Source organism: Mchenga conophoros, linkage group LG12 (assembly GCF_057382185.1).
Source record: "Mchenga conophoros isolate Kocher_MC1m ecotype Shallow Benthic linkage group LG12, M_conophoros_male_GT1.1, whole genome shotgun sequence".
Classification (NCBI taxonomy): domain Eukaryota; kingdom Metazoa; phylum Chordata; class Actinopteri; order Cichliformes; family Cichlidae; genus Mchenga; species Mchenga conophoros.
In genome coordinates, this window is record NC_140537.1 from 18137777 (window position 1) to 18209658 (window position 71882).

Consider the following 71882-nt stretch of genomic DNA (forward strand, 5'->3'; position numbering starts at 1 on the left):
AGAAAGTAACTTCATAGATGAGATGAGGAAGGTGGGCCACGGGGTGGGGATTATCTTCCTCCAGCTTCTCCTCGCCTCCCTCCTCAGCATTATCACCGCCATGAATAGTTTACAAAGCTGCGTACAGGCGAGGTGATGGTTCACATGGCATCGGCGGCTGAATTTTAGCTGACTTTGTGTCCGTGAATAGCAATCATTTCAGCACGCCTGAAAAGGTTTTCATATGCGGCTGAAATATAACAGGCAGGAGTGTGGGCTCGACTCTGGGAGGATGAGTCTAACTCGATCAGGGAGGCTCAAAGATCATTCAGTTGATCTGGCAATGCAACAAAATCACCCAAGTTTGATTTCCCATAAAACACTGCCTGTCAGATTGCATAGGAGCAACCGTTACTCACAGGGACACACACACACCTGACCTAAAACTGTGGTGTCTCTCCCTTCAAATCACCCATCACATGAACATACACACTCACGGGGAGGCAGATTTCACTTGCTGCCTCACCATCAAGCCAGCATTTCTTTTGTAAATAGTGAAGGCACAGGATGAAGTGATGAAGTCTCAAAACAGAAAAAAAAAAACCTACACATACATATATAAATGACAAATTAAACAGCAGAAATGTAAAAACAAAACAAAACAACAACAAACAAACAAAAACCTTCAAGATAGTCCAACACAACACAGAAAGACAAAAATAAGTCATCACACTGCAGAATTATGCGAAATAGCAGAGGGAGAGGTGTTAGGCTGACAACACAAGCGTGCATGCACAGTCAGTCCCGCGCACGCACACATATGCGCACATACAGTAAACGTTGCAATGGTCTCATCAATAATGCATCGGCACTTCATGTTTATGCAATTTACAGGGCAAGACCGAGCGGTGGCTAGTGTAGAAGCCCGCCGTAGCCTTGTGCACAAGCCTATCACAGACAGAGCTCAGACGCGAGCGTTCACACGGAAAGCGCCTGTAGAGAAAAAGGTTAAGATTATATAAAATAGTCCCAAGTGCGCACATACCTGTTAAAGCGTCATTTCTTTGAGCCTGGTTTTATGCAGGCTCGAAGGGCTTCATGATAACGCCGCACTAAGGAAATAAAACTGTAGCTGTGGTGATATGCAAATTAACGGCTCCCGCTGAATGCAAGGGCATTTATTATTCATAAATTACTCATGTTTATGCAAATGAGGGCGTGCGGAAACACGGGTGGGGGGTTGAGTGGCTCTGTCTAAACATACCGTGTGATTTCGTTTCTGTTGCGCATTTTTTCCCCACCCCCCACTAAAAAATAATCAAAATCCTTGATTTTAACTAACATATAGTCACAAACCAGCTTTAGCAGTGTGAACTTTATGCTGTCCTGGCTCATTTAAAGAAGAAGGAGGAGGGAGCTGCTGTTAATGCGGGCCTTTATTCAAGGTTTACATGCTTATTTATTCTGGGCTATTTAGCGTGTGCTAACCCAAGTGAAGAGGACACATAAGGTCAGACACCTCTTTTAACGCTACAGACTGTCAAAAGTGGCAGCTATTTCTAACCGGCCTAGCACACGTGACCCTGCAAAGGTGGGATATCATCTGAAGAAATCTCTTGGGTGGGAGGTGAAACGTCTTCATGGCGCTTCATTCGTTTTCTTTCCAACCTCCTGTTTTTTCTTTTTTTTCTGGAGTATGTTTGCTTGTGTGTGTGTGAGTTCGTGTGTGTGTTTACTTCTGTCAAAATTGGGGACCTATATCAGCTGACACACCCGTTCATTGGGGACGCTGTTGCCTCTGGGGACCGAAACTACCCCAATTAGACATAAATTGAAGCCATTCGGCGCGTTTCAAGTGGCATTCCCGTCTAAAACTGCCAAAAACGTCCCTAAATATGACTTAGATTGTGTGCGTATATGTGCGTCATCAATAACCGACGAGGTCGACGTAATCCAATGGCGACGCGCGTGGGATTTGTTATTGCCGCAGTCCGCTTGTTAAGACGTTAGTTTTGAACTGTCTTGAGGCATTAAACGCGCTCATTTGTAGAAAATTATTTTCACGCAGCATCGGTGTCGTGGATGGACTGACCTTCAAATACGCTCAACAACTGTAAGTTATTTTATTTCAGATTTATCAAAGTTTGGACGGCAGGCTAACGTTGACTCTTTTTTTTTTTTTATCAAGCAGTTTTGCTGCGGTGTTCTCCACAACAGGCGACATGTTTCACAACAGCTCCCAGAAGAAATACTGGATTTTTAAAAGTGAAGATGAACTCGAGCATATGAGGTGCAAGGCTAATCAGAAATTCCGCAACAAGGCCCTAGAAAGTGGGAAGGTAAGCTGCGATTAAAAATGTCATTAGGCATATTTGAACCAAAGATGTAGTCCATGAACGTCTGTTTGACAGTTACCTTCACTCCCTCCTCTTTGAAGAAGCCCGGGGTGAGTGAGTCCATGTTCTTGCAGCGTCATGAGGAAGACGTCCTATTTCGGCACTATGAGAGGAGGCTGCTGGAATTCTGCAATGCTTTTAAGCCCACAATGCCAAAGTCTGTGGTGGTATGTATGTATGTATGTATGTATGTATGCATGCGGTTTCTTTGAACAGAGCCATGTGACCTCGAGGACATCTGTGAACCACGTGCCTTTCTCTCGTTTTGCAGGGTACAGCCCTCATGTACTTCAGGAGATTCTACCTGAGCAACTCCGTCATGGAGTACCACCCCAGGATTATCATGTAAGTACTGCTGGTCGGTGAAAGGAAAACGAACAGCACTGAGGTGACACATTAAAGGAAGTGTCTGTTGAGGAAAGTTTCTGATAGGTTTGGCAGTTTCCCTCTAAGAATTTGTTGACATATGTGAGTCCTTATATTGACTTTAATAAATTCAAACACTGAGGTGAAAAAAAGTAGTCGACAGTAGTAAAAAAGACTCGACGGTGCTGAGCAGGCCAATTACAAAAGTTGCATGCTGACTCAATACGATGCGTAGCTTTGCAGAGAGGTGGACATCAGGTTACTGCATAGGTTATGCTGTAGGGTTTCAGAGGGGTTTGTGGCTACGAGGTGACATCCTTACAGTGTAGATTGTACACAGAAGCATACATCTCTTGGTGTGTTTCAGAAATTCCCAGTTTGTTAAACTCGCAGGCAAACTTTGAACTGTTTTATTAAAACGATCAAAGCGATGCGACGGTTGTAGTGTAACTCAGTTTGGTGGTCTCTTATCGTAAATTAATGTGATGTCAGGTGTGTTGAAAGCCTCAATTCAAGAGTCAAAGTTGATCTTCAGTGGAGAGAGATGATGTGGGCAGATGTCAGGATGAGAAACGCGTAAGAGTATGTGGCAGCAAAGCATCTCAGGTGTTTCGTAATCTGTGCTCAGTGTTAACAGGGGTGACCCATGTGATCGTCACCCACAGTCACATTATCAAGTCGTCTAGACTAAGTGCAGACAGATTCTCTAAACACAGCGTTTCTTTTTCTTTGACATCATAATTTTACCTGACCTCATAATAAATTGTTTTTGTTTTTTTGTGGGGGGGGGGGGGGGGGTTTCTCTTCGATCTTAACCAAAGTTGTTCTCAGTGATCTCCTACTTCCTGCTATACACTTTCCTCCTAATGGGAATGTTTCCTTCCAAGATAAAAGTGCAGCATCCATAGGGCATAGGGGGAGGGTCACTGAATGATTTGCTGTGTATAAAAATGATTTATTTAACTACCACTTAAACCACTTAACCTTCATGTCGTGTTGAATAATGAGTTAATTATAGAATGTTTTTTCAGCCTTGTTCTAAGCAACCTGTTACTTGTTTTAGGCTGACGTGTACATACCTGGCCTGCAAAGTAGATGAATTCAATGTGTCCTGCACCCAGTTTGTGGGCAATCTTGTACAGGAGACCCCAGCAGGACAAGAAAGGGTTCTGGAGCAGATCCTGGAGTATGAGCTACTGCTAATCCAGCAGCTCAACTTTCATTTGGTGGTCCACAACCCCTACAGACCCATGGAAGGTCTGCTCATCGACCTCAAGGTGGGTGTGCTCTTATGACTGCTTCACACTATAAACACGAAGACGGAAACTACTACTGCCCTAATCTCGCTTACTTAAGTTTTCATTTGAAAATATCGCTTTTTCCAGACCCGGTACCCTACACTGGAAAGCCCAGAGTCACTGAGGAAGACTGCCGATGACTTTCTGACACAGGCAGCTATGACAGATGCAGGACTACTTTTTTCTCCCTCCCAGATCGCTCTGACAGCTATTCTGAACAGCGCCTCGAGAGCCGGTCTTAACATGGAGAGGTAGTACACAAAGTTCTTAAATCAGTAACCAGGTGACAGTGGTCAGTTTGAATTTCAAACACGGATTTAAAATATTATGTCTAATTATGAATCGAATCTTCCTCATGGTTGAAAAAAATTTTTAAATGTTAGATAATGTTTAGAATTTAAGATTTCATCATAAAGTCCAGAGTGATTATTGGCTGGCTTAGTTAATTTATATGTACAGCAAATACATTACAAAAGCAAAATTTGAATCAGGAACAAAAAAAACCGTAAAATGTAATTTCTCTGAAGAAGTTTGTCCGTCGTATGTTAATCAAGACCGATCCCTTCTATGTATTATTTCTCATGCCCAGTTACCTGACCCAGTGCTTAGGACTGAAAGAGGAGAAGGAGACGCTCTCAAAGATGTACGACTCCATGAGACGTGAGTAAACCGCACCTTCAAGTTGACACCACAAGATGGTGATATTGAGCTGTTTTAGCTTCTCCAGAGGCTTTTTCTTGCGGTTCTGTCCGATTGACTGCACGATACAGAAACTATTATGCTGAATTGCACAAGTAAAGGAAGAACTGAATACATTTTAAATGCCAATCCAACTCATGTGCCTTAGAGCTACAAAACAGGGCCTTGGCAAAGAATGCGCTTTCAAACTTGCTGCTTTGTTTTTTCAGGAATGAAAACCCTCCTGAAGAAATATGAGCCTCCTAAACTAGAGGTGGTGAATATTTCCAAACAGAGGCTGGAGAGGATTCATGCCGAATTTGCCAGTTCAAGCAAGTAAGGAGACGACATTAACTCCCTTGGTTGTTTTTGTTTTGTGATACTTTCCGACAGTTAAACATTGTGATATTAAAATCAGAATATATAAAGCTGATCAGTGTGTACATATGTATGTAGAAAGAAAAATAACACTTAATGTCACTGTAAAACTGTCACGTAGTACTCTGGCACACACAAACAAGCGACTAAGTCCAGGTATATATTGTTTTATTTTAGCCAGGTTGTCGTATCTAAGATGCAAAAGGTTCAAGGTTCAGTAATCAGGTAGAAAAATAAAAAGGATTACACATTATCATCAGCTGTATGAAATACAGAAAGTACATCATCTATACCATGTAGCACAGCTGATATTGGTATAGCTGATGAGGAGTTTTGTTTTTTTTGTTGTTCTGGGCGATGTTAGGAGACATTATGTCACTTATCTGTCGCCAGATGTCTGCTAACACTCGGTGAGGTCCGTGGTATCTTAAGTGCAACTACAGTAAACTGTGGTAAACTTTTGCGCTATGACAGGCACAGATTCAGACTTTTGCAGCTGCTCGAATCACGACGAGGCACACGGGGCCAACCGTTATGACGTTGAAGTTGGTAAATCTGTGCGTGGCATGACTTCTCCGGGTGGATCTATGTACTGAAACGCCACCTGTTGGTGGAGGGAAAAGCGAGAGAGAGAGAGAGACTGCAACGTGTGAAAGATTCTTTTTTTTTTTTTTTTTTTTTTAAACGTCCAAAAAGGCATAAAGGGGAGTTCCGGTGAAAGTCGTTAGAGCAGCATATATGTAGGCCCACACACAATAACAGGATCCGTCAGGATTACACATGCACAGAATGGGTTACAGGTATCTCCTACAAACTCCTATGACTACCTTTCAGCTGTAATCGTACACAAACACAGTTTCTCTATACAAGCCTAAGTATATAACATCAATAAACAAAGCAGCATATTTTAAAAAAACAGCCAAAAAAAGAAGTAACAAGCGACTCCCGTTGCTGCGTCAAAGTTCACACACAGACTGGAAGTCGTCAATGGTTTAAAGGAAGAGCTTATTGTAAAAATCAGGCGACGTGGGTGAGAGGACAGTGAGTAGAAAGGGCGTTAAGGCTCGTGTTGTCTTGGCAAGAGGTGCTATGTTTGAATTCCCTGATGATGGCAGAAAAAAAACGCTACTTCAATGCTTTGGATTTCCTTTCTCCTGTGTCATCACGAGACAGAAGTTGGCCCATCAGGTAGCCTCCCTACCAAACCCCCTATTTGTCTGGTTCTATGTCAGTTACCAACTGTAACTGCTCAGGTTTTTTATTTTTTTTTATTTTATATTTAGGGAGTGGCAGGAATAGCAAGGATTTAAAAAAAAAAAAAAAAAAAGTCTGCAGTAAAGTCTCTCAGATCTTCACAGAAATCTTTGAGGCTTTTTGCCCATCTTTAAACACGGCGTCATCGTTTGAAGCATTTCGAGAAGGGCTTTGGAAGGACAGCATTCAGAAACGCAGCAAGTGGGTTTCCCATGGAGAACAGCCGTATTGCATTTATACCGCCAGGAATCTAGGCCACATGCTTGGAAAGTACAAACTTGCTCCAGTCTTCGGTTCTACACCTCACGGGATGATGAGGCCTCGCTTTGGCTGGCTGTGCGGCCCGACCGCCACACTTTTGATTCTCAGGTGAAAAATCGTATGAAAACTCACATTACCTGGATGGCAGCAGCGAGTGACATGATGGTGCACTCTGTCCTGTAAGATAAAGCGAACACGTTTGTGAAAGGGACTTTGTTTGCTGTGCATCAAAATGTTCCAGACAGATGGCCTCGCCAGTCGTGTGTGGCTTGCAAACATGGCGTGAAGAGAGTCTAAATGAAGTCATAGAAACTAAAATAATGAAGAGAAACACAAAATGCAACTAAGAGTGATTATGGAGGGGCACTACACACTAGAGGTCTCACACTACCGAAATGAGTTGACGACAGAGTTGACAAGTTACAGTTAACAGCAAAGATGTGGGATGGTTATTTCTCGCAAAACAACACTTGCGATTTGCAGAAGTGTTTGCAAAACTAGTTTTACACCTACATGCTAAATTTTCTTTTTTTTCCCCCCATCGCAGCAAACGAAAGAGAGGATATGAAGAAGATGGCCATGTAGCAAAAGAACCACGGTTGGTAGAAGAGGTGAGGCAGGCCAACATTATTCTCAGTTTAACGTTTGTTTGTTGCTGTTGTTGTTTGTTTTTTAAACAATTCTTTCTAAATCTAGACTTTTGTTTTATTTCAGGAATGGACTGATGAAGACCTCATCTAGACTTGTGCAACTGAGCAGAGTTTAAAGTTATTATATATACACATTAATTCCAGTGTTTTACTGTAAAGGGATGTGACATAAATGCAGGTGTTCGTGTCATAATTGCAGTCAGCTGTTTGTTTGCTCTCTCTTCTGCTTTTTTAATAAAGAGTTTTCTACATATTTCTGTCACATGACACCATGTGCACACATTTCTCCTCCTTCAAATCAGGAGACCAAAAGAAAAACCCACTCCGTAATCTACTTTACAAAAACAGTTTAATGAGTGCATGCATGTCTGATACAGTCTGTACTATCCCAATTTTTTTTCTTTTTACTGCTGTAAACACTTTTGTTTTACTTGGTTTCTCTGATTATGTGTCTTGAAGTTTCAAAAAAAAGAAAAAAAGCCTCAACCAGATAATCAAAAAAATAGCTGATACAATTATTGGGAAAAATGCAGCTCTTCTCATGTATATACTCATGATTCCAGCAAGAGAATTTATTAATATAAAATAACCATACTTTTCTTTTTTCGAAAGACTTTGTTCCAATCTAGAAAAGAAAAACAAAAACAAACCACAGACATACAGAGATGCTTGTTTCAGTACTTTGCAGATATTGTCACCACCTTCAAATAAGTCACTAATTACAAAAAAGCATCATCTCTTGTAATCCAGTTTCCAGTAAAGGGGTCTGAGGAAAACTAGCATCTCCTTGTCAGTTTCCTCATATTGAGTAGGAGGGGTGGGGGGGCACTTTGGCAACCTGTGCTATTGAAAACACATACTGGGTACAAAAAGCCCCTCTCAGCATTTGGCCTCAGTGATGAAAGGAATAAATGTACCCAAATCACAGTTAATGGAGGAGGGGAACAAATATTTGCATTGTGCATACAGCTGTCAGTTACTGGTGCAAGTTCTTTGTTTGTTTTTTTATTTATTTTTTAAAGTACGCCGTCGCCTGTTGTACTCAGCTGCTGTTGTTGCATAGCTCTCTTGTGGTGAACGAGACAAGATGGCAGGTGGGTGGGATGGGCGGGACTATCAGAGGAAGATATGATGGAGAATGGTGGATGGGTTGCCATGGTGATGAGGGTAGAGCATGCCATGTCTCCACCGGGCTGCACTCGGAGACTTGACGCAAGGATGGGGAGGATGGGAGGAGAGGAAGAGTGCAGTACTACCTGTTGCTGTTGGACATGGCATACTGAGCCTGCTTCTGCTGGAGGAGCTCTGTGATGGCCAGCATCTTTTTCAATACATGCTGCGGAGATCAAACGGGGAGATAAATGAGCCTCGTGAAATGCGACAACATTAATTGATGTCTCTGTGCGAGAATGTGGCAGCGGTCTCTAACCTGTCCTGAGCCCCTCTCGTTGCTCAGCGTCCGGAGCTCGTCTGAGTGTGTGGCACAGATCTCGTGCAGCGCGGCCAGGTCCCGGGACAGGTCCGTCCTAAAGTGCTCCGTGGCTTCAGGGAGGTCAGGCACATTCTAGAAACACAGTTAAGAGTTTCTTAAAGTTTTTCAAAGCTTATGAAAAGGTATCCTTTTATAATTTCCCTAAGGTCAATGTAGTATTTAAGCTACTTTCTTAATTTGACCAATAGTAAAAAAGCAGCGATGACATACCGCCCACTCAATTTAGCGCTTTTGTCAATGTAAAGAGATGTAACTACACACTGAATTGCTAAGATATCTTAATAGTACTTTACTTTTACTTTATAAAACTACAAAGCATTTAAATGCACTAATCTTTTGAGCTTTCGGCAACAAATGTGACTCACCCCCAACTCGTCCAGAAACATGATCATCCTGTGTTTGTTGTTTTTGATGAAAGGGTTTACACCCTCCATGTAGGGTTCCTGTTCGTGAGCAGAGACAACTGTCAAATCCAGACAAATCTCGACACGTGCCTTCCTATAAAAGCTGAATGAAAGAATTCATACCTTAGCACCAAATTCAACCAGGTTAGCCAGATTCTGGACAGACTTCGCCACCAGTGTGAGGGTCCTGCCTGCTGTTGAAGATGGAGGATCTGCAAAAGGGAACAGTAGTGTCAAATGCACAGTGGCAAGTCACAGAGTGAGCAAAGATGATATGGCGTGTGCGCTTTTCAGCAGATGCTCACCAGAAATGATGTTGAACATTCTGGGATTGAGGATGGCGGGGCAGATCAGTCTTAGAAAGACAAAGCCACTAGAAAAGGAATCGATAAGCATAATAAGATATTGAAACATAATAAACAAACATTCATACTCTCAAAGAAAATCGGTGTTTTTTGGCAGTTTGTCTACCTTACAACTCTCGTTCGCATGGTGGTGTTGGTGGGCCACTTCTGTTGCACAGACTTCTGCAGACAGCCGTAGATGTACCTCAAAGTACTGAAAAAGTAATTATAGAGACACCTGAATTGATTTTTTGGGTTCCTTGGACTTGTGGTTTGATTTTCTGCTGTGTGAGGGTAAATGAGCTTACGGTGGAAGGATCTCAGCAGCCATGAAGATCTTCTCCACCAGCTCAGACAGTATGTTGAGGAGATGCCCCAGATTCATATTCACATCTTCATTCTTTTCCAGTTTTGAAGGGTTCAACTTAAAAACAATTTAAAAAAAAAAGGTAGATTTAGGCCGAGATTTGGCGGGGAAATAGACAAATAAATTCAACAAGATAAATATTTCACCTTATCAACACTTAATGCAACATTTTTAGCAGGCGTTTACCTCGCAGGACTGTTTGCTCTCCATGATTTTGAGGATTGTGTCTTTGAGCGCGTGGTGGACGAAGGGTGTTGCTGTGGCCTTCATGTACTGCTCCATCAGTGTGCTGGCCAGTGTAGTCGCTCTGAACAATGTTGTGGCCTCATCTGGTAGCAATGCATAAGCAGAGAAGGGTTTTTAAAATGCGTGGACACGACAACTTCCCAGTTACTAAGCAACATGATTGTCACTTATAGCTTTCAATGAAATGATTCTTTCATAATTCTTTAAAACCAATCTATTTAGATGCCTAAGCCTTCCTATCTTTGGATTACAATAGCAGTGACTCCTACCCTCCATGCTAATCTCTCTGTCATTGAGTGTCCTGAGTAGCGGGGCTTCAGTCTTCTCGTGCCTGAAGATCCGCAGGAGGAGACTTGCCAGTAAGGAGCGGTCCTGACCACACACATGTGCCAAAGCATAGACGACATAAAACTCCTTCTGCAAGATTATCTGCAAAGGATGCACAACAAGGACATAAAGTCAACAACCGAGTAGACCGTTAATAGACGTTGCAATCAAAGCCACTTTTCAGTGGTTCAGACCTCCTTGAATTCGTTGTACTCCTCTTCGGGCATGATCTTCTCCACGGAGTAGCGGGCACGTACACGTAAGGAGCCCGGCTCAATGCCCTTCAGAGGAACGTAGGAGCTGAGAGGGAACCACTCGTCAATCATCTGGCCTTTTTGCAGCCGGTTTAGCTGGCAGCGCATGAACACTGAGAAGGGAAGACATTGAGGCATCGATGAACACGGAGAGAAAAGGGTAGATAACGGAAATAAAGTAAATGCAGATTTGAATCTGTTTTAAAACTTGAAGCTGTTACTTACAGATGTCGTTTTCTTTACTCTTTTTCGTTTTGTTACTCAAGCTGATTTCAAATCTGTTAATTTCACTGGACAAGTCACTGAAACAACAGAGATAAACACATCATTCTCTAAACCAGGAACCACACACACTGCTCATTTCAAATGTACAGTACCGGTATTCAAGTGCATCGTTTTCAAAATTATCTGTTAACATATGTACATATAAATGGGAATATGCTTTAATCTGTTTGTGTATCTTGTTATGTTGCCACATTAATGTTTTGCTATGTAGCAAACACTTCAACTTCACTAGCATCACATGCACAGCATTTCAGCTCCAATTGTAAAACAATGACTACATTTACATGGAATATAATACTAAAAAAATGAGAAAGAAATTGTAGTCTGTGAACAAATCGTTCACTTGGTTTCAGGCTGTGTTCCTCCTTTGCGTGCTCTTGTATTTATATAAATGCCAGGTCATTTATATTACTGCAGACTGAGAGCTCAGAAGAATCAAAAGAGCAATAATAGCAGCTACAGTGCCATACAGATGAGAGATATATGTCTTCAAGTATCTATTCAGATAAACATCACAGATGTTAGATGTGTATTTTTTGCATGTTACACTTTTCTAGTTCATTGCATGTGCAGCCAGTGAGAAACAAGAAAAAGCATTTTATTAAAGCTGAGTTGTAATTTCAGCTACATTTACATGTCAAATAATTCAAACAAAAAAGTGTGTGTGTGTGTTTTTCAGAGTGTAAGGCCTCTGCCTGCATTAACAAACCAGATGAAAAACATTGCATGTATGTACACCGCTGACTCAAGGGTTCAGCTCCTCTCTGCCACTCACTGAACAGAGCAGACACAAAAAGATGTGCATCTTTGGCAGGAGAGCAAGAACCCTGCTCAAACAGCAGCACTGGCCACAGTGCAAGACTCTTTGTCGCTATAGTGACATGAAAAGTGGCTAAATCAGGCTGGAAGCTGCTTAAGCAACAATGAGATGAACTGAAGCATGACATGTACTCTGCGAGTGAGAGGGATGTCAGTCGCATGAGCTAATATCCAAATTACAAAAGTGTAAAAAGAACAACAACAAAAAAACGATGTTCAATGCCATCGGTGCAGCTTGTTTATTCAGTGACAATGTTAATGTGTACGGCCATAAAGATATGGGTTTCCTTAGGCAGAATATGTGAATCACCGTACTTTCCTGTTAACTATGCCTCTCCTACATGGTCCTGGGGCAGATTCACTTTGCAGACTTTCGACACCTCAGTCTTATCTGTGCTCTCTCAAACAGTGGTAAACATTGGCACTACACTGGCTATATAGCATGATGCTAGTATGCTATGAAGTGATTTTAAGCAATAAAAATAGCTGGAAACATTAGAAGGATAAAACATGAAGGGAGAAACATAACAGCAAAAGCCAAAGGAGAGAAATAAACAAGTACAACAAACTTACTCAAAGATGAATTCCTCAGTGAAGACGGGGTTCTGCCCCTCCCGCGGGTGCGTCTTAGCAACCTGGACACTGTTCAGGTAGATGTTACAGTAGGGGTTGGTGAAATACTTCGCTGGCAACTTGTGCGCCTCCTCCACGTACAGCACCAGGCTGCTCACCTGAAAGACGGCAATAAAGATTAAAACATATGCACTGATGGGTTGCAATAATTAGATGTCCTGATATGCCATGACATTTGAGGAGAACCTCGTCAAACTACTGAATTAATCTTTAATCAGAAAAATTAGAACAACTGCCTCATCACAGAAGAATTAATATACAAGCCATTTTAATAATCAGTGTTTAATCTTTCACAATATTATTACGTTTTGATACATTTTAAACTTTAAAATGTTGATGTCACAATTGCAGCCCTCTCTTGCACATACACCTGAATGAGAGCTGCCTCTTTATTCACTGGATTTAATCTTCTGCTGTGTTGCTTTGCCATCATGACCACACACTGGGTGCTGCTATACAAACCTGTCTAAGCCTCTTGTTGGAGGTGGGCTGAGTGGTTTTCCTTAGGTTATTACAGAAGGTTTGAAGGCATTTCATCCAATCCTGCAGAAAAAAGGAAAGAAGAAAATGGCCAAAACATTAAAAAAAAATACTGTATTTACACTGTGTGTACTCATTTATTCCACAAAAAGGAATAAAATGAAAGTCTTATTGTGAAATTTCTAACTGGTGGCCACTTGCATCTGGAAACTGAAAATGTTTTGTGGCCCCAAACTTATCTAAGACAAAATATACTATAATGAATATATTACAATATAAAACAAGAGAAAACTGCTGTCCTAAAGTAAACCTGTTCCACCGGTGCTACAGTGTAAATGTGTAATTCTACAGTGAAACAACACTGCCACCATCAGGTCAAACTGAAGCTACAGCAATAAGTCTTTTAAATCAAAGAACTGAGGCGTGATTAAAGTGGTGTTTCACCTCTAATTCAAGGGGTTTGATAAATGATGCAGTATGTTCGTAAGCTCTTTCCTTCCTTCCTACTTTTCTCTTCCCAGCATTCTAACTTCCACTTTAGACAATGATACATGAAAGATAAAATAAATAATGGAATAAATTTGCACTCTGATCTAGCAGAAGACAAATGGAAAGAATACCAGTCGGTTGAGTTCTACGAAAGTAGATAACGATGTTGAAATCCTTGTTCTTTTAGAGAAGCACCCTTCAGCTCTCAGAAAAATAAATGTATGTGTATAAAAATATTTCTAAGAATGTGTATGCGTTTCTGCCTTGTTTGACCATTTTCTGTGACAGTAAAGTGCTGACTCTCTGTTTACCTGTGCCTGCTCTGTAGCCTCTCCTGCAAAGTAGAATATGTACTGTTCCTCGCTAAAGTGCTGGACAACAATCTGGAAACAGTTTGGCCTGAAAAAGTAAAGCAGAAGACAAAATGCTTTAAAGATTAAAAATAATTTCCATCTATACAATGTCTACACAACTGCTATCATTAAGCATTCAGATTTTAAAGTGTAAAAAATGAAACCACTGATTAGATTTCAAAGCCCGACCTGCCAAACAGACTGTCGTGCACGCCGTAGACGGAGCACACGCTTAAGTCGATCAGCCCTTTGGGTTTCGTGGCTCTTTTCTCGTTTTCAAAATAGATGAGCTGTGCGTCATTACCCTCCAGGATAAAGTAAAGGTTCTTCCACCGTTTGCCTTTGCCTGTGGGAGAAATCAAAGTTTAGACTCTCAATGAGATAATAGTTACTCACGATATTACAAGAAGATAAAAGCCCAGACAAAACGAGCCAACGTTACACAAACCTTTATTGATCAGGAGGTAGCCTTTTTTGACAATGTTTTTGTAAAAAGCATCTTTTGTTTTCCGTCTGATAGTGTTATAAATTTCTCTCCCATCCACTACGTCAGTCAGAACCTGTTCCTGGTGCTACAGTAAATACAAAAACAAACACCGTGTAAGGACAGAGGTAAAATGACATCATTCAAACGACCAGCTTACATCGCTTTTCTCCGTCTGTTATGTCTATTGATTAAGAGAAGTGTGGATGATTTTTATTAAAAATTGACATTTACTGTTCACTGAGAGTCCAATCATATTAAAATGTAGTACTTTAACATATTTAAGGTTAAGTCCTCCACCTTGCATTCATTTAAGCTCTAAAACTTCACCTCAAATATCAACAAAATGACATCTCAGAAAAAAATTTGTACACTGCCTTTCCAAGGTGGCACAAATGCTAAGCCCTAATATCTTCAGAGACTCACACACACAAAAAAAACAAAACAAAACACACTGTCGAATGTCATTTTGCTAAGTCAAAAATACAGTGAGGTTCACTATATGACGTTAGCATATAACTGCTTACCTGAACTGAAACAGCTTCTTTTAAGTTGTAACCCTCAACAATCTGTTCTTTCTTGTAATGGTCGATGATGTCATCAACACTGCCAGAGAGAAAAGACACTCAGCTCATCAGCAACTACATCGGCATCCTCAATATGTGCTGATGTTGCATTGCAGAAATGCTACAGTTATACTTCAACTTTCTTTATATAACTGTGTTGCATCGCCACACTGAAGGCAGCCACACTGGCAGACATACCTGTTATAGTACCTCCCCCCCATCACGTATTGATTGTTAGGTGTGGGGGAGATTTTAAACCTTTGGATGTTTTCATTGGTGCGAAAAAAGAGGGAATAGTCGCCAGGTGTGTTGTCTGAAGGCCGGACTAGAAAACCGCACACTTGACCAACTATGAAATTAAAAGGAGCAAAAGAAGTGAAGGAAAAAGAGACGTTTAGATAATGTTCACAACATATTTGGGACAAAAAGAAACTGTAAAGTCTGCAGTGCTGAGTGAAAGTGTACCTGTCATCAGAAGGTTGTAGGCCTCTTGCTTGGTGATCTTTCCGTGATACCAGCTGTAGGAGAGCAACAGAAGGAAAACAGACTGAATTAACGCAATTAACCGAATGCTCAGTAGTGATCACATGTCTAAAAGACAAAGCAAACTAGGCTCCGCGTATGGATGCATTTTCTGCAATAATAAACTACAGTAATACAATTATGTGTGATAAATTATTGTAACAGAGAGGACAGGTTTTTATGGAAGAGAACAGATGTCAGACACTAAGTAAGTCAGTTCAGTGCCATGGAGCTTACACTTTTCCCTCATGTGGATCCTCCTCACGGCCCTGAAAATGATCACAAACAGAAATGTCTGTAGTTTTTACAATGTCATGCAATTATTTTGTGTATTCATATATCCCATCCCAACTGTGGGTGCTATGCTTTTGCCTACTTTAGTGTCCTATATTGCAGTCACCTCACAGTGCTAGTGCAGTGCTTGTTTTTAATGCACACTACTGTGCAGATGCCACTATTAATTTTGTTTGTTCTTTTTCCCACCGAATTGACTTTTATTGTTTGATAAAGATCTTTTGAAAAATAAGGTGATATGAGCTTCTCAATGTCAGGCCGTACTTACCACCTCCTCCACCAAATCCTCCACAATGAGTCCCTGCTCCTCTGTACGAACATTGCTCACCCACATCCAGCCATCTTCCAGTTCATTGTGAACAATAAACATGTCCCCTTTAAGGAAGCTGCAAATAGATCAAGTAAAAATAAGGTAACTAAGAAAGACTTTATCCAACACTATCTGCATCGCATTGTCGCTCTGTAAGGGGACTATCATCTCAACTGTGATTTAATGTGAACTTGGGATCAGTAAAGTGAACACATATACAGACAATAATAATTTAGTGTGGAAATAAAGCGTTACTAAAATCTGAAGTAGCGCTGTGCCATATCATTTCATTCGTGATAATACCAGCATAATTTTTTTTACACAATATAAAAATGTCATATCTCAATATTGCTATAGCAACGTCATGTATTCACTGTACACCCAACGAGACAAGCCCGGGCATGTCTGAAGCAAGAGCCTTGTATCAGGCTCCAATGACGATTTAGACTCCACCGAGCATCATCGGAGCATTCGCTAGTTCCGCTTCATATGAGAGAAAGAATAGTGGAAGGTGGAAAAGCTAAGATTTTGATACAACATACCAGGTGGAAAATTACTTTCAGTTTTATTATGTGACAATATTGCACAGGCTCCTGAAGAGTTAAAGTTAACCTCCTAGGAACTGGCATCCACATATGTGGACATCACATTTTGGGTTGTCTAGACCAAAACACTAAATTTTGTTCTGCAAGGGCCTGATATCCACTTATAAGAACACTGCCATTGTTCCATCGAAATTTAAAACAAACGTCCTCTTATGTGGACCTCTTTTTCCTCAGAAACAAAAAAAAAAAAAAAAAAAAAAATCAGGTAATTCTTTGTTTTTACATTCATCAGGTCCCAGTCAGCCCAAATAGCAAAGAGAAATAAAAAAAGCATGCCATGAAAGAGTTCAGGTCTTACCAGGTTAAGGTACTTTAGGTAATGTTAAACTAAAATGTTTAGTAGGCTACTTTTGTGCTTAAATCTGACTTTTGCTGTGTCACTACTGTTAGACTAGAATGCTGCGGCTGGTGGCGCCTCATGTCACACTTAAAATTAGGAAGTGTGTGATCAGCAACAGTAACTTGTTGCAAAAAAATGCCCTCCATATACCTACTTTTTAAACTGCTGCCCGCATGCATCAATAATATTTTGTTAACTATTTTATAAATTCGACACTGGAATTATTCTTGAATTGTCATGATAAAATTTTGAACCATGTCGCCTACCCCTAAGCTGAAGTAAATGTTGCATGTGTGCTCAGTTAAGCCTGTGGCTCACTGGCAGGCTCAGCGTTGAGGTTGACTTCAGACAGTTGTTTATCAGATTTAGGAAATTGGGAATAGCTGGGATCATCAGTAAGTGTGCCTACTGCAGCTTAATGACAGGGACAAGACCATTTTTCAGTCACAAGTCAGATAATGTGCTTTCCAGCCTGCTGTGTCATGCCACAAAAATGAAAGGAAGACTAGGCTGTTCTTTGTGCTAAGAATAGGTATTTTTTAGGTCTAGGATGTCACTGTGGCTCGTGTGCAACTAAAAGATTATGGTTCACATTCAAAAAAATACTTTTAGGAAAGTGATGGTTGGGACACGAGGATTTTGCCCTACAAGACAAGAAAAGCAGATTTTGTGCACACATGACACTTACCTGATCTCATCAGTATCTGGCACTTTGGTGTATGGAAGTATGGCCCTGACTCGCCTCCTGTCTTCTACAGGCTGTGGAAACAGGAATAAAAAAAAGAATAAAAGCCTCATTCTTAGCCCTGACCTTTCAGAATTATATTCATGTAAAATCCTCCAATTATTTTTGAAAATCAAGTATTCTACTACAGCTCCCTGGGGTAAATCCCACTACCTTAAAAAGCATAATTAACATTAGCCCAGGCTTTGCCTTAAACAGTTCTGAAATCTGCCAGAAGGCAAAAGAAAAAAAGGAAAAGGAAGACCGTAAAATACTTCCTCTTGCAATGAACAAGTGGCGTAAAAAAAAAAAAAGGAAGAAAGAAATAATAAAGAAGTGAAGGCTGACTTCGAGTTATCTCAAAAGGTGCATATTTCCACTCATCTTTCAACCCTCACACGTTTTATCAGATCAGAACTCTTAAGGGACATTTCAGGAGATTAGGTTTCATTATGCACACTTTACTCTTGTCCCATTTTGCACACTGTTAAGTATATATAAAAAGGGTCTGAAGTTTTGATAGAGCCCTGGGGAAAGTTCGTTTCTACTTATTTCCAAAACAGCATAGGAGACCGTTAATTCAACAAGCTGCCAGTCACACATTTTATTCGCTACATTAAACACAGCTATCCAACCATCACAATTTCAGTTTTTAAAAGGAAATCATTAATGATATGCCATCTGAAAGTCATAGTTCATTTATATCAGCACAAAAAAAAAACAAAAAAAAAAAAAACACACGAGAAACTTCTCACGTTATGTTAAGTTTTTTAAAACTGACGAGGAGTTCATTTTTAATATAGCACAACCTTGGCCTACTTTGAGTTGAGAAACATTGGGGACGGTGTGACAAAACAAATCGGGGGTCAAATAAAATTACAGAGGAACACTACAAGACTTTACATTTATCTTAAACGCAGTACTTTGAATTACACTGTATACCTTCAGCCATGGAGTCACTCACCTCTGGAGGGGCCACTGGTGATAGCAGTTTCTCTCCTTTTAGAAGGCAAGACACATAGCTGTAGTAACCAATCAGGTCTGATAAGGACGAGAACCGCCGCCCACCAATGTAATAGTCCCCACACATGGCGATTATCCTGTTAATAGAAAACATAACAATAAAGAAGGTGCCGCGGTTAGCTTTAAGTACAGGTAAACCCCTGGGCAGTAAAGACAATCAAAAAGAGTTCAACTCTCATTTATTTGACAGTTGAATTATCTGTATCGATTACTTCCATCATTGTTCCTATGATACACCATCCAGCTCTGGTGTAAACACAGCTGACGATAAACTGCTTCATCACATTCATATGTGCAAAGGTAAGCTCATACCGACACAATGAAACATCAGTGCTGACAGTCTGTGCGTTTGAAGACAATCCATTAAGTCTGTTTCGACAGCAGTCCCAAACCCATTTACTAGATATGAATGGGAAATTGTGACACAGGTTAAAAACCTGAAAATCACTGCAGTGTACGGGTACGTTTACTGCTATCTGCTGACATTATTAGCAGGTCAAACTTTTCTTCGGTTCCTGAACTCAAATACTGTGGCATCGCTGAGAGTTAAAAACAGCCCAAATTGTTTCATCTCAATTAAATTGATCTGTGTGGGTGCCCTTCCAGGTGTTACACTAAAGTTTAGCATCCAGGCACCAATGGAAAAAACAAAACAAAACAAGAATTACAAAGTTTAACAGAGTTAGAAGTTAGCGGGAAGTCAACTAGCTTTAGAAGTCAACTAGCTAAAATGTGCAGCTCTGCTCTCACTTCAGACATAAATTAAAACAGAAACCAAACAGTGGCAGTGTTTGTAGGATTATTGGAATTTGGTTAACTGGCATATAATGGTGTGCTACTTGATGGCTAGCTACAGATTTATGGTTAGGGTAACAATAAACACCCTGATATCAACTTTCCCTTCTAAAAAAGTTCATGTGAGGGTGGAAGACATGACAAATGCAATCAAAAGGCAGGAAACGATGCTGAAAATTGACCAAACAACCAGAGAATACTGGAGATGATCCATTCACAGCTCAAGGTTAGTCACGCATATTCTCCTGCATGGTTTGGATTACTCACCATGAAAAATTCTCGATCCTAAGCTTCATGTCCTTTTGAAATCTTAGTTAGCTTCAGAGAGATTCTTATCTGAAGCATTCAAATATGTGGTGTCTGACAAACCGTAAGTCCATAGGCTGTATGTAAGGTTTTAAAGCTGAGCTTAAAGGCATGATGCACATGATTAGTGCTAATAAAAAGGCAGAGAGGCCTACGATGATCACAGATTATTTTGAGGGGATTGTTTATATTAAATAAAAAAATATATAAAGAATTTAGTTAAGATTACAAGTTAAGACAACAGCCTTAATGAACACAGCAGGAGCTTGGACCTGGAAGCAGGGTTGGCCCGTCATCACTTAACAAGCGGATTCTGAACTGCAACCAGTTACGGAACCACAAATCTCTAACAAACACTAACTCACTAAAATAACACGAATAAATCATATACAGAGCAGCTCCTTTCTCCCGTAACTGATGACATCATGGCAATATGTCCACAGGAGATCATGTCGTTTTCACTTAATTAGATGATGTTTGCCCTGAATCTTGGTGAGCTGCAGAGTTAATATTAACATAGCATAACCACTGAAGGAAAGGACAGACTGTAATGTCTTATCTTCTTCTCGTCTTTTTTATTGACTGTAAGGTTGTAAAATGCTCCAGGGTACTGTTGTTAAACAAGTGTGGTGTCATTTTTCTTCTGCATCAAGTCCGCCCACACACATTGCATAAAAAAAAAACAAAAAAAAAAAAACACCTTGTCCACCTTACACGCAAACACACACAGCGTCATCTGTCGCAGCAAACATTTAAATGTACAAGCTGCCATGACAAAACACTGTTTTTAAGCTCTGTATAGTCTTTGAATCTGTGGGACAAAAAGGCTGACCTACCCCAGAATCTACTTTCTTAAACATTAACAGTGTTGAAATAAGGGCTAATCTCTGAACTTGCCCTTCTGTTGTAGTCTCTAGCTTTCTGCCCTTTTGGTTAACAGGTAATAAATAACTTCAGTACTTCAGAGATTTTATCTTACCCGAGGGCGACTTCCTACAACTTGGATCCTGCTTGTTGTGAGATGCCATAGAAAAAAAAAATGAAACACTTCATGTTGCACCATGCTACTCTAACTATTCCAACCACACATTTCTCTCTGGTCTCAGATGTTAGCAACACCATGCTAGACAGCCATTCAAAGTCTACATGGCTATTAGGGTAAACACAAATAAGACATCAATAACAGTCCTATTTTATTTAAACCTCAGGCCTGAACCACTCTGATTTATCTGTAAATTATAGAAACACCTGTAGGCTAAGTAGGTTCAAATTAACTTCTCTTTCCAGAGTTCTGTGAGCAGTCAGAGAGTTATATTCTGTTTGAATGGTGTAGAAAAATCATACCTGAAGTGGTTGACCACATTGGTCATACTGAGGAAAGACAGGACAAAGGAACCGGGCCGGCGGTCGCTCTCCCTGATGAGGTAGCTGCCAGGATTTCGGGCCTGGCGCAGGCGCTCCTCTGCAATGGTTCGGTCTAGCTTGCCATGGTACCACCTGAGAGAAAACAAACAGTAAGGAAATTGCCACAAGGAGAAACATGCAGCATAAAGTGTTTATACGCAGAATTTCTCAAGTTATAACCATGAAACAATATGTTGACAAGTCAAGCTATATTTAACTACAACTCAAAAAAAAAGCCATATAAAAACAATAAACCCATTACACACGCAGCACACAACCTAAATGCTTGATTATACCTAGTTTTGGACACAGACGGCCACAAACTCAACGGCCGAGTATTTATTCCTGCTATACTTCTTTGAAGTCCATTTGGCTTCATGCATAGTGACATACTGTGGTGATATTTCTCTGCAGATAAGTTTTCACAGTCACAAAAACCAGTCCGCATTGACCATCCTGCGAACTTATCTGATGATGAAATTTATGTTATTCCAACCTGAGCAGAACCTAACAGACTCACAGATGAAAAAAGTTTAATCAAGGCTTTACAATCTCTACTGAATCTAGAGATTAAACTAAAACTTTAGCACTGTATGTCCATTAGTTCAAAAGACAAGGTTTAGGTTCATAAAAGCAAATGTTTGGCTTTTTCAGTTTTTAGTAACTCTATTTAAGTCTTGCTTTCTGAATTAAACAGAAGACCTAAGAACGACATTGGTTAAAATTTCAGCAGGTGGGGCTGAATTTGAAAGGGCCCTGCCAGCTGGGGTAAAAAATTAACATGTTTTTCCAAATTTAGGCCAGTGTTGCATCTCAGAACAGAGGGCAGTGACTGGAAAACATGCAGAGGTGAGATGATGAATGAGGTGCTGCAGTAGCTCTTTTCACAGGAGGCCTTAATGGCTCCCATCTGGTTTAGGGAAGTACAGGTCTCCATTTGTAAAGAAAAATGCCATCAACTCTGCTATCATGCAGGAAGCTGGAGAAAGGTTGCTGAAGAGGAGATGGAGTGTGTCCATGAGGGAGGTTTGGGGGGGATTTTTGGTGATAACGAGAATTGAAGATGGCAATCGAGAGCAGCTGGAGAGAGAAGGGCCAAGAAGCCCTTAAGCGGTTGAGGAAATATGGGAAAATAACATTGAGAGGCAAAGACAGATGACTGTGAAAACAATAACATCCAGACAAAAAGAACTTTCCACCACATCCTACTGGCTAGTTAAGCTCCACTTATTATGGAATGAGGTTATTTAAGTTGTTTACGACTCCTCCAACACACACACACACACACACACACACACACTTTTAATCGGGTGTGGCAAACAAAGACACGGTGAGCCAGAACCAGCCCACCAAAGGGTGGCCAACTAGATGAAGTGGCAAAGTATGACATCTCAGAGAACAATTTAATGATTCTGATGTTTCATTAACATGAACTGCCATTTCTGCCTCTTTGATGCCAGCACTTGTAAACATGAGTGAACATGGAAAGCAAGAAGTATTTTCTTGTCTTAACAAGTTGCTCCAATTGTCATTTTTTTGTTTTTTTTCCTTTGTTCAAAATACTCCATGTGAAGCCATTGTGCCTTTAACGACCCCCTGCAATCTAAAAATAGCAACCCATAAATTGTTGAAATTGCACTTATTGAGACATTTCAAGCAGCTGTACTTTTTAATTCTTTCTTAATTGTTAATGATGCAGCGATTTCAAAAGTCCACCCCATTAGGGCTGGGCCAAACTATACTGTTCACGGTATAACAGTAGAATGTTAGTCAATGATAAGAAAATGAAATATGACGATTGAAATGGGTAAAACGCGCATGCGCAGAGCCTTTGTTTTCATACGTACATGGCGAAAAAAGCATGGCAGCGACGGAGAATGAGAAGGGCAAAAGCGGATCGTTGAATGAAACAGATGAACCAGAATTGGTTTCTAAAAATGGTGCAACTTCAGTGATGTGGAACTGGTTTGGTTTTTGTCCGTCAGATACACACCAAAACACTTTTTTGGGGTAGAACATGCAAGCGGGCCGTCGTTATTACTGTATTTTTTGGACTTTAAAAGGCTTTTAAGAGCACCTTAATTTTCTCAAAAATCAACAGTGCGCCTTATAATCCGGTGCACCTTATGAACTCTGGTTGTGCTTACTGACCTTGAACTGATTTTGTGTGGTACACGGCGCCCAAAAATCGGTTAAAAATTTTTTTTAGTGTGACTTTGGTAAGCTATGAAGCTGCAATGCTTGATGGATTGTCGGATCATTACGGCTACCGTAGTCAGGAGCCTCGCGGAGTAATACGTACTGTGCTTCAACATAACATTACCTTATTGTGTCGCTTAATGCGCCTTATAATTCTGCACACCTTATGGTCCGAAAAATACGTATTTGACCTATTTATTTGGCACACTGCAGTTTCATGTTGCAAAACACCTCTTTTTAACTTTTGTGGATATTATACATGGTTATGCTCAGGATATGTTGGCCAGTTTCCACTGAAAATGCCTTTTGGTTAAATTGTCAGCAAGGAACTTGCATTTGCACTGTTAAATTTTTATATAGCATTAATGCACATAAAAAACAGCTTCTTGTTTAAATGAAACTAAATTGATGGGGGCTTTTTGCACTAATAAAGTTGCGGAGTTGTAAAATATTTTGGCTTGCATCTATTATATCGTTAGTTCTATCGTTATTGCAAATTTTCAAATATATATTGTGATAAATATTTTTGGCCATATTGCCCTGCTCTACATCCCACTATGAACAACAACAAAATACAAAAAAGAAAATGTGTGATCTAAATGTAATCGAATGACTCCATTGAAAACTCGCTAGCTGCACTCCATATAACAGAGAGACAATTGTGGATAGTGGACCACTAAATGGTGGTAAAAGAGAGCTGTAACATCATATGTCACATCATGATAAAGTATAATCAAAGTGATTTTTTGTGAAACTTTAGGCTCTTTTGCATCTACATTTAGTAAAACTATTTCATTGGATGAAGTTTCCTTCAGCTCTGTGTGTAAGCTATATATCCTCTATGATGACACGGGATGCAAATAGTTAAACAAAAGGAGAAGTGTTGAGATAAATAAGCCACAGCAATGGTGATATGAGACAGTGCTACTATCAGCTTCAGGAATGCTCTTTCATGTCAAAACACGAACATCAAGCAACACCATGACGTTTTGGTTTAGCTCGGCACAAGATAAGGAATTTACTTTTTCAACTACAGCTCCATGGCCGTGTGTGTGTGTTTCTAAAGACTAATGTTAAAAACATTACTATTTTCATTATATTGCACAGTAGCCCGGCAACTCCCATACGTTACAGTATGGTAAATGGCCTGCATTTGTATAGCGCTTTTCTACTCTCTAAGGACCCCAAAGCGCTTTACACTACATTCAGTCATTCACCCATTCACACACTGGCGATGGCAAGCTACATTGTAGCCACAGCTGCCCTGGGGCGCACTGACAGAGGCGAGGCTGCCGGACACTGGCGCCCTCTGACCACCACCAGTAGGCAAACATGGGGTTAGTATCTTGCCCAAGGATATTTGGCATGCAGCCAGGGGGCAGCCTGGGATCGAACCACCATTAGTGGCTGACCTGTTCTGCCACCTGAGCTACAGCCACCCTGAATGTAATGACAACAGTGTGCCGTCCACACTAGGTGACAGATACCCATGTTCCCACAGTGTCACCAAGCCAATGCCTGCATTTTGAATGGTATCTTCACACCAGAGACCTGTTTTATCACTCCATCACGATACAAGAGGCCAAGATAAACCTTCCAGCTAAGCTTGTAAACAAGTGATTTACTTGGGTAGGTTACATGGACAGTTTAGCTAACCGTGTAATGCATTTAAGAACAATATCACTGTGCACTGCTGCACATTAGCATGCCTAAGTCTAGTGAGTTGAGCAAGATGACTCAATACAGGGCTGATGACCGAAAGCCTTAAAAATATTCTATCACTAGACACAAGGGTTACGTGCTGTTTATAGCTTTTGTTCTAGAAAGGACAGCCTGCACCACAAAGCCACAAAGAGCACAAAACATTTTTTTTTTTTAAATCTAACTACAATGAGAGGTTCATTACACAAAGACAGCCAACAGACTCTTAGAGAGAAAGAGAAAGAGAGAGAGAGAGAGAGAGAGAGAGAGAGAGAAGCACTCATCCAAATTTAAAGAAGTACTTGAATGGATAAAATACTTGTTTATTAATAGAACAAAATTAGCACTTAATCATACTTTAATATTCAAGCTTGCAGAACAAAAATTATGAGCATGCATGCATGGATATAAAACCTATATGTCTAACTAACAGGAGAACAGTCGTTCCATACAGGCATTTTAAATAACAATATAAATAAAGCTGAGGATAAATAACAAATAACAAAATTGTTTGGGTCATTCGTGTGCACCCAACTCATGATCAGGGTATTAGACAACAGGATCACCATAACAGCATAACCATATTGTATCCTACCCACAGAGGGACTCATTCACAGACATTAAAATGGATATAGAAAATGACAGACAATCACATCAACGGACTGATCTGAGCAAATTTAATCAGTCTATATCATGAAGGCAAAGTGCATCATCCAGAGAGTGAATTGTTTCTTAAACCCCCACCTCAAAAAACCCAAAAACAGTGCAGTCATGACATGCTACTATTTGAAAATACAGTCTCTAAAATTAGCGGACAGGATAAGATTTAAGGATTTAACAAGCTTCACCAGACTATGGATGAATTTACACAGTAACCTTTTTTTGTCAAAAATGCTATACAGAGAATTTAAATCTGAGTTTCAATGATGATTGCAAGCAACAATTCTAGTATTTGTGGTCATCCACTCAATGTTCAGTTTTGTTGTTACGTTACCACACGTGAGAAAATCAGACAAAACGCTTTTTTGTTGATATATATATTTATTCCTGTCTGCTGGAGCCTAGTCTCTAGGGGCAATAAGACTAACAGGACAGGCACAGATTACTGTGACTTGAGTGGGTTAGACATCGTCTCTCTGTGTGCCTGTCTGTCTCTCATTAAGCAGTTTTGGGAGCTCTTTCTCTCTAGCTTATGCCTCAATTCTTCATCTTCCTTCGTCTTGACAGTTGGACTCAAATATCTCCACAGACATACTGTCAGCCATCATCAGGATCAAGAAAAGAAATAGTGCATGGCTGTACATTAGCAATGCACCTCGTAGCTACAGACTTTGTGTAGTTGGCATACCTTTTACACACATATTCAAGATTCCAGTATTCTTAAATAGAGCTAATGCACTCTATTAGCTTTCTTTGCATATCACATATATCCATACAATTGCACATAATAACCTTTAGCACCTTTCCGTGCCTTAGGTCTGAGAATTGGACAATGACAACATTATTGACCATATGCTTACATATAGAGTATTTAATAAACCAGTAAACCTTCTCCAAGCAAAACCGTTAATAAATTACTGTTTCTGCAGTATATTAGTGTGGCGAATTGAATTACAACTGTTATCATGAATTAAGTGCAATTGCTAGATAACAACAGGCTGCAATTTAGTTAAAGATACAAAAACATACCACATGTGCACAAAAGTTAAACAACTCTTTTCTTCCATGTGTAATCTATTCATTCAATACACCATACAGAGACATGATTATTCGGTTATTGACACTTTTTGGAAATAAACAGGTTCGTGGAGTCCGAAATGGTGATTGGGGAAAAAATGTTATCTCTGCAGGCTCTATAGTGTGAGCATACTGCTTGTAAAACTGACAAATTATGGAGGTGTAACATTGTAAGTGATTCTTACACTTCGAGTTCTTGCACTGTTGTTAGCAAAGCTAAGTGCACAAGACTTTCTGGCAGCAGCTTCCCACTTTTAGACAGCAGATTGGTGTGAAAACAGGCTGCAGGAACACTACTGTCTGTACCCAGCCAGAGTGTTTCTGATGTAAAAAATGCATAACTCCAGGGTCTCTGCCAGTGTTGCCAGACCAGTGGCACGCCAGCCCTAAGCTGACCTAACCAAGGTTAAGCATCATGCAATTTTCTAAATTTATTTTTAAGATGTTTTGGAGACATACATTAAGCCATGTCTGAAAAACTGCAACAATTAATACTTAATATATCTTGTTGCAATCCAGTTCACAACCTTTTTTAAACCTGTATAAATAAAAAAAAGCTCAAAAGGGGTTCCTGCAACTGTAAAGAAGTAAAAAGGAAAAAGAAGCTGTGAATGCAAAATGAGATTTATAGGCTGATTTGATCTCCCACTTACACCGAGTTTACCCTCTGCTGCATCTCCCTCCTGTGTCCCGTGTTCTCACAAGGTGCACCCACTCCACCGACAGCGCTGCTGGCCAGGCAAAAACTGTAAGCTCTGACGTGTAGAGCAGACCAACGGCAGCTTTAAATCCGTACCAAGCATGGTGATGTGACCCTTTTGGTGCCTTACTACGTCCATCTCCCGTAGCAAGGGTTAATGAGCAATATCCATGGAAGAAAGATAAACAGGAGTACACAAAGATGCAGATGGACTTGGATACATGCAACCGACAACCTATTTTGGTGACAGCTGGATGGTTTTGTCTGCTTCTTTGGTTCTCTAGAAGCTATTCTGAAGAATAACACAACTTGATCTTTCAGCTGCTGTCAAGCGCTGGTCTTTGCTCCCACTTCATCTGCTTCTCAATCTCATTCTCTTACTCTCCCTTAGTCTCTCTCTCCCTCTCCCTTAAAAACACGTATCACGAGCATGCTGGCGATTGGTGTTCCAAGCAGGGGAACAGCAGGGGTAGGGAGTGGCATATCTGCACATATACCGCCAACTGTATGACCACACATTTGCATGCTACCCACAAACACTAAAAAAACACACATCCATAAAAGAAAAAAAAAAAAATAGGGCAATCTTGTCACCTAAATAACTCTGGCTTAACAAGGTACACAGCATTGTGAAACCAAGTAAAGCAACTACCAAATCAGCATATTTTTGTTTTACTATTAGTGCTTTCTTAATTAACTGACTGTGTCCTTGCTTTAGAAATTAAAGTAATAGATATGAAGATATGTTATGATAACATAACTTCTTATCAAGTTTCACATTTAAAATCTATTAGTTTGCAAGTACTGAAACCAAGGCTGACTTTAGAAAGTGAAATTTTGAAATTGTAGTATCCGTTTAATAAAAAAAAAAAGTTTTGCCTAAATCCTTCAGCTCTATCTTGAATAATTTCTTAAATTGTTAAAGGCTTAAATTAAACATTGCACCACAGTGCAATGAGGGCAGCTAGCTTTAGAAATGGCATAAAGTAACACTGCCTTGGCTTAATTTCCCCACCACTACCACGGCTTATTTTATGTGGCAGGCAATTTTCCAACTTTTCACTTAACATGGTAAATTAATTATTTCCATGAAAGTCTTAAGCCTTTAAAAATCCTCTTCAGGTTAAACTGGACTGATCACATACCTTTAGTGATGATTAATTGTGAAAAAACAGCTTTAAAACAGCTGCCAGTCTAGCAACATTGAGGCCATTTACTAAAAGGCAACACTGTTGAATCCCCTAATGCATGACTATCTCACTTTTATTAGGGCTAACACATTTTATGGGCTGAAGCCGTGATTGTGCTTGTTACTTTGTTCATTGTGCAAAAAAAACAAACAAATGACCCCCCCCCCCCCCCCCCCCCCCAAAAAAAAAAAAAAAAAAAATCCACACCACCATAAAATTTCACACTCAAGCTTGAGGCACGCTTGACTTGCATCTTTGAAAGTTCAAGCATAAACCAAATTTTGCCAAAATTATCTGCAAAAGGTCTTTTTTTTCCCAAACTGCTGCAGTAATACTTTTGAGTTCTGTGCCAAATGGGAAGCAGAACCAGTGCATCCTGCGCTAACTGAAAATAAGCGCCATTATACCTGCAGAGCTGAACGTGCACACAGACCCATACCTCCAGCTCATCCATTTTCCATATGCACATGGCAACCATAAAACATTGCACCAAAGCTTAACCACAAATTTAACAACAGCAAGCATAAACAAAGCTTTGTGACCTGCATTAAAAAAAAAATTAAGCAAATTAAAACCTAACATGCTAGCATGGTGTTGCTGATGGACAACAATGTTTGTACAGCCATGAAATTCAAGGAGTATCTTAAATTATAGAATTTTCTTTTCAGGAGTTCACGGTCAACGGTCTTATTACCCTACAGAATAAACAAGTGCATCACAAGTGCGTAGCCATTCAAACAACTCCCATGCAAAATGTGATCCTTTAATCATTTACTTACATTTGTTTTTTCATGTTTCCACAACAAATAGAAAGGAAGTTGTAGAGCTGATGACAGACACCAGTTGTGACTTGGAGCAAGTTCTAATTTCATTATGTATAAGCTTCTATTAAACATGATTAACTTCCAGGAGTTAGCAAGGGGGGAAAAAATATAATGACACTATAGTAAAATACCATGCTTGTCACATGACAAACAACATCTGCTAGCAACCTCACTCAATAATGAGGGTGACAGCACACCTGAAATTGTACAGATGAAGATATGGGAAAGTCAATCTTCGGATTCTCAGCTTTGCTCAGTCTAGATGATAACCAGCCAACACTTTAATCCCCAGTCACTCAAGCCAATACCTCAGCTGTCCTTCTGTGAATCAGCTTCCTTGAAATAACAGGATTACATCAGTAATAATAACAAGCTTCACTCCCACATATGCCAACAATCTTCCTCTGAGCATTTGATTACTACAAGTTCAAGCATACATTTAGGAACACCGTTTATGACAAGAACTAAAACCACGTCCACCTGTTAAAAAAACAACAAGATACTGTAGCTCACAATAAAATGGAAACATGCAACAGCAGTTTTCAGTTATGTGGCTATTCCTTCAGCATTCACTGCAACGGCATCACTGCCGCAAAAAGAATTTTTTCATATCACAGGAAGTCATGACAGTAGTACTATAATACCAAAGCCTAACCTGGCACTGTAATACTTTCCATTCACTCCCCAATCCATCAATCAGCAAACCTAGTTAAAAAGAAAAGTCATTCAAATCAGAAATCCTGCACATTGTCAAACACAACTCAAATGCTTCAGAGGATCCTGTTAGGGCCACAATGAATGGTTCAGAAGTCTTGAAAACAGGATGCTGGGTGAGAAAAGGCAGGGCAATGTGGGCGCTGGAAGAGTATAGCACGACAATGTATAGCAAGCTGGAAATATATGGAAACTATAGACTGTGTTATGAATGCACAAGACAGATATTATACTAATAAAAGTTGGAGCGGGATCAATCAGCAAATCAGTCAAACCAGCCCTAAGCATGATCATCCTTGGTTGTAATGGTTCAGGAGACTGAGGGGATATTTGTTGAGCAACGAGCAATCACAGCCTAATACTTCTATATATTATTTACATGCACACGCGCGCACGCACACACATACACACACACACTAGGAGAGCTGCAATAATTTTAAAAATAAGGGACAGGAAATGGCATGCTCAAGAGTGTAATGGTTGTCACAGTGTTATTAATCAAATGCTGCTTTGTAATAAAAGTGCTGTAATATATTGACCACTAGGAACAGCTTCCATCAGGGAATAATCTAATTAAACTATGCAATCAGTCCTTGTGGTTTATCAGAATTCCATTGTCTGTAACAGCCTTCATCACAAAGGCCAATTAGGCAGTGTTGCTGCAAAATTAGCAGTAAACCTACAGACATGTTTCCACAGCCAACTGGTAAATCTGGTAAACTCATTCACACAACCACAGATTTTCAAATCCAAGTTTTGTTTCCAATTTTTTTTCCCTTCCTTCCGCCTACCACAACCTCCTGTGGGAAACCCTTTATGACTTAAAATCCCCTCTAATCTTCGTGGAAACTCAAAATCAACGACTCATTTCCCAATGTGCTGTTTGTTTAAGCTCAGGCTCACGGCCAGTGGTTTCTAAAGGTAGCAGGAACACACACTACTGAGGCCACCTGACATCTTCACTCCTGCATCTTTGTTAATCATCAGCTTCTTATCAAACATCCTTTCAAACATTCATACAGTGCTTTTAACCACACATGATCAAAATAGGGCCTGATAGCTAAATCTGACCCAGGGTCTGGACAGAAACTGTGTGCAAAAATCCTAAAAATCAAAAGCAAAATAATCCCTAAAATGAAAATAAAAAAGGCAGCACTATGTTAATGAAGCTGAAGGACTGACTGAATCTGATTCCAACCGAAGGTGCCCCTTTTAAGACTGTTGTGGCCATTGCAAATTATTCATTATTAATATAAGAATGTATATAATATGGCTATCTTAAAAAAATGCAGCCCTCTTCCACTTTTTACCTACATACATGCACACAAATACACACAGGAAACTAGACAATACCCCGTTTAGATAATATTTTTGACTATAGCCCGCAAGTCTTATTTGTAGCCCTAATGTATCCAGGTTAGCTGGCTTTAGCCCTCGTCAGCACTGGCAGGGGAATGTGAAAGCTCTGCTAATGTGTTTTACTGTTACAGAGGAAATTAATTTATTACAGGCAGGGAAAATAATCAGCTGTCATAGACAAGCTGGGCCAACACTGTGGGAAATAAAAAGGAGAAATTTAGCAATATTTTTAAATCTAAAATTACACTGCAGACTTGATTGGGTTATTTAAGTAATTGAAGAAATTAGGTGATTTTAAGTAACTGTTTTAGTAAGTTATTTCATACTTATTGCTTTTTCTTGTTGATATTATTCAGAATTTTATCTTCTGCTTAGCAAGAATAAACAGAACCCTGATTGATGTTAAAAACCAAGGTTCATGTTGAGCAATGACTGTTTTTATACTGTTACAGTTTGCAACAGTTTACTAGCTACATAATCAAATGAACAACACATACAGAATCACTGTGATTAAGGCAGTAAGCTGTCAATGTCCCTCAGCTTTACTTTTAAGCCACAGTTTAAGTAGTCTGCCTCCTTTTTTTGATTTTTTTTGAGGTACAATATTTGTTGGGGTTGAGAGTGGAGGGTGAATAATAACAATTTTTTTTTAAAAAATGTTATTTTTGACTGCAGGCACGATTACTCAATCATGACTGGACCCAAGGACAAAACAGGGTGCGACCCATCTAATTGTAATTTGAGACCTTGGATGCTTCTATCTCAGATACTATCTGTTTCAGAGCAGTTACACACCTAATAGATTTGGCATGATGCACTGCGCAGCACCTCTGACATCACATCAGCCCCTTCTATCAACAGTGGATCAGTGGCACAATCAGAAGGAGAGAGAGATCCCAGCCTTTACTGGGCCAACTTTACAAGACAAAGTCAGCACCTCATAACTTGCCTGTTTCTGAGCTGCATCCAGTGACAGAAAAAGTGATAAGATAAGTGCTCTCAGGAGGTCATTTCTCTGAATTTTCTTTTACTGCCAATCGCAAGTGTTCTCATGTAAAAAACACACAAGTGGTATATTAAGTGTATGACTGTAGTATTTTATTCAGATGTTTACGGAATACAATTACCTTAAAGAACAAAGAAAATCCATCCAAATCAAAAATAGTAAACCTCATTCTAATAAACTGCCACACAATTCTTATATACTAATAATACCCAAAAATGTGGTCCAGCTTTCCGGTGCAATCACAACCACTACAAACAATTCACCAAACCACAAAGCCAATACAGCGGAAAAGCTTGTGTTGTGAACATGTCTTGCACAACTCGATTAAGAAAGACACAGGAGACTGTGTTGGTGAGAGTCAAAAAGATTCTGGGTATTCTACTCTAGTCCAAAGTTAGGTACTGGTGAGAGGTTTAGCGAATGTAGCAGATAAATATTTGAATTCAAGTTACGCATGATGAAGCAAGTAAAACCAAAGAAAGCCGCCGCCCCCATAACACGCAGTAATTGCTCCAATGCCTCAGTGAAAATCTTTCAAGCTGAAAAACTGGGGTGAGTGTAAACCTGTGAAGAAGTCTGCATTTCCAGGGCAAAACTACAATTTCCAAAGCAGCAGGATAGGTAGGAGCCTAGATATAAGTGATGTTCATTCCACTTAAGGTTATTCATTACCAAAACAGGCAACAGTGTAAAACGCTGCCCTTCCCCTTCCTCTGTAATCTGACAGCGAGATATAGAATGGCTTCTAAAATAAGAGCTGAATCCACACTCCAAGCCTAGTCACTTCCATATCTCACAGTATGAGGGCCAGAAATGACAAAGCTCAGCAGTTTTCTAATGAGACTATAACAAATGGAAGGCCTATATTTAGGTTATTACAACATCAGCAGTGCGCACGCAGGTTTGAACATGGGTTTCTGTGCATGCCTGATAAAGTCATGACAGTACCCACAATTAGTCAGATGCTTTCTAAAGTACAGTGCTTAGGCAGAATTTACTGTGCTGCAGACAAGAAAAGAAAAAAGGTTTGCAAATGCTTTGTTTTAAGTTTTAGTTCACTTCAATCACAGGCAAAATATTTAGACACGATGGCCATTCTCTCAGAGCATACAGTTGTGCAGCAAACAAGAAACAAGATTTTCTACTTCCCATGTAGCATTACAGAGAACTATGCACTTTACTATAAATAGTAGATAACAGAAAGGTGTATGGATTTCTGTCAAAAGCACAGGCATTGATTTTAATGTATCTGGGCCAATAGTGCCAAGGGTTCTTGCCAGCCTAAAACTTAAATCTAAAACAAGAAAAATGCTTTGTTTAATCAAAGAAACAAAGTTGCTTTGGAAGTATTTGTGCATCACCTGAGCATCAGTTCGAATTGTCACAACTGTCACCAACGACACCTGGAATCAAGTTGGTCTCCATACAATTGTTGATTTAGGTTTTTGATACAACAGAAAAAGAAAGGGAAGCTAAGGAGCTTGGAATAATAAAAAAAAAATTGGAGTTCTTTAAGTTTCTTAAAGACATTTTACCTCTTATTCGAGAAGCATCTTCAATTCTGAAAGAACTATTCAAAGAAAGTGTCCTGATATGTATATACTGACTTTATCCAAACTTAATGATTTCCTATCTTCTTCCAAAAACATAAAAACTACAAAAAAAATTGAATGTTAAGCTGAAAGATTACGTGGAACAGGAAACGAAAAACCTACAGTCGAGTTCACTTGAAAGAAATCTAAAAACAACAACAAAGCTCAAATAAGCCTGGACAACTGCTGCAGAGTGCAATTTTGAATGTTCTTAATCGCTCAGTTTCACTCCATCACAAAGAAGTTCTTTGTATACCATGACTTCTCTGCAGAATGGGCAAAGCTGAAGGACCAACAACAGCATAAACGTGAACAAAAGCGCCTGCACTACCAGTTGTCCCACATCCTTGACGGCATTTTTGTTACTGTTACACTGTATTACTCAGTGTTGATTATTGTGTTTACTGTGTATATACATAATACTTGTTCTGCTTGGTTGATCCTGTGAAATGAGGCTATGCTGACAACAGCTGTCCAAGTCAATTATTGATATGTAGTAGTCCATTGTGAGAATGTTTATAAGGGCATTTACTATAAGTGAATCAGCTCTCTGTAAAAAATAATGAACAGGCATTACTACTGTGTTGCTAGGGTTTCTATTTCATAGTGAATCTCCTGACAATTCAATTTGATCTCAGTTATTTCAGTGCTTTCTAGGATAACAGGTGTGCAAACGCACAACAGATGTATTTTAGGTAATGTGTCTTGGGGAACTGAAATTATTTCAAAGCCACATCTACCAAATATACCTCAAGTGCAAAACAGGAAGGCTATGAAAACGCAATAAAATAAATACATTGCTTTAGTGCTTCTATTTTCTAGAAGTTATAGACGTCACTTAACTTGTGGTTTACTTACTGGTTAGTGGGAGGTGCGGAGAGTGGGAACGTCACCTCTTCTTCGTCGATTTCCATCCCATCTTGCATGTCGCTTTCATCCATAGTGCCACCGAGCCCCCCACAGCTAGGAGGCGGAGGAGGTGGTGGTGGAAGTGGTGGGAAGACAGTGGGCCCATCCGGGCCTGTTGATGTGGGTGAGATCCGACTAGCTGGACCCTCCATAGTTGGAGAGCAGCACATGCCGCCCACTGTCCCTGAGCTTGTTCCTTGAAAAACTGAATGTCCACCTCCTGCTACGCCACTCCCTGCTCCGGTCATATCCCCACTAAGCATGGAGGAATAGATTATATTCATCTCTGAAAGGGAGTCCGGAGATGTGTTTGAATGCTGTCGGGTGGCTGGTGCCGGCCCTTGCACCAAATCAGTGGTTCGGACTCTGCTCGGCTTGGGATAGTATGGGAAAGGGGCCGTCGTCTCCGGGCCTCCTCCGCCTGCCACCCCTGTCCCTGTCGCGACCGAGCCCGTATCCTCACTGCTGACCTCCGCTGCCATCATAGTAGAAAAATACGTAGAGGGGGAAAAGTCCAGAAGGGAACCTGCCCTTCCCCTCTGTTTTTACAATAATCCCCCGGTGTTTGGGCTCCTGGGAAACAACACCAAAAGTTTCTCAAAAACGCGTTCAGCTAGCCGGCTAATGTTAGCCAACAGCTAACTTAGCTTACTTGGCTGCACTAGCGGGCGTTAGCTTCGCCTCGCATTCGCTCCCTGCAAAAATCACCGAGCTAACGCTAGCGGGACAGCTAGCAGCTTCGAGACACTTGATGAGTTCTTGCTCGCTATGTCTTCATTGTTTCCTGAGTTTAGAGTTCACGCAGAAACACTACATGAGATTAACCGTTACAATACTTCCAACAGAATATCACTTCACCTATATTTCCTGTTGGTATTTTTGAGTCTGGGGGGATGTTCGGACTTCACCCTCGGCACCAAAGCAGACCACTTGTCGATGAGTGTTGTTTTATTGTCACTGTTGTGTGTAATCCCCTTCTTTTTTCCCAGTGTTGTTTTCTTCAGTTTTAAACCGTCTCCAGTAGCGTTCCCAGACGACTTCAGCCTTATCTCCTATATCCCCGGAGCCGCATGTTGTTCTCCGCGTACTGCCATGTCGTTTACCAACATTTATTATCTGCGTACAAGCTTTATTTCTGGGTTTCGGGGCTAGTGGCTTGCCCGCTGCTGCGCTGCTCTTGTCTCCCCTCCCTCTCCCACTCCTCTCCAGTTAAAGATCAGACACAGCTAAGTGAACACAGAGCGGAACTTTTTTTCCCCCCAAATTTAATCCATGGCATCTTCAATCACGTTAAATCTTATTAAGTTGAATAAAATGCGATATTGTCCTTGTTACGTAAATGAAATATAGAATCTCATTATGGTTTGTTTGTTTTTTTCTTACCAGAGGATCTCAGAAAAGAAGACAAGTAGCAGAGTAAAATCAGTCCTGTAGATATTTTTCTGCAAATAATCTCTTGCTGAACTACTATACTGTGGCAGGAAATGTTTACACCTTTGATCTGCTGTTTTTAACACGTCAGCAGCACCGAACAAGTTTCACTAGTTATCAGATAAGCGGCTCTGTACAATAAACAGAAAAGAGTAATTAGAAAAAAAACATTTAATGGCAGGATTTATTTACAGTTCCCCATTTAATCTACAACTGCAAAAATATTTTTTTTAATTGTACCTCTTATTCTTGCTTCCATACAAGAACACAGAGATTCAAAATCTCCCGTGATGTTATCAGTTACACCTGAGCGTTTCCCTTTCAAGCCCCAACTTCACATTGTGATTTGTGTGTACGTGTGTGTGTTCCTGTTTTTCCTTCAGACAGGTAATGAAAGTCTAGGTAAATGACAGCATGTATAGTTCCACGTCCTCTAATTCTAACTAATTTCACCACTGCATCCTGTTAGATAGAAACATACTGGGTAGATATGCTACAATGCTATTCAGCTGTTTAAGATGTTCGAGGCGTTTACCTTAACATATTGGCAATAGCACTACGGGGCAGCAAGAAAACCGCTTAAACTAATTTGCAACCTTTCAGTTACGTTTATACAAAACAGGAAAATGCTTTAATTGCAAAGTCATAAATAGCATGATAATACTACTAAAATACCAATGTGAAGGGAAAACGCTCAAAAAAAGCACGCACAGATGTTCCATCACATTGCTGGCTCCTAGTGAAATAGGCTTGAATTTTTAATTCTGGCATGGTCCTTTTTAGTGCTGCAGACGTCATTGCTAACCGCGTTAAAATAGCAGCCAGGTTCAGATTTGTGCAACGCACGGACCCAAGTCTTTCTTTCTTTTTATTTCTAGATGCATAAATACAATTTTAGCCTAATTGTTGCAAAGCTGAATTCGTTTCCTGTATCACCCTCTTTCCTCTAGATGAAGAGAATAATCTGCATGTTGTGCTAAACTGCAGCACTATTACAGAACAACACCAGGAGGACAAATGTTTTGTTTTATTCCTTTAACTGAATGGACAACGATTAACAGTGTCAATAAAACTCAATAAATACTATCTGTCTATGTAGTCTACATATATATATATATATATATATATATATATATAGAGAGAGAGAGAGAGAGAGAGAGAGAGAGAGAGAGAGAGAGAGAGAGAGAGAGAGATACACACAAAATGTGTGCACTAAAAATATCAAAGCAAGATTATGTGCCACTTTTTGTAAATATTTGCATGAAAAAAATAACTAGCTAAACTATAAAGGAAAATACTAACAGTGAGGAGTGGCTGGTGGAGCACCACACTCTAACACAAAAAGCTCTTGGAAGAAAAACTTACTGTTGAGCCTGTGGATGAGTTTTGTGTCATGTTTTCAAAGTAAGTCATTTCACTTTCTTTTTTCTATGTTGTTAACCATTTACACAGACATTTTCACACTGAAAGCAGCGAGGTTTATTATGCATGCTTCAGCACTAGCACTACTCATTTCTGAAAAAGCCTGTTCTCAGCAAGCAGGGCCTTTATATTGCATAATTACACAATAACTAGATCACAACATTTCATATTTTAATCTGGCAGGCGGTAAACTTGTCACTTATTTACCTGCCTTTAAACCGGCTCACTTGTACCAAGGGTCCATTTCCCACTTAGTAGGTAAATGTCAGAAGCGTAGCCGCCACAGCAGCAGGCAACTATTTCTTCAAGTCATGTAGCTATATATATATATATATATATATATATATATATATATATATATATATATATTGTATATTGATCTTTACTAGACTTATGCACAAGTTGGTGCAGACAAGCATACACTTAAGGACAATGGAAAACAATGATAATCATGAAGTTTAATCAGGTGGCCAAGTGACGCCTTACTCACGACCTACAAAAACATATGTTTTGGCTTTTTTTGTTTTGTTTTTTCTGAATGCATCATATTTTGAATACAGATAAACTACTGATACAAACTTATATTTACTCTATACATACTCTCAGCACACACCCTTTAAACATGCAGAAGGGAAGGTGAATTTTCTGAATTCATCAGACATAAAACAGTCCTGTCTCACCTACAGCAGAAGTAGTGAAGCTGATTATGAATTAAATTGACTTTTTAAAGGTTTTTTTCATAAGTTCTAGTAAATCAGCCACTGGCTAACTTTAAGATAAGAGTGCATACGTGCGCAGCTTAAGCAGCAGGCCACTGTTGTTCTCCACCCACCATCTACAGTCATGCCCACAGGGCAGCTGCCATTACTGTTCTACCTCCACATAAATCCATTTCAGAGCAGCTGGCACTGTGAAAAGAATATCTGGAGGTCTCATCTTTCCTCTCTCTGCTTCCTGGCCTTTCTAACCTATTTTCTCAGTTTTTGAGCCAACAGCTCTGATCACTTTGCTTTTGTACTAGTATTTCTCAGGTTGATCAGATACGCAGTTGAAGCTAGATGACAATTAAAATAGTATTTTTTGTAATTTTATTTATTTAAAATAAAAGGGTCACATGAAAAAGATATGAAAAAAAGTATCACACCTTCCGATCCAAAATCAGGACCGTGAGTTTCAGATTGGAAACCAGTGATTAGACCTGTATTAGATAGTTACTGGAACCTATCTTCTCCTAACTGTGACATCCAGGATCTCCTGTTATCTTAACTTTGCTTCCCATCTGTTTGCTTGGTGGCTTCAAGTCAGTATCAAAAGAGGTCTTCAAGGCCTTCGTGGAAAAAATGTAGATGACTATGAGTCTGGTAAAATCTTCATAAAGATCTCCCAGTTGCTGAAAAGCAATCATTCTACCATTTCAAAAGCGGTCTACAAGTGATGTAGATTTTAGTGGTCAATCATGATAGACAGTAAGCTGTTATCAGAAGGGGCGATGCTTACTTTTTCCTCACAAAGAGAACATATACTCACGTTTTGTAGATAAAACAACTGAACTTTTGTTTGTTTTTCTCTCATCTGTAAACACTGTTTAAAAAAATATTGAATGCGCTTTATTTATTTATTTATTTATTTATTTAAAGCAATTTCCATGGGATGTAGCCTACTTAGTATTTCACATAACTATTCACAGTATTATCTGGATTGTGTAACAAGGGAGGAAGCACACCCTGCACCCCTGTTGGTCACTCAGGGAGCTGATGCCTGTGTTCTCCTCTAAGGCGTAGAGATCCCTTAAGTCCTGTGATACAGAAGGTCAGCGAGCTGTGAAATCCAGAAGCTGACATTGACTTGACGTATGATCATCAGAGGCACTCGAGTTGAAAGACATGTACAGTGGGGCAAAAAAGTATTTAGTCAGCCACCGATTGTGCAAGTTCCCCCACTTAAAATGATGACAGAGGTCAGTAATTTGCACCAGAGGTACACTTCAACTGTGAGAGACAGAATGTGAAAAAAAAAAAAATCCATGAATCCACATGGTAGGATTTGTAAAGAATTTATTCGTAAATCAGGGTGGAAAAGAAGTATTTGGTCAATAACAAAAATACAACTCAATACTTTGTAACATAACCTTTGTTGGCAATAACAGAGGTCAAACGTTTACTATAGGTCTTTACCAGGTTTGCACACACAGTAGCTGGTATTTTGGCCCATTCCTCCATGCAGATCTTCTCCAGAGCAGTGATGTTTTGGGGCTGTCGCCGAGCAACACGGACTTTCAACTCCCGCCACAGATTTTCTATGGGGTTGAGGTCTGGAGACTGGCTAGGCCACTCCAGGACTTTCAAATGCTTCTTACGGAGCCACTCCTTTGTTGCCCGGGCGGTGTGTTTTGGATCATTGTCATGTTGGAAGACCCAGCCTCGTTTCATCTTCAAAGTTCTCACTGATGGAAGGAGGTTTTGGCTCAAAATCTCACGATACATGGCCCCATTCATTCTGTCCTTAACACGGATCAGTCGTCCTGTCCCCTTGGCAGAAAAACAGCCCCATAGCATGATGTTTCCACCCCCATGCTTCACAGTAGGTATGGTGTTCTTGGGATGCAACTCAGTATTCTTCTTCCTCCAAACATGACGAGTTGAGTTTATACCAAAAAGTTCTACTTTGGTTTCATCTGACCACATGACATTCTCCCAATCCTCTGCTGTATCATCCATGTGCTCTCTGGCAAACTTCAGACGGGCCTGGACATGCACTGGCTTCAGCAGCGGAACACGTCTGGCACTGCGGGATTTGATTCCCTGCCGTTGTAGTGTGTTACTGATGGTGACCTTTGTTACTTTGGTCCCAGCTCTCTGCAGGTCATTCACCAGGTCCCCCCGTGTGGTTCTGGGATCTTTGCTCACCGTTCCCATGATCATTTTGACCCCACGGGATGAGATCTTGCGTGGAGCCCCAGATCGAGGGAGATTATCAGTGGCCTTGTATGTCTTCCATTTTCTGATGATTGCTCCCACAGTTGATTTTTTCACACCAAGCTGCTTGCCTATTGTAGATTCACTCTTCCCAGTCTGGTGCAGGTCTACAATACTTTTCCTGGTGTCCTTCGAAAGCTCTTTGGTCTTGACCATGGCGGAGTTTGGAGTCTGACTGTTTGAGGCTGTGGACAGGTGTCTTTTATACAGATGATGAGTTCAAACAGGTGCCATTCATACAGGTAACGAGTGGGGGACAGAAAAGCTTCTTACAGAAGACGTTACAGGTCTGTGAGAGCCAGAGATTTTCCTTGTTTGAGGTGACCAAATACTTATTTTCCACCCTGATTTACGAATAAATTCTTTACAAATCCTACCATGTGAATTCATGGATTTTTTTTTCACATTCTGTCTCTCACAGTTGAAGTGTACCTCTGGTGCAAATTACTGACCTCTGTCATCATTTTAAGTGGGGGAACTTGCACAATCGGTGGCTGACTAAATACTTTTTTGCCCCACTGTATACTCAGTTGTAAGCACGCAAAACAAACATTCCCCACTAGGATAGCCAGACATTTAAACATACTCATTAATCAAAGCACTTCAGTGTGAGTGGTCTGTTCAAGTGTCAGAACAGCCTGTTTTTTGTTTTGCTTTTTATTAAATCAACACTGCCCCTGCTTTTAATTTCACAGAATTATACATATTAAAATATAATTATGTATTTTAAGCATCCTCATGGCTCAGTCCTTTATTTGCTAGTCATCATTTGACCTTGTATGGTGATGTAATCTGGAGGACTGGGATCATCTCATGTGTCCCAGTGGCAGATGACGTGTCCTGCAGATCCTCCCACATGGAGCATAATAAGATTGCAGACAGGATATAGCTAATTGTCTTCCCTTAGTAGACGTGATACAAGAGGACCAGCCTCATACCTGCTGAATGGCAGTTCAGCCACTCTCGGCCATGTCTGAATTCAACCCTGTCTCTGTGCATGTATGTAATGGGGTGTGAAAGACTGATTTTTTTTTTTTTTTTACACATGTAGAGGTGAGATAGATAGTCCAAAATCTAATTTCCAGGACTTCACCCATGTGTGAATTTGCATGCAGTGATTTGTGTGTGTGTGTGTGTGTGCGTTTTTGTGTGCATCCATTCCTGTGTAACCATTTTTGTCTTTGTCTTCATCTCTGTATCTCTGGGTGTGGGCTGCAGGAGAGGGAATGAGGTGGGGGCTGGCACTGACAAACTGCCAAGGGTGAGGAAGAAGCGCGTGAGGGAGAGTGGCAGGGCAGCCCAGTTGTTCTGCTCTGTTTCACCATAACTGCATTGTCAGATATGAGGATGGGCACTGATATGAGTACCATGGGAGCCTGACTTGGTGTCAGCTGAGAGCTCTCATCCATATTCATTATCATATTATAATAACACTCCATTGCCCTCAGAGACAGCACATTGGAAGATCTCCACCCTCCAGTGCCTTTGAAGACATCTATGTTTTTTGTTTGATTTTGTTTTGCTTTGGGTTTTTTATCTACTGACATGCAGCTTGAGATGTCTGAAGGCAGCAGGATGTCTTTTAATTTAGTTAAAAAGTGTAGCAATAGTAACAAATACTCTGTATTAGTAATTGCAAATGAGCTATGCATTAAAAAAAATTATTGAATGTCTTGGTTTGATTATCAAATGTTTTTTTATTCTCATTGCTATTTATGGCAGAGTGGGCAAACTGCTGCAGAAACCATGGTTTGGGTATTCATTGCTTTTCTTCCTGTGTGGTTAGTGTCTGAAATAGTCATACATTAGATTTGAAATGTAACTCAGCACTGAACGCGACAGGTTTTAGATGTACCGGACTTCCCTTTCTGAGTTTCTCCCTCAGTCAACCTCCTCTCATATAAACCGAACACCTTCTAAAAGATTAAAATAAAATCTAATGTGTGTCACCCAACTGACTCCTTCAAGTGAAGTACGCACATTAACACTTGAATGCACGGCCCAGGTTTGGTGCTCGAGCCCTCTGATTCAGGGGATACTTGTAGGCACATCAGGACTTGTGTGAATTATTTACTGGATTAACATAAAAGTTTTAAAAAGGGACTGAGTGACACACGGATGAATAACGATAGTCACTTTCCTCTGGAGTTGGAGGCTGGCTTACTAGCATTACTTTCATGGGATTTATGAAACTTTCCGCCCCACCGTGTTAACCAGATGCTTAAAGTTTAATGTCATGTGTGAATTAACAATGTGAATTCCGGGGTGGCGATGGTGACATGAAACTTTAAGTTGACATCTTAAAAAAAAAAAAACAACCAAAAAAACCTCAGTGACTACATTTTCTGGGAATATGAGTAGGTTGTGGTAGGTTGTATTTCAAGTGTTCACTGCACATTTTAGCTCATATTAAAATATCATTGTGTGTAATAAGTGTGCTTGGAATTCCTTGGGCAAACGTGCAAAAGAATCTGCAGATATTCTAAGTTATGTTTGAGAATATTTGTTGAATAATTGATCCGCGAGCATTAAGTTTCATGGTTTTTAAAATCACTGTACAACCAGATTGAAGTTTTCATTGCTGGATCTGTAAAGATTTAAAATTGGCCTGGATTTTAAGACATTTCTAGTGTTTTCAGTTACACTGTATGTGGTCTTTTAACTATAGTAGGTATCAATGTGACTTTATTACCACTTTTGACCCAGACACATTAGCTGAAGAAGGTGACAGCACTTTGCCACACTGAACAGATACGATGTGTGTGTGAGCAAGAGTGAGGTGACATTTCTCAGAGTGTTATCGCGTCTAAAATAGACAGTGTGAAAGAGGCAGGATCGTGAGGCCTTCTGCATATTTATGTCTCTGTGTGCAGTATATGTTTGTTTCCCTGAATGGCCCACATGTCTTGTAATATTTTAAGTGGCGCTGGAGGAAACTTCCTCTCCTGTTGCCTAAACAAGCGGCCATATATGCCTGCTGCATTACGCGTCCTGTCCCCGGAGCAGGAGGACAAAGCAGATGGGAAGGCCACTGTGATGCGTGGTGTGTGCACACATGCATGTAATTAATGCCCCTACTTGATAAGAAAATAAGAGCAAAGAATCCCAAAAGAAGACAAAGAGCTTCTTACAGTGATGGCACAGGCCTTGTAAATAATAGGTTTGTTGTTTTTGGATAGGAAAAGGCCTTTTCTTTAGCTTTGTGTGTCTTCCTGATGCTCACAGTAGCTGTCAGACACATGCTGACCAGAGAAGCTCTTCGACTTGTGCGCAGAGCTGTTTTTCCACTTTCTTTTTTTCTTTTTTATCAGAGGGCAAGTGAGAAGGGAGGAAGGAGTTTGCAGCTGCCACCCGAATGCACATATGGGCTGAGTTGAAGTGAGAACTGGGGGTGGGGGACAGAGCACATGGCCCCCTCAGTCACACTTTTAGCCATGAATGGCTGTGGAAAGTAGGCGGCTCTGTACAACTCAGCCACTTTTTGATTTATGAAGCAAACTTTGACAAATGAGACAGTTTTTTTTTTCACTTTCATTTATAGTACCATGTACCATGAATGGCTTCTAAAAGTTCTGATGTTTACTTTTGTGGGTTTTTTTCCCATCTGTTTTACCTTTTCACAGCTACATAGATAGTAACAATGATTCACAAAAAGCCAATTTTAAAGTGCTCATTACAACACTTTAAATAATTATTATGATAATTGAAATGATTAAGTACAAGTCCAGCTTGTCTCTCGTGTTGATGTTTGCTGTGATACCAGTGCTCCTCATGTCATTCTACATGTGCTTGAGAGCGCTCAAGCACATGTAGAATGACAGCTGATATTCATAATACAGGCTACAACTAATGGGCTGTCTCAATTAAAAATAAACAAATAAAATAAATAAATAAATAAAATTCTGGTTTATGGTTAAAGAAACAGGGATTCTAGTTAATAAGCCTAATTTACTTGGCACCCATTCAGATATATATAGCGCTAACAACTTCCCTTTTTATATGACACACCAATTTCACTCAATCTCCGGGATCAATATTTGCAGGAAAAAAAACCTCGATATAAAAGCAAGAGTGAAGGATGAAGACCTTTCACTATATGAAAATGCACTGTGTGGCTCAGAGCCCATGTTTGAGGTTGATTATCAGATGATATCACCCTGGCACCAGCGGTCTGGGCGGTTCCCTTTCCCGTCTGGGGATGCTGTGAGAGATGGACAGCAGCTCCCTGAGGACCAATGAAAGGGGTTGTCATTAGAGGCACTTCCTGTAAAAAGTTACTTACAAATATCAGACTCATAAAACACATTAGTGTGTGTGTGTGTATAAGAGAGAGAGCAATAAAAGAGTGGTTCTATCTAGCAAATAGCCATTGTAATCTAGACCATACGCTTACGGACTAATCTGCATCAGGGGTTAATCCTGCTGCAGATGGTTGTCCTCAGTAATAATACACACATATGACATGTAGAGAAAGAAGCTGTACTAATACTAAATATGTGCCAGAAATGACTCTTTAAAATGCCTATTGGTACTATAGGTCAAATCTTATCACTTTACTAAAACAGGAAGGGTATTACCGGAATCTTTTATCACTGTGTGTTGTTTTGCTGCATAAGGTGATGAGTCACAGACTAAATGAGGTTATCCTCTCCATTAGGACATGCAGGCTGACACCAGAAGCTACTCACTGCGCAGCCTATTTGAGCAACAGCTGAGACATCACACGCCCCACTGTCCAATGCACACATGCACGCGTGACATCATTGTCATTCCTCTATTTTATATGCACCCAAAAGGGATTAATGTCTCTCTGGCTAAATTAAGACTGCTGCTGCTGCTCTTTTAGCTATTTATCTCCTCTGTGTCCCGTTAAAGCCTTTGTAGCGTTTCTATCAGTCATGTCTGCTGTTTTCAAATGTCATCTTTATTTTTCTCTTGTATCTTTACGCTTCCTCTTCTTCTTCTTCTTCTTCAGCGTATTTTTCTCCCTCTCTACTCTCGCATCTTCCTGTGTCAAAGTATGTCCCTTCCTCTCTGCCTGCTTCAGATCCCTCCAGCCCCTCAGGCTGCAGTGACATGTGCATTGCAGTCTGCAGCCCCAGTATACTCTGCTGTGTCCTCAGGCCTTCCCATCACCCTGTAAGCTCCCCTCGTGCTTTTAGGCCCTTCTGTATAATTCATAAGCTTCCTGTGGCTCCTGTCATGTCTCATCGGGGCCACAGGAAGGCATGGTGTAAATAATGGAGCATCCCCAAAGACATGTTCAATGCTGACTGCCACAGCAGTGTGCCTTGCGCTTCCATGGAGGGGACAGGACAACTGTGTGCATACTTTTAAATTTTTTTATTTTTATTTTGGTGCCCTTTTGAACACATACCAATGTAAATTATTTCTAGACATATGGTATGCATAGAGTGAATATAATTACTGGAATGTATACCATTAACATTGTTTTGTACTCTCTCATGAAACTCTTGTTTTATTTCAATTGACTACACGGTGCCAGAAACTATCCAACATTCTCACGCTGTTAGAATCCTCAGCATTGATCATCTCTCCAAGGTTTTATTAGCATTATTCACAGCTGAGGTGGTATTGGAGCAATACCCCATTAGGGAGCTCCTGTGAAATCCTTCCTTAAACCCCATAGCAGATCGAACTGATCAATATTGTTGTGATGCAAATGAGAAATCAGGGCAGCGGTAAAGATGCAAAGGCCTCACTTCACTATCACAGGGTTGTCTTTAAAGGCAGATAACAGGTGATGTGCTTGTTAAATGTAGCAGAGAAATTCATCAAATGGAACAAAGATCACTTTGTCCCACTCAAACGTCAAGCTTAAGGATCTTGTTTTGCATCAATCTTGTTAAGGGTTGTCACAGCGGACCATTTGCCTCCATCTCACTATATTGCTAACGTTTCACACCAACCCTCTGTAAGTCCTCCTTCACTGCATCCATGAACCTCCTCTGAGGTCTTCCTCTTTTTCTCCTGCTTGGCAACTTCAAATTCAACATCCCTTTTACAATATATCCACCCACCATCCTCTGCACATGCCAAAACCATCTCTAAGTTTGTCTCCAAATTGCTCAACCTGAGATGTCCCTCTGGTATATGCCTTTCTAATCCTATACCTTCTGATCTCTTGATGTCAATGAAATCTTAGCATCTTAAGCTCTTCCACCCCCACCTCTAGTTTGGCCTTATATGTTTTTGTCATTGCCACTGTCTCCAGACCATGTATCATAGCAGGTCTCGCTACCAATTCGCAGATCTTCTTTTTCATTTGTGTTCTTAATTCAAAAATGAGCTGTGATAATTGTCTCAAGCCACTCTACTCTGCTCTTCATCTCTCTGTGCACTGTCCATTGTTTTGGATTGCTGTGCTCATACATGTCCTCCACCACCCTCACATACTTGTCTGCCACTCCTGACTTCCCCATACAATACCACAGTTCCTCTCTTGACACCCTATCATATGCTTTCTCTAGATCCACAAAACCACAGCAACTCATTCTGATCTTTTCTATGCTTCTCTTTCAACACTCTCAAAGTAAAGTGCTCTTTCTCCCCCTTAAGCCAGACTGCTGCTTGCTGATTGTCACCTTTCTTTTTAACCCAACTCCAACAACTATTTCCTTTATCTAACTACAGCCTTTGCATTTGGATATCAGTGTATCGGTTAAAAAGCCCACTGTCTTCCACAGACATGTCGCCTGAACCAGCGGTCTTTCCACTCTTCAGCTTCTTACTAGCTGCCCTCACTTCCTCCTTACTAATCCTCTGCATTATTTACTTTCTTTATCTTCAGCTGTACTTTCCCAGTCACCTGGTAACTGTTCCCTACCACCTAGAGCTTGTCTCAGCGCTTCCCTGAACTCGATGCACCATTCTTCCACCACTTAATCCTTGCCTCTGCTTTCACTCACTTCCTCGTCTTGATTTCTAAAATCATGCTGCACACTGCTAATTGATGCTACCCCGTTAGATTGTCCCCTGACACAACCATGCAGTCTCCTATTCATTTCAAATGGCTCTTTTTGCATAGAGTCCACCTGTGTGCACCTTCCTCCACCCTTATTTGTCACCTTATGTTCCTCCTTCTTCTCGAAGTACATGCTCACCACAGCTGTTTCTATTCTTTTCATAAAATACACTTCCATTAGCCCTTTGGAATTTCTCTCCTTAACACCACACCTGCCTAGCATCTCCTCATTACCTCTGTACCCTTTACCTTCATATTCATGGAAATTCCAGTCATGATTCTCCCACCATAGAAACACTCTTCCACTTCATCCAACTTAATTCAGACTTTTTGGCCAACAGCACTGGATACAGTCAGTGTTCACCCTAACCCAAATGATTTGGTATAGATTTCTCATTCTTGATGATCCACGTTTGATTTGTTAAAGATTTTATATTTTGGGGAAACAAGGCAGGGATTTAATGTAATGAATTAAGGACAGAGTGACATCGGGCATAGATAGAAGTTGGGTTAGCATTGCAATTAAACATTTAATCTAATACCACTTTTAGCCACCTAAGAGCTATTTTTGCTATCTCACTCACACACTTCATTGAGACTCAGTGCAATGGAATATAATGGAAGCTTCTCTAGAGTACTGACTCCCCACCGAACTGAAGAGAGTACATATCAAAGTGAGGTGTCATGTTTTTGTTGGCGCATGTATGTCAGGAAGAGAAAGAGAGAGTGAGGCAGTTAGAGAGCTAAATGAACCGCAGTTTGATCAAATCAACATGGGCAGTCTCTTGGGGCTAAGAACCTGGAAACACACCATGTGCTTATTGATCTGTGGCATGTTCAGAAAATCACTAGACTCCACTTTCCAATCATATGTGTAACCCCCTACTGTTCAACTCTGTGGTGTATTCTTTGTAATTCTGCTTGATCCGTCTCCCCTTGGCTTTAAGTTGAGCCCCGTTGCCATATACAGAATGGAACGGATGCAAGGTTAAGTATATAATCAACTGTCTGGTGGCTCACCAATCAGCCTGCAAGACCCTTTCACATTATATGTTCAATATGAGCTCCTGGTCTTTACAGATGAATAGCCAAATCATGACAATGTGCAAGTAAGGACAGCCAGACTCCTCTGTGTCACTTTTTACTTAAGTAAAAGTGCATCACTAACTGAACCTCCACCTGCCATACTAATATCCATCCATTTATTCATTCTCTTCTATTTATTCAATGCAGGGCTGTGAGCCCATGGGCTTGAATTACATGTGACTTTCACCTGTAAAATGTCTTTCAGAAATGTCTTGATTCTTCATGGCATGAATTCAACAACATACTGGGAACATTCATCCAAAATTATGGTACATGTTGACATGATAGCATCATATAGTTCATCATACAGTTGCTGCAGATTTTTTGGGTTGCACAGCCATGATGTGAATCTGTTCTACTAGATCCCAAAGGTGCTCTCTTAGGGATCTGTGGAAATCAGAAGTCATCAGAAGATGGGTACACACTGGTCATAAAGGGTTGGGAATACTGACCAACAGGTAGGTTGTGGCATTTAAATGATGCTTATTTGGTATTAAGGGTTCCAAAGTCTACCAAAACATCTCCCTCACACCATTATACCAGCAGCAGCTGGAACTGTTGGTACAATGCAGGATGGATCCATGCTTTCATGTTGTTTCTGCCAAATTCTGAATGGCAGAAACATTTCTGCAGCAGAAATGATCTTCTATAAAAGAACTGCATGTACCTAGAGAAGGATTAAATATTAATGAAATATTAAGTAGGAGTTTTAGCAAAAAAAGCTGGTTAAATTCTACATTTGGTCGAGTAAGTAAGTTCCTAGAGATCTGAAAGTTTCAGTGGAACCTGCACCTGTTCAACTTGCGTGTTTTATTAAACTGGACATGGCAGAAGTTCCGCTCTCCATCATCATAGCTTTCATTAATAACAAGTAAATGAGTCATCAAAAACCTCTTACATCATGTTTGATGAGGTGGTTACTAAGAGAAAATTCATCTGGTATACTGGTATACTTGCTAATGCAACATCTGTTTCTACACAAAGCACAGATGGTAACTGATCTCAGAGCAGTGAAAGCAAATCCAGTGATAGCTCGTGCAGCACGCTAATCTCCCATCATTCTTCCATCAAAGCCCATACTTCTCCACAATGCACATGCACAAACAAACAGCTGCAAGCTGATGGCCTCTCAGCTCGACAAGCTCCAGCCAACAGTGGCTGAAGTGCTGTGTTAATTTTGCTTCCAGAGACAATAGGCAACTGTTGCCACAGGATGGCAGTGATGTAAAGAACTGATACAAATATGCACGTAAAGCTTAATGAAGAAGTGCTTTCTGAGCTGAAACAAGAGAAATCACTTTACTATACCTTTTCATTTTTAGATATCACGAACCTTGCCTTCCCTGTTCAAACTCCACTGGGTGAGAATTTCATTATTTACTTTGCATGACTTATTTTTCCAATCAACATAACAGTGCCGTGCCTTCTGTTCAAATTATCAGGATAACAGTAGACAAGTCAAAAGTAAGTGACTAAAAATAGGCTAGTATATCATTGATTTCCCTTTAAAAATGCATAGCAACGAGGATAATGGTTGGTATGCCCAAAAATAATTTCACACTTGAAATATAGGTAATATCTTACATTGGTGCCTTATATGTACTAATATCAGCAGCACCAACACAATAGAAGTTAGCACTGTCAGATCAAAGGATGTGCCAAAGGGATAGTTTGCACAGCTGTTAGTGGTTGTTTAAAAAACCCTCCACACTGGCATCAGCATTTTGTTTGATCACTTCAGCTGTGGTGGCCTATATATATATATATATATATATATACATATATATATATATATATATAGGCCAGATGTAGCCATGTTTCTATATATCTATATAGAAACATGGCTACATGTGGGATTATTCCCATTGGAAAGCTCTTTATATGATTCAGTTGCTTGGAAAAAAGCAAATAATCTCTCTGAAAAGAAAAATATTTTCCAGCCTGAATGCAAAACAAATTTAGATTATGGAATAGATTGTGTTATAAATCAGCCGAGTGCCTGGAGGCAAGAGGTGAGTGTCTGCTATTTTTGTGTGCATAATCCTCTCCCTGAATGGATGTCATAAAAAGTGTGTTGCTTACAATGTGATGAACTTGGGTCCCAACATAGCAGCTCCCATGGGCTTCTGAGGCTTTGTTTTGGATTAAGTGGCGCAGAAATGGGGGGATTAGACACCACGCTAAAAAAAAATAAGGGCACTGCAGGTGTGGAAATCTAGAACAAGCCATTAAAAGAGAAAGCACGTTTATCTTTTGTGCTTAACCCATTCATTCCAGCAGAAACACATGTGTGTTCATTTCGGTGTAAATGTGAGGGTGACTGGCTTTCTGTAGCGCTGGAATGCACAGTCCATGGTATAGCCCACCTCATGACCTATGACAGCTAAGATAGGCTCAAGCCCTCACTGCAACCCTGAACAGGTTAGGCGGTTATAAAAATATATGAATGGAAGGATTTTTTCTTAATTTTTATTTGTTTATTCAAAGGAAGCGTTTTCCTTGCTTTTACCATTTGCAAATATATATGTAGCTGTTATTGTTATTAACTGAGCCCAGAGCCTATGGCCCTTCTGCTCCTCACTGTAATGATGTTGATACTAATGTATAAACTGATGTCAGCTTGAACAAGCCTGCAGCAAAGAGCTTGTATTTTCACCAGAGGCAATCTTCTAAAATCTTCTCTATCTTTTTTCTGCTTCCTCTTTTTGCTTAGGGGCAAAACTTGTTCTGCAGTTAATTAAAGGTTACTCTATCCCCTGCTTTTATTAGCTAATGTTTTATACCACTCCTCACAAAGGCACACAGAAACCCACACTGACACTCTCTGCCCTCCAGCTGCACAAGTGCTACTTTCTTAGCAACTGTAATCACAAAATAGAATTTGTCCTAGCACCTTTGATTCAAGGCTGAGTACTGAAAGTATACCTGTCTTTCTGACATGCCTTGGGATTTGGAAGATAAAGAAAGTGTTCGAGACAATTCAAAGAAACACTTCCTGAGGACTTTTGTTGTGTGTGCTGTGCGTGACTGAACAGGTCAATAGTTCCTGATGTTGCTCTTGGCTTTATTCAGAATACATGAAGGCTAGTGTTTGCATGATGAGGTATGGTTTTATCATTACTGGCTAGACAGGAACTATTTTTACTGCTCCCTTCCTTTACTGTCTTCCAAAGCATGGTAAAAATGTGCCTGAGATGAATGAAGGTGCTTTTGCTATTCATTGATTCACTCTTTCAATAACAATGAAGCATTTGAATTCATAATCCAGGCCAGTTTGAGATAGATAGATAGATAGATAGATAGATAGATAGACAGACAGACAGACAGACAGACAGACAGACAGATAGATAGATAGATAGATAGATAGACAGACAGACAGACAGACAGACAGACAGACAGATAGATAGATGTTCTCTCTTGCTTTCTTATTTTTCTTTCTCTTGCTTCTTCTCTATAGACATGCTCCAGCCAATGACATCGAAAAGCCTCTTTATGAAGATCATAATGAGAAGTAAAGCTTTGAATTCAGGCTGGATGCCTCTGAGGCATGTTGCATGTCTGAGCTTAGTTTCATGTCCCATCCCATTCAACAGGGTTGACGAAAGGCCATCGTGTACAAACCAAACAAAACACCCCCCCACCCACACCCACACACACACACACACACAGACGCGCACCAAAAAAAAAAGAAGAAAGAAAAGCAAACAGCAGTTCTTAGAAAACTTGGGTTCAGCCTGTGGTATTGATTTTGCTGTTCACCATCAGTACATGTTAAAAGATCAATGTTGAGGTGTTCTACAGAGATATAAGAAGATAAACAATTTTGAGCACAAAGAGACACTTTTCAAAACCATCAATAATCAGTTTTTTAAGCCACATATTAAGCAAATTTGACATTTAACGATTTCAAGAAAGTGGGCAGAAAGGCAGTGGCTCTGCATGCTGCCAGGCTAATCCCAGTGAGATAAAAGGTGTGGATGAAGCCCCCTCTTGTGGTGAGATTGCAGGCTCCTTGTTTTGACAGGGCTGAGAAAAAGAGCACACATTGTACCATTCATCTGGTGAAAACAACATTGAAAAGGTAATTGGTATCACAGACAATGCACTAAAAGCTCTTCTTTTCTTGCTGCATTCTTCTTGACGTGATGCATTTTTAAGCGAAACATCTGCAAGTGATAAAGTTGCGTGACTGTCACTGCACAATGCCTGTGTTGACGAGACTCCTGAAAGGACAACAATGCCAGCAGTCACAGACATTTCTGTGTGCCACATGGCAGCGAGCCAGCACACAGACACTGCCACGTGCTCTGACGGTTTGACACAGAGATGGGAACAGTTTTCCGAGAGGGCTTCTGTTGTTGTCAAAACAAACACGTGTTTTGATTTATTTCCCATATCTGCAACAAGCCGAGACACTTATTTTTCTATTCTTTCTTTTATCTTCTGGCCAATAGATGGCAATGTAACATCAAGTATGAAACAGGTGTCCTTAAATTGCCATATATATAGATAGAAGCTAGAAAATACATCACCATTATGAGACACATCAGCATCATCTTGCCTCTGAAATTGGGGAACACTTTGGTGGGAATGAAATATGCGCATTGGGAGCAGATGATAACCAGAGGGAATGTACATTTTTTAGAATACATTTCTGGCAGGCTATATTTACATACATTTAGACAAGAAATGTTTGAGAATAGTAGGATATTGTTCACATATCAAACATACCACCCTGGCTGTCAATCATCTGAAGCTATAAAGCAGACAGGCGAATCAACAATAGTCATTATTTCAACACAGGAATCTCTGATCTGGAATACATTTAAATATTAAGCTCCACCAAAGAAAACTTGTCGCCGGCGTGCCCAGACGTGTCATTCGTCTATCTTGGCAACAATAAGAAGTAAAGGACAGAAGTTACGACCTCTTTGTTTGGCTCACAATCCCATGAATTCCCCGGTGCCTGCGTCTTGCAGCTGTAAATAAAGGTAATTGTACAAAAACTTAATTAAACCACATAAATCCTGTTTACGACATCTGGGCTTTACTGAGCCACTGAATCATAGGAAGGGAGGAAGATGCAGTTTGTGTGTACGCTTATTTTTCACTCACACCATCCTACCCACATGTGCTTTCCCTTTGTTTTTTAGACATGCACACAAACACTACGGGGTACACCCAACCTAAAATCCTCCCCCTTCTGTTCTGCGTGTCAACATGAAGCACAACTTTACTGTGGCTCTCGCTGAAGTGGCTTTCTGGGAAACTGGAACAATGATTCATCTTATTCATTAACTTAATTAGAGCTTGGTATATGCTGTGCTGTCTGACTGGCACTCAGGATGGGATTCTCTGTTATTCTACACCACAGACAGCTGAGATCAGCCCAGTGCCATGATCCTGTGACCTGATGACCGGGTATTTAACGAGGGGAGGCAGAGGATGGAGCATACAGACAAGGGTGTCCCCTGTTTAAAAATCAAGTAAACGTATTTATGGAAAGTCAAGCAGAGTTCAGACCTGTCTGCTCACATTTGCTGTGAAAATATAACGCAAAGGTGGACAGTTAGTCACGTTCGTCTGGCTTGCAGAGTGCAGTGGCTGTGTGTACAGCTCTCGGTCTCAGCAGTTTCATCCGGCGAATACAATCTTTTATGATTGATTGATATTAGATTGAACTGGCTCGCTGTTGTTTCAGCGCCATTGACTTCAGCGAGAGTTGCAGCTGAAGATTACAACACTGATTGCATTTCAATTTTTAATGGAAAGTGCCAGAATATCCAGAGTTCTCTCTCGTAAGTTCACTCACAGTGCTTTGCGTCATTAGCAAGCCTCAGAAAGACAAATTGGTTGTATTACCAGTTGCCTAATGTTCATTTATTATTTGTAATAATAAAGTGGCACGTATGCGTGCTTCCCCCTAAAATTTATTACGGGATACAGCGCACTGTTCGTGGAAGATGATGCTTTTTCACAGCCTCATAAGTCACTTGAGTCTTTATGGCAGTTATTAATTTGTCTAAGTGATGAGGTGTGGGAGAATCCCCTGGGCCTGCTCCTGTTGTGTACACTGGACTGCAGTTAGACATGGCTGAACTATAAGGATCCTAATAGCACTAGAGTCAGTAGGTAACTCAGAGGGGTGGGGAAACATGAAAGGGCATGTGAATAAGCATTATAGATGGGTGGATGGATGGATGTCCTGTCTTTGTCCCATTGACTCAGCTGGTCATGGCAGATGACCACCCCTCCCCAAACCTGGTTCTGCTGGAGCTTTCTTCCTGTTAAAAAGGAGTTTTTCCTTCCCACTATCTCCAAGTGCTTGCTCAAAGGAGGTTGTTTGATCGTTGGGGGTTTCTCTGTATTATTGTAGGATCTCTACCTTACAAGATGACTGCTGTTGTGGTTTGGTGCTATATAAATACAATTGAACTGAACTGAATTGAATTAAAAAGATGGATGACGGTGGATGGTTTGGCAGATTGCTGGATTGGTGGATGGATGTTGTGCTTAAAGTTTGGCCTAGCTCTCTCTCATGTTAAAAGCACAGAGAGTAGGCTGTTAGAAATTACAGGAGAAAGTGAATCAGGCAATCCAAAGAAAGATCTAAATCACTTCTACAGTAATGTAACAGATGAATAATTCACTAGGAGAAACGGTGCTATTCCCACCAATACATCTTCAGCTTTCTCTCTGGCTGACTATAGTGAAGCAGCCCATAATTGCTCAGGGCATGAAGTAGTACTTAAAGCCAAGAACGATGTAGATCAGAGTGCAATGCACACTACAGTGACAGGCACCACAAGTAACTAGTCCATCATACTAACCTCTATACCGTGGCAGGTGAGCAAGTTAGGGGGCCATAAAGCTGCAACATTGCTTGCATATCACCGAAGGCACAAGTCTTGTATGGCACAAAGTGCAGAGAAGAGCTTGTGAATCACAGGGAGGCGAAAAATGGCACTAGTTAGTATTTAATGAAGGCACATAAAGTGGAAATCTCAGTGTTCAAGACCTCAGTGAAGTGCTACCCTGGAGGAAGAATGCAGTCTGGAGCGCTGATGGAAAGACTTTGATCCGGCTGCGAGAAATCTTTAAACTGACTTGAGCGCTGGCGGTGCACTGTTGCATCGTGGTTTGTTTTAAAACTGAGAGATAAACAAGTTCTCACATCATCACCAGAGTTTTAAGATGAGGAGATCATAAGCCCATGTAAGGAATCGAGGAGCGCTTAAGCCTCCATCCCTTCCGGTCTTATCTCCTCCAGCAGTATGTTGGAGGAGCACTTCTTTGTGGCAAGCTCAATATTATAGCCAGTGCACCCCTCCCCCCCTGCCCCCCAGTTCAGTTGATTATTACTGTATGTAGCTGTTCTCTCAAAGGTCAAGAGAAGTGATTTGTCTCTCCACAGCTCAGCGCTGTCTCTCACTCTAAATCCCAGCGGCGTCTGGGTGGAGATGATAGAGCAGCCCATTCCAAGCCTCCCAAACTCCCTGACCGACCCCTCCTTCCCTTCGTCCTCGATGGGTCATTCCCTTCCGCAGTCCCCCAATTACATGCAAACCAATGCAAGAATGCACATTTTGTTTTGAAATCCCTTATCCAGGAGACGAGGGTTTTGGAGGCTGAAAGCAATGTGTAGTGCCATTTCACGAAGTTTATTGCATTTCTCTCGTGATAATCCCGTCCCAGCTACGCTCATGCATGTTTTATAAATCTGCTTAGCCTTGTGATGGAAAGCGGGGGAAAAAAGTTAAACAAATATTAAAACCTTCTTTTGCAAGTCTCTAGATTTTCAAATCCACTGGCATTTACATTGTATTGTGGAGGGGGGAGGGAGAAATCTGAATTGTGAAAATATTTGCTATAAAATTACAACAATTGTGACTAGTGTCATGTTTCTACTTGCAATATTGATATTTAAGCATTACTTTCTCAGTGTGTAAAAAAAGGCAAGTCTTCTCTTTTGCTTACTTCTCTATTTCTTTTACTCCCAGGACTCTACATCTTACTTTTCTTCTCTTACAGCTGGTCGTGCTGATTTGATTCAGCATTTCCAGAGTTCCCCAGCTCCCCGTTGCTTATTCTCAGAGCATTACTCACAGATGGCTGCAGAGGAGGCTACAGGGACGCTGGGCTTGCAAGCGCCAATTGGCTGGACACTTAGCTACAACATGTAACTGACTACCCATTGTTTTCTTTCTTTTTTTTGTTCCTGTGTTCATCCTCTTCATCACCCTGAGCTAAAGAGTCACTTGCTGTCACAAGCTGTGCACGGACCTTTATCCGTGATTATGCTTCAGAGCATGACTTAAAAGGATGCACAATTATGTTATGCATACATTAAGAAGGAGCTCAAATTCATTCACCTACTCGCTGTGATGCTGCACTTTTTTCTATCACAGACACCCACAAATAATGTATTAAGGGCAATGACATTTCAACACGTTGACTGAAGGAAGCGGAGATCAAACCACCACTCTACCTGCTGGGCTATAGTTGGCCACTTGACAATGACAGTGATTATAATGTGTTTAACAAATATTTAACTCTTAATGTTTGCAGACTGCAAATGCCTTAATGTGATGACCTCAGGTTAAGACCAAACCTTTTGTGGAGAGCGAACCTGTGGTCTCCCATTAATGTGCCCATGAAAAAAATGGAATAAGAATCAAACCTCTTCTGCATAAGTAAGTCATTACTGAGGTTAAATACAGTGATGGAGGGCAGAGTTTAATTGGACCATTTTTTTGTTCTGTAAGGCAGGTCATTCACTTAGCTTTAACAGACCTTCCTGGGATCTTAAAGGAAAGCAAGTTAATGAACCACTGAAGTTTTCAACCATTAAAAGTGAGCTTGATTTGAAATTTAGCGAGAACTTCTTCTTTGTCTTCACTCTGCTCCCTTTAAGGGTCAGCATTGCAGACTATTTGCTTCCATCTCACCCTATCCATACATCCATGAACCACCTCAGGTCTTCTTCTTTTCTTCCTGCCTGGCATCCTTTGTCCAATATATCCACTATCACTCCTCTGTATAACTAAACCAGGGATGTCAAACATAATGTCCAGGGGGCAGAATCGACCCGGCAAAGACTCCAATCTGGCCTGCTAGAAGGCTTTGGAAAATGTGAAGCAGTGCATAGATTTTGAACTTTTAACTGTATTTTCAAATGTTTTACAGCTTTTTTCTATTGTTAAAGACTCCGCCCACAATGCCACTGATTCAGTAAAAAGGACTAGATGTTACAGTCCCTGATAATGCATTGCTTTAGATGGAGAGACTCTTGAGGGATGGCTGTTATGAGGAAAGGCAGCCCAGAAACTTTGCCAGCAGCACACATCATTGTGTGCTTCAACTTTCGGTCTTTTACCCAGGCTAATCTGCCATTTTCCTTCCTTGGTTAGGTTTAAGGATTAGAGATCTGATCTAGATTATCATTTTAAATTTGGGACACATTGTCAGTAGTGGACCTTGGATTCATCGGGTGTATTTTCAAATGTTTTACAGCTTTTTCTATTGTTAAAGACCCACAATGCCACTCATATTATACCAAAGTAGTTCAGTACTAGATAAACAAGGAAATGACAGAAAAGTTCCTGTTTTTTTCTTATCTATCTACTATCTTAACATCTTCATCTCCACCTCCTGTCTTTTTTCAGTGCTACAGCCTCCAAACTCCATACATGATAGCAATTCTCACTACCTTCCCTTTCACTCTTGCTGCTATCCTTCTGTCACAAATCACCCATGACACTCCTCTCCATCCACTCCACCCTGCTTGCATTCTCTTCTTCAACTTCTTGTGCACTGTCCATTGCTTTGGATGGCTGAATCCAGATATTTAACTTCATCCCCCTTCGCTACCTCTGCTCCTTGCATCCTTACTGTTACAGCTGTCCACATGTATTCTGTCTTGCTTCTACTGACTTTCATTCCTGTTCTCTCTAGAGCAAATCTCCAGCTCTCCAGGCTCTCTTCCACCTGCTTCCAACTATCACTACAGATCACAGTGTCATCTGCAAACATCATCGTCCACAGAGACTCCTGCCTGACCTGATTTCCCAACCTGTCCATCACCATCACAAACGAGAACAGACTCAGGGCAGACGTAATCCCACCCACACCTTGAATTTATCAGTCACTGCACACCTGGTGAGGCTTTCTATACTCTTTCAATACACCATCATCACTCTCAAAACATTGATTACATTTGTAGTGCTCTGCTGCTTGCTGATGATCACCTCTCTTCTTAACCTAGCTTCAACAACTTCGTGGCTTCATGACATGGCTCATCAACTTTACACCAACATCACCCTTGTTCTTGAAATGCAGGATTAGAACATTTCTCCATTCCTCAGAATCAACTCACTCTCCATGATTGTGTTAAGCAATCTGGTTAATAAGTCTACTGCCCTTTCTCCTACATCCTCTCCATACTTCCTCAGGTGTGTCATCTGGATCAGCTGCCATTCCACTATTCATCCACTTCATAGTTGGCCTTTCTAATACTTAACGCTTCCTCATTCACCTCTCTTTCACACTTTCTTCATTCATCACCAAGTATTTCCCAAATCCTCTCAAAAAATGAAATTTATTGAGAACACAGAACCTCAAACTCCCTCTCTCACACACAAACACATACATAGATTTATAAAACCCAAATTCTACAGATCAAAAACAAAACAAAAAACGGTATATAGAAAATTTTACCTTAAGTGTTTTACTCAACAACAGGGTAGCCTGGTTTAAGAGATATAAGTGAGGCATCATAAATGGCCATTTTATACTGCTGAACAACCCCCCCCCCCCCCCCCAAAAAAATGCAATTAACTTCTAAGAAAAGACGTTCAGAACAAAGAGACTCAAAGTCAAAGAACTAAGCTTAATTGTGTTAGCAGACTTTGAAGGTAGGTGAAATTCAATCTCAAACTTTAAAAGACCATGGCTGCATCAAATTACTTTGTTCAATTTATTCCAGTGAAAATTACACCAAAGTAATGAAATATTATGCTGTAGCCATAGGGGAAGCTTTTCAAGGCTAGATGAAAACATTTATTCAGAATAAGGGCACGCTATGATTTGATGACATTGCATCAAGATAATACTGCTGAGAGTGGCTCCTTCAAGAGCTTGTAATGATAAGCTAGATCTCCATTGGAAATGATGAAACAGCTGTGAAATCCTAGTAATGTGTGGCCAAAGTTCTCTGAGATTTCTTTTTTTTTATTAAACAAATGCTACCCCCAAGTTTCACGAATCCCTTTATTACCTGCGCTTTCTAGGATTACCTTTTCGTGAATTCTTTGGAGAAAAGAAATTCATATATATATTTTTTGCTTTGTCACTTTCTTTATTTTGAATATGTGTTTTTTTTTTTTTCCACTTCTGAAATGCACCACTCAAGAAAGCTCAGGAGTGTTGGAGCCCCCAGGAGCCGAAGGGCTACATGTTCTATTCAGAGTCACTGTTCTCAAAGTTTGAAAAGAAGTCTGCCTGCCGTCAGTTTGGATTCATAAACCAAAGCGTGGAAGATGTGACGGAGACGGGGAGGTGCAGGGGTGAGAGATGGAGGGGGAGGAGAAAAACAAAGGCAGCAGACAGGAATTCTTCTCAGCCTGCTGAGGAAAAGCTGCCAACAGTGCTTGTATGTGAATTTAGGGAAAAAGTGGATATAGTCATAAGCTTCGTCCCTGGCGGCTTGTCACAGGGGGTGTGTGTATTGTGGCAACAGCTGTCCATCTTTTTGTTTTTGAGCTCGCAGGATTCCTTTTGCAGAGAGAAGAGTCACTGGCTTCCCGGGTAGAGTCAAGTGAACGATGCTTCTGATTGCATATCCACGTGGGAGCTGAGGAGGGGAGGCCTATGAAAAAGAAACAGCTACATGTCACATCAGAAAAACTTTTCTGATCATGTACTACGACTCTGGACTAAGCAGAGATGTAAAAAAAAACAAAAAAAGCTCCTAACAGTATTTTGCTATGTAACAAACACCAGGCCAGTCTATGAAATGTGACATTTACATGCAGACTTGATACACAAAGAGTCATTCCACTGAGGCAGTAAAAAACAAACAAACAAGCAAAAACTTCAGTGGACTTATCTAGTCCAAAAGTCGCAAAAGTTTTGTTTTGGTGTTTGATGTAGCACGCAGTTTTCTCCTGAACCGGTCTGATCGCTCCCATTACACATTCAGCAGATGTTTTTTTTTGTTCAGTCAGCTTCCTCATTTGCAATGCGTGCTGAGCTGTCAGGGGGCCGCAATCTTTCCCTCAGTCTTTATCCTGCTTCCTCTCATCCATCCATTCTCCTCCGACTCGCTTTTTCCTAAGTGGCCACCCACCCCCGCCATGACTTTGTTCACCAAATTAACCAGGGCACCTGCTGAGATTGGACCAGCCAGTGGAAAGTCAACTTTAACCTCCTTTATTAATTGGATATCGTGGCCTCTTCTGTCGGTGCAAAGGGGCTGCGGCGCCTAGGGAAAGCTTTTTATTTGTGTTGACCTCCACGTGCACGTGCAAAATCTAAATTCAGCAGGTAACGATTACATCAGGTTCCGATTGGGCATTCATAATTGCAAAGAGAAAGCGGGAATGTCACTCACGTTATAAAGCCTGCACGGGTAAAAGCTGTGATATCTAACGAAAGGAAGAGCCTACAAAACTCTGAGCGGTCCGTATCCAGTAGAAAAGTGAAAGGTAATTAAATTTGTATAACTCAGAGTAACCGCTGTAAAAATAAAGTTAGCACTTCACCACCTTTAAACTTTAAACACCTCATCACTGACAGCAGCTCTGAAGGATGTGCAGAAACATTTCTGTCTGCCGAGGTATTTCACACGCAGAGTACTGGAGGGATTAGGTGTCATGCAGAGGCACGTTCAAACCATCATCTAATTTGTACTACAAATATTTATGCCGCTTCAGGATCAAGAGAAAAGTAAACAAACTTAATAAATAAGTAAATAACAGACTTATTTGAGCCTCTTTATGGTTGCAACATCGAGTAACTCTAATGAGGCTTTGCGCCCGAGTTCCTGGGCACCATGTGGTTCAGCAGAACCTTTGAAAGGCGCCATTCACAGACCGAAACTGAACTCAGGCCAGCCCCAATTGTGCCTTTTCGTTACATCCAAAACATCTGTGGTGGTGTCCAAAGAACATCCTGGAGGAGACTGGTCTGCAGAAAAATAAACCATTCTGTGCGCCCCGTGCCTTCCTCTGCCCCAGTCCTCGCTCCGTGCCTCTGGGAGACACAAACCCCTTTCATTCAGATTTCCCCCTGCACAGCACAGTCTTGGCTTAGTCAGTTGTATTGTGTCTCTGTTCCTGCGTTCAAAGGCAACAATTATAGTTGCATCCTGCCCTCTGAACGAATGCACTCGCAAGAGCTATGTGGTGCTATCGAATTGTGTTTGTATGGACTCTTACTGTGCAGCTCAGTGATTCACGAGTTACCTCAAAGTTTAACGTGCCTAGAGTCGATCAGCGTTAATATCAACGAGTGGCAATTTTTGGACAGAGGCACAGAAAAAAAAAGTTGTTTAGATTTTATGTCGATGACAGTCAAGCAAGTTCCTCTTCATGCAGCATACCCTAACCTTGGCACTGACAAGTATTTTACATCTCCCGTTATTTATTATATGTCACAGCTCAGTGGTTCGTTGTTCTCCATGTGGGGGAGCTGTAAGGCTACCCAGGAGCACTACAGTAGTGCGCAGCTGTACTTCTTCTCTTAACTCCACACCTCTGCATCTCTATCCTGGGAGACCACTGTGGAGCTACCTGAGAAATCTTGCAAATATGGTAAACAGAGCTGCAAAAAAACTGGAAAAAAAAAATGCTGACTCTCAGACTTCAGGCTGGTATTTGTTCCCTGTGGGAAACAATCCTAAATATACTGCATGGTTCCTATACCTGTGCTGATTCTTTGCTCAGTTCTGCTCTCTGCGTTCATTAGAATTTCTCTGCCTTCTTTGGTCAATCTGTACTTTCAGGTATTTTATCTATTGCTGCTTTGGAGCTATAATACAGGCATTGCTATAGTTTGCATATGTGGCACCATTTCAGGTAGAGACCTGCTGGATGTATAGCAGCTCCATTTAGTCTAGTTATTTAATGCAATTGTAAGTAGCATAAATATATGAAGCATAAAAAAGGAGTCTCGAAAAAATTGAGTGTAATTGCACGCTAAGTACGAATATCCCAGACTTCAGTCCCAAAGTGTGTTTGGATTCACGGAGGCATGTGTGTGATTATGCAAATAATGTTTACATATTTTTGCCGGCGTTTTTTGTGGATGCACTGTGGATGTTTGTTCATCTGTTTCAGAGGTTTGTATGTGAGCAAATGTGCGTGTGAATATGTAGGTTGGTGGTGGCAGATGCCTCTCGCTGTGTGAAAATGCCTTGGGTTGAATGTTTCCAGTGACAGTAAAAAGAGAAGGAGACCACTGGAGAGCAACAGACGCAGTTTCTGGCTGAGGAAGAAAAAAAAAAAGAAAAAGAAGAAAGGTTCTAATATTTTCTCTCTGTCAGCGGGAGAAAAGAGAGTCATAGCAGCGAAAACAACAACAAGTGATCAACAGAACCCGCCTTTTTTCCCCGCCATCCATCTTGCTCTCTGTTTCCACTAGTCTCACATTGTCAGACCTTATTCCCGCACTACATTTACGCAGTTCCATCGCAGCAGAAATCTCCAGAGAGGCTTCATTCGAGCGAAAGATATCTTTCGCTGTTAGTTTTTCTTCTCTGTGTAGATCACATGGACCCCAACAAACCCAGCCCTGGCAAATATGAGAGGGGTTTGTTAAAGTCAATAAGCAAACAGACTATTATACATATTCATGCAGATGCCACATACTGCTTTACAGCCATAATAACATTCTTTGGAGGTCTGACAAGGTAAACAACATAGATTATGTTCTGTGAAGTATCAGTGAGAGAAATAAGGTGTTTGGGAACATCAAATAGGTTTAAATTAGTAGGTTCTTGTTCCTGCTAAATAAACTAAAACACGACATAATAACTTTCTGGAGAAAAGAAAACTGAGGGACAAAAAATGAAATCCACTTGCTCATTTTATTTATTCACAAGATATCGTTTTTTTTACACGTCAGGAAGGATTTGATAACACGCGGTTGGTAAAATGAAAGATAAAAGGAAATGATTTTCATTCAGAGGGCACAGAGCTAAGTTCAAAATTTACTGTATATTGTATGAAGGAAGAGGGAAAATTGCACATCCATTCACACTGGAGTCATCCGAGGCATTAACATAAGGCTCGGAGTGGGAGAGCGTGGACTGAAGTGGGCATGATTATTTAAAATGGAAACTTTTTCACCCTGAAACTTGCTACTATTAACTGCGGCAGTGTGTAGCGTTACATTATTGAACTCAAGGCTGGTCTGGGATCTGAAGTGGGCTGGAGAGGATTTGGAGATTATGCTGGGTTCAGAATCTCGGCCGGGATCCCCGCCAAGTCTCTGCTTGCTCATATCAAACTGAATGTGAGAAAAGCCTGACGTGACACATGACATATTTTTCTCCTTTGGCTTTACAGCCTCTTTATGATTTGCCACTGTTAAAGAAAGGAAGTAGGGAGGGATGAAAGGGGGAGGGGGGAGGTCTCCTTAAGATAGCTGAGTGCATGCATTGGTATTGCAACATTAATGAACATAAGGGCTGCAGAGTGGAATGAAGCCTGTACAGAGATGTAAGCGTGTGCTTCTGACAAAATGCTTTTAGACATGTTCAGTCTTGCTAGGATTACCCTAATCAGACTTTTAATTTCCATAAAAAATTTAAGTATTCCTTGCAATTTTTAAAAAATATATTATTGCTACTTTTTTCCTGTGACATCCAAAAATGCTCACATAGACAGCTGACTCTGTATCTTGCGAGCATTCATCTCCTATGAGCAGCCATCCCCCTCGAGGCTCTGAACTAATTGTGTAGAGTTCCCGGCTGAGGCAGTGGAGCCCCACTCCCGACAAAGTGGGAGGCGCATGTTCACTTCATCTTCCTGCACTGACAGTTCCGTGCTTCTCCACACGTCAGCATCTTTGAGCTAAAGTGTAGTAAACAGAGGAGGTAGAGGGTGGGTGTGGGGGGGGGGGGAGGAGGACGAGCTTGGCAGAAAACTTGGGAGTTCATCGTGTCCTTGTAACTTTATTGACTGACAGTGCAGAGTTGAGGTGTTGCTCAGCGACTGGAGACAGCAGCTTTCACCTCGCATTGTCGTCGTGCTGATATGATGGGTACAGGCCGAATCCAGAGAACTCCCCGGTATTGCAACGCAATACAGCGATTGGTGGCGCAGTGGAACGAGGCTGTGCAGGAGTGCTGATTAGAGCTCATCCAAGTTACCCAACAATCCCCCCCAGAGGGGTAATTTAGTCTGGAGAGAATTTGTCAGGCACCCACTCTCTCATTCAGACTAAGTAAATGTTTATAAAACTGTCAATCACTGTTGAGTCAGCTTTCACCAGCTAACAGTTACAAACATAATTGACTATAATGCTGTGGCTGGATGTGAAAAGTGACTCTTACTGGGGGGATTCAATAAAACGTAGAGTCTGTTTTTGTTTTTATTAGACTTCTGTGCATGCTCTACACCAGGCTGAGCCCACTATCTTCTCCTCTGAAGTGCAAATGAGTCTATAATTAGATTCCACACGTGAGATGCAGAGCACTACAGAGACTGCAATGAATAGCCACAAATACTGCAAATAAGACAATTTACATAACTGCAAGAACAAATAAGTTAAAGGAGGGAGGATGCAGTGTATGCAGTGAAGGCTGTCAGCCTTTGCAGCTGCGGTTCCGGCGGTTGCAGGTAGCCTTTTTGTTTTATCCACAGTCATCTGCATGACTTTAAACAATCACTTAATGGTGAGCTGGTATGGACTTTAATGACTGTGCTTTGCCTTAATTAGTGTGTGTACACACTTTAAAGCATTTAAAGGCAACTAGAGTAATGAATTTAGCAGATATCGCTACGGTGAAGGTGCAAACTCACACAATAGCAGTCCCTGCCTTTCTCTTTCCCCCACCCTCAAACTTACATACTAAATGCAGCAGGACAAACTCTTGCAGGAGACTTGGCATGCTGGGTGCACACTCATAGTGTAATTCATTCTTTTTCTGCTTCCTTCCTGCAAACACTCAAAGTGCCACGCAGAGGAGATACAGCATGCCCATCTTAAAAAAATACAACAATAATAATAATAATAATAAATGGGTGATGCAGACTTCTGTGGGCACTGTAGTACCCCTCCTGTAATATGACCTGTGCCAGCACACCCTCATGTACTTTTCATAAGCCGCTGGTACTGCACTGCAGCTTGGTCCTTGTCCAAATAACAGCATTGTATCTAATTGGTCCTCGCTGTTGGAGCCTGGCATCAACTAGAATTCTTAAAAGCTCCAGTTAGAGTGCATAATGGCAGAGAATAGATCATTTATGACTAGGAAGAGAAAGAACTCCCTTCTTAGTGCCTGTTTTTCACCCTCGGATGCCCAGATATCGTGACACTCCTCTCAGGCTGGTAGCTGTTGGTAAGTGTCGGCGCCAATCTAAATTTTGCACCCTCAGTGGGAGCAAATTCATGTCTTTATAGTCCTCGTCCCCCTGTTTTTTTTTTTTTTCTTTTTCTGAAAGAGGGTCTAAATGTTGGGGACATTCCCAAATTAGCACTGAGTGCTGTGGCACTGAAGTGAACCATTTGCAAAATTTAAAGTAGCTGCGAGCAGTTCTATTCAATTAGTGGCATACTGTCAAGAGTTCACAGTCCAAAAGTGAAGCTTTCAAATGTTTACTGCTGTATCAAAATTGAATTAAAGTAACTCACTAGACAAAATGCTGTGCCTTTTAAGTCCAAAGAATAAATGCGCATAATTTGCAGCATTCTTTTTATTATATAATATGCTGGTTGTGGAGGAATGCGGACGAATGAGGAAGCTGACTTTTTAACAGTCACTTTTTAAGCTGGTGACATGTGTTTGATACTCAAAAGCAGACTTTGTATGGAGGATCACTTCAATAAGCCCCCCCCCTCTCCCCCTCTCCCCTAATGACACTTGAAAGCTCATTCTTTTTCTCTGTGCAGCAAAGAGTGATCTTTGAGATGCACTTTCAAAGAGCCAACGTGAAGTATGCCTCATGTCAGAAGCTTAAGGACATCAATTTGCTGGCTCGCACACTTAACCGTGATGGTTCATTATGTACTGATAAGGACCATTCTGAGCAAGGATGATTGTTTATGGCTGAGATGGATGGAGCATTTTAATTGGTAAACAGAGAACCTATTGAGACATCATTGAGCAGAATGACAATGCAGCTCAAGACCTCCCGTCTTTCCTGCATTTAATCGGGACATGCGGTGATCAGACTGCTACATTAGTATGCTGCGCTTGTGCGAATGTGGGTGTTAAATGTGTACTAACAAGCATTTGGAGATTCATAAATTGTGTTCTTGCACGCACAGTGTGGTATTGTGATAACGCTGTTTCTTATTTATATGTCGAGAAGTGCTTTTGACCAGAAAAGCCTTGAGCTACTAAGAAAGGTCAACCTGTATGTGCCAAACAATACAACACACCTATGAAATATAACCCTCTACTTGTTGACCCCATTAAAATGTACAATAAGTTTATCGCTACCTCGCAAGAGCCGCATGACCTGAATGCTGCTCTGGCAGAAAGGTATAACAGCAGCATAACATCAGCAATGCAAGGGAATACATAACAGCATGACAGGTTTACAAATTCCTTTGAGTTGCGCGAGCACAAAAGGATATGCGGGGAGGGAGGGGGCAAAAGATATAGGACATTGTTTCTTGTGCTTACAGCTTGTCCCGGTGTCTCTTTCCTTATGTCTTTAGGCTAACTTAGGTGGTACCTCTTTGCTGCACATCACGAGGAAATGAAAACGTAACCTTAGCCGATTTCTAAAGATGACTGCAGGCACGTGGGAGACCTGAATGGATATACAAAGAAAGCCTCTTAACATTACCACTCCAAACCAACTGAGCAGCTACACCACCCTTTTTAATACTTTGTCCTTGGATAATTATAGCCAGCAGCACAGGGTTAATTGAACTGAAAAGGTTATTCAGTTGAGCTTAACTGAAGCGCCGAGCCACAGAGTGTTGGATGGGGGCTGGAACAATAACGTATCAGAGTTCTAAGACCAGGAGGACTGGATTCTTTTCTGCAAACCCCCTCACAACGATTTTTACCCCCTCACACCGATTTTTAATCTCCCACTTTATTCACTGCTTTCAGGAGCTTATGACAAAGGATTTAAATTTACCACCTACTTTCATGCGTTGTCTGCAGACTCAACATGAGGCCAGTCTAAACAAAATGTGCTTACACAAGGCTGCATTAAAACCAATTAATCTGGAGAACTTTAATCTGGCTGTGAACAACAGTACACAACTAAAAATCACATTTAATGCTGCAGGTTAAACACCAAATATAGCCAAAAACAGCCCCTGGTTTTTCAGTGGAAGCCCATTATTGCCAGGAAATAACCCGTTTAGTAAGTTTCATAATTTATAATTTATTAGCCAACTGGAATCACTGTTGACTCTTTTAAACAATGTGCATACATGTATGGAAGCTGTGCAAGAAACATGGACAAGGATATTCTCATTTTAGGAGACTTTATTTACAAAGAAAATTAGGTGATTCCCATTCTTCAGCGTCGATAGAACTCTGATGGATAAATATGTTCCAGCTGCCAACCTACGGGAAAGAACAAGAAAATGGGGGAAGTAAGCGATAAGATGACTTGCATATGCCAGGTTGTCAGAAAAGCAATTTCTGAGTAAACACCAGTGACGAGAAAATGTGACAACAACAATTCTGACCCGCTCCCACCTGATACAAATCGATGTCTGCAATAAACTGTCACATTAACTCGCTGAAGTGCGAGCTTATCTGCACAACATAGCAGCAATATGAACCCACATGACATTTGTTACTGTCACTCTCAGACATACAGGTAATTTATTTAAGATATGCCACAGCAGAAAAAGGCTAAAGAGGTGCAGTGAAGGACTGCGATCATCTGAGGTCACTATACAAACCGATATCGAGGAAACTGCCACCCATCATCCTGACATTTTAACGAAAAGCAGATGGGGCTTGATAAAAACGGCAGGTGTAATTACCTTGAAGGCTGAATTACAACACTGGGCCATTTTACTTCTTCAGGATCTGATGTCTGACGACAATAAAGGGGAATGCAAAGCCACTGCCGAAGAAAAGCACCATCATGCCCAGCAGGCGCCACTTGTTGTCCACAGAAAATGGCAGGTTCTGTAAAAAGACAAGACCATTACAATGTAGGCAACTGCTTAGAAAATGGAACATAGTTCACTGAACCACAATTACTACACCTGTGAATGATCAGAATTATAGACAAGACAAATAGAGCACCATAGTGCACCTTAATATCAGAAAGAAGCTACAGTCGGCCCTGATCTGTAATAAGTCTGTGTGTAAATAAAAAATGCAATGTTTTCTTTAATAGCCAAGACTAACATGCATTACAATATATATTCCTTACAATAAATATGTACATGTACACTTGTAAAACTGGAATTTTTTGGTCATTTGCACTTTTTAAATCACCAGAAATTTTGATAGATGCTTACTAGTATAGAGGGTGAACTCTTAGTTAAGCGCACCTCTCTTCCTCCCTCACTGCTCTGACCTTAGCAGGAGGCGGAAGCACAGCTTGTACAGGAATTAAGATTCCTGCTATGCGAATAGATCCGCAATTTAGTGTTTACGAGACTTTTAAGCCTCTCAATATACATTTCAGATTGGTTTCAAAGTTAAGCAAATTTTCCAAAGTAGGCAGGTTACATAGCAAGCTAAAAGCCTTTACCGGTGTCGCCACAAACCGACTAGCATGGCTAATGCTAGCCAAAAGTTCGTAGTCCCTGTCATCAATTCTGTCTTTGCTGCCACAAGTTTATATAATATGTTACCAGAAACTGGGGGAAACGTAGATGTAGAATATAAAATAACCAAAGCCCGGCTATTTTGGCTCGATATACAATCACGCTCTTGTCAACTGACAGGCATGACCTCCATGTACCGCTAGCTAACGTTAAGGCTGTACGTACACACAAGGCCTCATCACAAAATACCACCATTATGGTAAAACTGCTGCTGTCAGGAAGTGGTCTCACCTTTCCTGGTCCTTCAGCATAGTGTGAAGAACGAACAGCAGACGTTGCGAATCGCCTCACAGCTTGTCCGAGCATTGTGGAAGTCTCTCCTCTGATCCAGTACACTATTAAAGAGTGCGACCTTCTTGTTTTAGCGGTGAGCCGTGGAGCGACGCAAAGAATAGTGGGAAAAGACTAATGTGTATGGGAAATGTAGTTCAATTGTATCCGAAGCGACTACAGGTTTTTTTTTGTTTTTTGTTTTTTCCCATAATGATTATAATCCATTAGGTATAAAAAGCAAGCAAGCAAGAAAAATATAAAAAAAAGTTGTTTAGGCTATATTTGCCTTTGGGATCTTTCATCACAGGGAGAAAAACGTTTCACACTATGCTGTCTCATCCACAGACAGACAACGACATCGATTTGCGGTTTTTCAGTTATCATGGGATTTCAAATGTGAAGGAACCCATTCCTCTCAGAACGGCATACTAAAGTTAACTAAAGTGGAGATATAATGGGTAAGGGTGGTTATGCTGCTCACGTCGTTTAGCACGTGTGATTGACACTGTTTCAGAGTCAGTTATTAAAAATAATCCATGTGTAGGTAAGGCAGCAGATGTCACTTCCTTTATTTGAAAGTATGGAGAGATAGTGATCTGGGGATTAAATTAACTTCAGTGTTTCAGTGCGTGTCCTTGCGGGCTTCATTGGAGTAAAAAAGTATTGGTTGATAAGCTATCTTCATTTTTCAGCATTTGTCACAAACATATCATTGCTAAGGAAATACTGAGACAGAGAGAGATAGAGAAGGAGCAGTCTTACTGAGAGCAGATGGTTCAGCCATCCCTATGCACTATTGCTGCAACCTTTTCACTGATTAATACTACAAACTGGGTTCTGCATTTTGAAGGATGTTTAATTCATTAATTTATGACGGCTGTTAATTTGGAAAATGAATATCAGTTTCACAGGTTTCAGTGTCATATGAAAGTTATCAAAGTGCAGAAACCTGAGCTAACACATATTGCAATCTCCACACTAGGTTATCTGTTATGTGTTTGCTTGCCTGCAGTACCTTCACTTATTTGCCATTTGCTACTCTTTTATTTGTCCTGTATTGTTCTGATGCATTAAATAAAATTTGAAAACCCAAACTCTCACTGCTGCATAGAGAGGTTACACACATTTTCGCTCTGATATGCACAGTCCTTGTTGGGCAAAAAAGTACACATTATATGTAAAGAAGGGCTTAGTTGGCTACCTTTGTAGTTCTGTTCCTCATTAAAGCAAAAGCATGGCAGTTGGTAGCAGGGACACACACACACACACACACACACACACACACACGCACACCGTGTTCGTCGTGTCCTCAAAATACCGCGGTCATTTTCATTCAACTCAACAATTAAGCATGAGTGTTCTTTCAGTGTTTCTTTCATTCCTTAAATGTGCTCTTAATTTAGCTTTTCTAATTATTTAACCAAGCTACTTAGTAAACTTCAGGGATCTCAGTCTGTCTACTTAGGAAGCATAAATCAGTGACAACAGGTGCACTGGATAGGCAACTATAACTCAACCTCCAAAAAGGGGATGGTTTTGCAGGTGGTGTCCACAGACCATTGCTCTCTTCTTATCCCTCCTGAATAATTTTTTTTCTAGTTTTGCTTTTTGCTGGAGTTCTCGTGACAAGAACTTCAGCAAAAAAGCACGAGATAACATCTGGACATGCAA

General features: G+C 40.7%; 3 protein-coding genes across 7 annotated transcripts; 1 reads left to right on the forward strand and 2 right to left on the reverse strand.

The window, feature by feature from the left end:
* Nucleotides 1–1396: 1396 nt before the first annotated feature.
* ccnh (cyclin H) lies at nt 1397–8050 on the forward strand. 4 transcript variants are annotated; one of them, XM_085294144.1, is made up of 10 exons: nt 1397–2096; nt 2171–2318; nt 2420–2542; nt 2647–2720; nt 3805–4018; nt 4127–4290; nt 4629–4699; nt 4948–5053; nt 7158–7221; nt 7325–8050. In XM_085294144.1, exons 2-10 carry the CDS (start codon nt 2202–2204, stop codon nt 7349–7351), a joined length of 960 nt encoding a protein of 319 aa, XP_085150270.1. In that variant the 5' UTR covers nt 1397–2096; nt 2171–2201; the 3' UTR covers nt 7352–8050. The 4 variants fall into 4 exon arrangements, with proteins under 4 accessions (XP_085150270.1, XP_085150269.1, XP_085150268.1 ...); XM_085294143.1 differs by having other exon boundaries at nt 1404–2092; nt 2168–2318; nt 2417–2542; nt 7325–7995; XM_085294142.1 differs by having other exon boundaries at nt 1405–2092; nt 2417–2542; nt 7325–7994.
* rasa1a (RAS p21 protein activator (GTPase activating protein) 1a) lies at nt 5247–36267 on the reverse strand. 2 transcript variants are annotated; one of them, XM_085294139.1, is made up of 26 exons: nt 35007–36267; nt 21067–21219; nt 18563–18698; nt 17563–17633; nt 15888–16005; nt 15563–15594; nt 15269–15321; nt 15002–15152; nt 14765–14843; nt 14202–14325; nt 13943–14099; nt 13712–13799; nt 12894–12974; nt 12372–12529; nt 10920–10996; nt 10635–10807; nt 10383–10542; nt 10054–10196; nt 9809–9924; nt 9628–9714; nt 9462–9529; nt 9280–9368; nt 9118–9195; nt 8690–8824; nt 8517–8596; nt 5247–6787 (listed from the first exon to the last, which is right to left on the reverse strand). In XM_085294139.1, the coding sequence occupies exons 1-26, from the start codon at nt 35540–35542 to the stop codon at nt 6739–6741; spliced, it is 3192 nt and encodes a 1063-aa protein (XP_085150265.1). In that variant the 5' UTR covers nt 35543–36267; the 3' UTR covers nt 5247–6738. The 2 variants fall into 2 exon arrangements, with proteins under 2 accessions (XP_085150265.1, XP_085150266.1); XM_085294140.1 differs by lacking the exon at nt 35007–36267 and adding an exon at nt 27417–27805.
* A 32346-nt stretch (nt 36268–68613) lies between these two features.
* On the reverse strand, nt 68614–70334 carry cox7c (cytochrome c oxidase subunit 7C). The gene is made up of 3 exons (XM_085294145.1): nt 70170–70334; nt 69141–69288; nt 68614–68712 (listed from the first exon to the last, which is right to left on the reverse strand). The coding sequence occupies exons 1-2, from the start codon at nt 70242–70244 to the stop codon at nt 69172–69174; spliced, it is 192 nt and encodes a 63-aa protein (XP_085150271.1). The 5' UTR covers nt 70245–70334; the 3' UTR covers nt 68614–68712; nt 69141–69171.
* Nucleotides 70335–71882: the final 1548 nt, after the last annotated feature.

Excerpts from the sequence above, each read along its gene's own strand:
- ccnh (XM_085294143.1), top strand. The coding sequence starts at position 2,202 with ATGTTTCACAACAGCTCCCAGAAGAAATACTGGATTTTTAAAAGTGAA. Across the intron at positions 4,019-4,126 it reads GTCTGCTCATCGACCTCAAG|ACCCGGTACCCTACACTGGA; the intron begins GTGGGTGTGCTC and ends CGCTTTTTCCAG. Across the intron at positions 4,700-4,947 it reads GATGTACGACTCCATGAGAC|GAATGAAAACCCTCCTGAAG; the intron begins GTGAGTAAACCG and ends TTGTTTTTTCAG.
- rasa1a (XM_085294139.1), bottom strand. The coding sequence starts at position 35,542 with ATGATGGCAGCGGAGGTCAGCAGTGAGGATACGGGCTCGGTCGCGACA. Across the intron at positions 10,997-12,371 it reads ACTGAGGAATTCATCTTTGA|TGACTTGTCCAGTGAAATTA; the intron begins GTAAGTTTGTTG and ends CTGTTGTTTCAG. Across the intron at positions 8,597-8,689 it reads ACGAGAGGGGCTCAGGACAG|CATGTATTGAAAAAGATGCT; the intron begins GTTAGAGACCGC and ends TGATCTCCGCAG.
- cox7c (XM_085294145.1), bottom strand. The coding sequence starts at position 70,244 with ATGCTCGGACAAGCTGTGAGGCGATTCGCAACGTCTGCTGTTCGTTCT. Across the intron at positions 69,289-70,169 it reads ATGCTGAAGGACCAGGAAAG|AACCTGCCATTTTCTGTGGA; the intron begins GTGAGACCACTT and ends GTCTTTTTACAG.